Source organism: Uranotaenia lowii, chromosome 1, assembly GCF_029784155.1.
Source record: "Uranotaenia lowii strain MFRU-FL chromosome 1, ASM2978415v1, whole genome shotgun sequence".
NCBI classification, from domain to species: Eukaryota; Metazoa; Arthropoda; class Insecta; order Diptera; family Culicidae; genus Uranotaenia; species Uranotaenia lowii.
Genome location: NC_073691.1, coordinates 122,637,011 through 122,709,099, shown reverse-complemented (window position 1 = coordinate 122,709,099; position 72,089 = coordinate 122,637,011).

Below are 72,089 nucleotides of genomic sequence, written 5' to 3'. Positions count from 1 at the left end.
GATACACATTACCGTTCATAGTTCTATTAAATAAGCTAAGTGCTCACTGTCACTTCAACCTTTAAACGCGATGTTATTTGATTTCATGCCATTAATTCATATTTCGTATCAAAGCGTTTTTTTAATGTGATTCAGCGTTTTTCAAATATGTGATTCAGCAGTTGTTTGAAAATCTACTTTTTTGGACTTGTTTTATTTAAATTTTGATATTTGAGATACTTATCAAAGCCTTTTGCAAAAATTCTTCATAGTAGTTCTCGCGAAGTTAAACTTAAAAGTGGCAGATTTCAAAAGTTCGTTACGAAAGATACGCAAACAGTTTTAAAAACTTGAATAAAAAATTCCGATTTGTATGAAAATGTTCATTCATGTTAATCCTTTAGTCAATTTATTTTGATAAAAAGTACATAAGTTGCTGACTTTGAAACATAAATCAATAATTTATTCAGTTTCCATACTTCTTATTTTGAAGATTATGCAATTGACTGATTGATGGGCGAAAGCGTGATATGTTTAACCGTGAAACGTCCAGCTTTTTATAAGCAGTTTCGTAATATCTGAGATAAATAGCAACCGTTGAGTAAGATTTTTAAAATTTAAGTTTCTACGAAGACTGCAAGTAATTTTGGCTTTGAAGTAAAAGAAATTTTTTCTTCCTTCTGTTGAGACGAAATTCTGATGAAATTTTATACCAAAATGAATTATAGATATTTTTCAAAGTATAACTTAAACCGCTTTACAGTCTTCAGCAAAGAAGTAAAAAATAATATATAGACAGTAATTGATTTATCATAGCACTGATTTTTAAAAGCCTTATCAGTAATACTGGATGCGATAGACAAAATCTGACCAAAAATTCGAGTTCAGGACGCGAAATTAATTAAAAACAAGTTATAAAACTTTGACAGAAGATTCGAATCAAACAGTGTGTGAAGTTTTTGAGTTCAAGGTTGGAATGACGACGAGCAAGCACTGAATTTCTATTGAGTTTTGTACCGATCTGTAAAAACTTTCTGTAAAAACTGTAGATAACTTGGTAAAGATGACGTGATTCTTATACATGTCTAAGCAAATGAAACTGAATTCTAAAATTGAAATTCACACAATTTAATCTGTGATCCTACTAATCAAGTGATCCTGCCTTTGGAGAATCGATTGAATTTTTCGGAACGAAACTTTAAAGAATTTTAAGGCAGCTCTGTTATAAAACAATATAGATGATTTTCCAACAGAGTTTGGATCAGTTTTAATTAACAACTTTGTGTTTATAAATAACTTGTAAAATGACAAAGTTATAATCAAAACAAATTTGCTTGTATTTGCTTTGATGATTTATATCAATCACCCTGGTATGATAATTGAAAATTCAAATAAAATTTGGGCACCACTTCCTTTCGAATCCGTCTTAGAAGAAAACGAAACGAACACGAAGGCACCAACAACAACAACTTCAACATGTCCTTGCTCTTGTCGTACGGCATGCCGCTTCGCTGGCTGAACGGCAACTGAATGGATAGTCGACGGCACCTCGGCCTATCATTTTCTTACACCATGCCATGGATTCGGTTCGGTTTTAGGTTGGGTTGGGGTGGATCAAATCGAACCGCACAAGAACGGGTCTACGGTTCTGTCTGTAACTTGCAAGTTTGCAAACGTACATCGCATCATCGCGCTGCATGCAAGCAACTTGCAGACTGTAGCTATCTTCGGAAATGATTCTTTCTGTTCGGCTCAAGGGATTTTATCTTCGGGCTTGCAAGTTTGCAACTGTTCCTAACTTCGGAGAATCGTTTGTAATTTTCGGAACGTGCAGTCAAAGGATTTTACCGCGCGGTTGGCTTTTACTTGCAGACACGTTCGACGTTCTGCACATAAGGGAGAAAGAATCAGTCTGCAACTTTGCAAGACGATTCTTTCGTGGCTGACGTCGGTCTGTTAGAATCGGCTAAAAGTCGTGCGCTGCATGCTACATGTAGGGATCTCTTTGCACCTCTGCTCTGGTCAGTATTTTGGAACCTCAGGTTTCTATTTTTGACCACCCTTTGGACCTATTTTGAACCACCCTTAAAATAAATAAGTTTTTTTATGAATTATGCTATATTTCGACAGCGATTATTATTGTTATAGACTAGTCAAGTTTTGTTTGTTCGATAAGAATAGAGTAAAAACAGTAAAATTCCTCTGTTAGTATATATATATATATATATATATATATATATATATATATATATATATATATATATATATATATATATATATATATATATATATATATATATATATATATATATATATATATATATATATATATATATATATATATATAAGTTATCGACAGCGCAACACAAATTAGCAGAAACACTGGCTTCCCTAGAAACAGCGACAACATCATCAGCACCATCTTAGCTGATTCGACAATTAATCGTTCCCAGGACTACGTGACCAGACGGTGGGGCATCGGATTGCAGAACCAACGTGTGAACGGGAGTTGTGCAGTGAAAGATAATGTTGAATAAAGGCAGTCGTTAATAGTCAGTCGTGAAGTGTAGTTTAGTTTTAGTTTTTAAAAACCCGAAACTCGGCCATCAAAATATAACTGGCGCAGTCGCGGTAGGATAGTGCGTGTGTGAGTTAAATACTTAGTTTTGTGATCGGCAGCAGCCATTCCCGGAGGTTTACCGTGAATTTGCATCGGAACAAGATAATTAACTCCCCGCACAAGGACCACCAATCAGATGTACCGGGTAAGTCATTTTAATTACTATTAGGCTAGAGTTCAAGTGAAAAACGGTGGTTTACCGTTTAGTGATTATTCAACCTTAATAAGGAAAATTTAAAAAGCAAAAAGCACACTTTTCACAAGAAACAAAGTTGGAGTATCAAAAATTTCCAGTGATCATAATTAGAAAAAAAAATGGCTCCAACGACTAGATCGGATGAATTACAACAGAGAATCGAAGAGTTGGCTGCATTGATTGAAAACCAGCGCGCGCAGCTGGAAAGGCTTTCAATTAACTCAGCAAGTGTTGCGACAAATTCAAACGAACAATTTCAGGCACACTCTAATTTAACTAAAATACCCGATCCGCTCAAATTAATTCCGACCTATGACGGGGACGCAAAATACCTCCCCGCCTGGCTGAATTCGGTAGAGATAAAATTAAGTCTCTGTCTAAGGGACGTAAGGGCTAGTGATGTTTCAATAGTGATGCCACTGTGGGAGAACATAATAAGGGACAAAATAATTGGTAGGGCCAGTGAAGCCTTGCTCGCACACCATTGTGGTTCAACTTGGGAGAATATGAAGGCACTACTGAAAGAAATATTCGGGGATAAGCGTGATTTGCACACACTAGGGGCAAAAATACCGTCTCTTCGACAGGGTAACAGAGATGTTACATTATTCTACCAAGAGTGTAAAACACTCTTAGCCGATATACAGGCGAAAATAAATCTAAACGAAGAGATGCGCCCCTGTGCCAGAATCATTTCTGCTAATTATGAAGAAATGATCAAACAAGCTTTCATTGATGGATTACAGGGAGAAATCTCTAATCTAACCCGGATCTACCGACCGGAAAATTTAAAATCGGCGTACGAATGCGCCTTAGAACAAACCAATGCTGCTATCAGAAAAGCAGACAGAAACAAGAACCCACAGACTCAATTACATTCTAATCAACAAAATCATAATCAATCAAACTATTATCGACCAAATTATAACCGGCCGGCTTATAACCGACCAAATTATAATAGAAATAATAATTCTCAACAAAATAATAATTATCAACAAAATAATAATTATCAACAAAATAATAACAATCCTAATAAATTTCAATCACAAACACGGGGTTCGGGGATCGTTAAAAGAGAAAAACACCTAAACAATCACGAAGACTTAAATTTTCATCATTCTTTCGGCCCACAACAGCCAGAATGACACAAAACAATTTCCTTCCGTATCTTAAAGTCTGCACAAAATATGGCGTGTTAAGATTGTTAATAGATACCGGAGCCAATAAAAATTATTTATCTCCAAATGTTGTACCTACTGAAATTATGCTAAATGGACCCGCGTCAAAAGTGAAAAACATTTACGGAACGTTCAATATAAACAAACATGTGTTTATAAATATGTTTCCTCAAATTTTTGAAAAACCCCAGAAATTTAAAATTTTTAAATTCCACGAATATTTCCATGGCCTCATCGGTTATGAAACCATGGTAGACCTTGGTGTCGTTATTGATACGGCGGCCAATAATATCATCGTGAATGGATATACGTTTTCTTTACATAAAAAATATCCAGACGCGATTATTGTAAATTTCCATGAACACCAGTCAGCAGTTCATAAAATAACAGTACCCGTGTGCCAGGGGGACTTTGTTTTGAATAACGATGTAGAAGTAGCCGAGGATGTCTTTATTCCGTCTGGTTTATACTACGCGTCCAATTTCAAAACGTGTGTTCCACTGATTAACATTAAACGGGACACCAAACAGTGTAGATTATTTGCCAACTATGTTGATGCTATCTCCATGCATATGGAAATAGACAATTTTGAACTTATAAAACAAAGGAAAGAGTTTAGGGGTTCTCATAAAATTGAGTCAAATTTAAGACTCGAACACCTCAATTATGAGGAGAAATCCAAATTATTAAAAGTTCTATCGAAATACGATGTCTTTTACGAAGAAGGCACCGATTTGACTTTTACGAACGTAGTCAAACATCGGATCAGAACTACAGATGACATTCCAGTATATACGAAAAGCTATAGATACCCTTTCATACACAGAGAAGAGGTCCAAAAACAAATTAATGAAATGCTTGAACAAGGTATTATTCGTCCTAGTTCATCTCCATGGTGTTCACCGATTTGGATAGTTCCAAAAAAGGTGGATGCTTCAGGAAAGCAAAAGTGGCGCCTGGTAGTAGACTACCGTAAACTCAATGAGAAAACGGTTGACGACAGGTACCCTTTGCCTAACATTACTGACATCCTAGATAAACTTGGAAGATGCCAGTACTTCACTACATTAGATTTAAAATCTGGGTTCCACCAAGTGGAGGTTCACCCGGATGATATTCCGAAAACTGCATTTTCGGTTGAGCACGGTTTATACGAATATCTGCGTATGCCATTTGGGCTACGTAACGCACCTCGTACCTTGATGAGGTTGCTTGATCATGTTCTCCGTGATCTTGTAGGAAATTGTTGCTTAGTTTATATGGATGATATAATCATCTATTCAACATCTCTACAAGAACATTTAGAGAGCATCGAAAAAGTTTTTAAGGCATTGCAAAATGTCAATTTGAAAATTCAACTCGATAAGAGTGAATTTTTAAAGAAAGAAGTTGGATTTTTAGGCCACATAGTAACTGAAAACGGCGTCAAACCCAATCCGGATAAGATCAAAGCTATTCAGAATTGGCCGGTTCCTAGGAATCAAAAAGAACTGAAAGGATTTTTAGGTATTCTTGGTTACTACAGAAAGTTTGTAAAAGATTTTGCCAAAATTACGAAACCCTTAACTGGTCAACTGAGAAAAGGACAGGAAATCGATCACAATGAAAAGTTTATCAAAACTTTTGAATTTTGTAAACAACTATTGACCCAAAGCGATATCTTGGCTTATCCCGACTTTAACCAACCTTTCATTTTAACAACCGATGCTAGTAATTTTGCCTTAGGAGCAGTGCTTTCGCAAGGTGTGATTGGAAAGGATCGACCGATAGCATACGCTTCTCGTACTCTTACAAAAACAGAGGAAAATTACTCGGCAATTGAAAAAGAACTTCTTGCCATTGTCTGGGCAACAAGATACTTTCGTCCTTATTTATTTGGAAGAAAGTTTACTCTTTTTACGGATCATCAACCATTGACATATGCGTTGAGTCTGAAAAATCCAAATTCAAAAATTATTCGTTGGACTCTTCAATTAAAAGAATACCAATATGAGATAAAGTATCGTCCTGGCAAACAAAATGTGGTTGCAGACGCTTTATCCAGAATTCCACCCGATATTAATGCAAATGAAGAAATTTCTGATGAATCTGATTCCGCTCATTCTGCAGATTCCGATATAACTGATTTAGTACCATTTACAGAAAAACCCTTGAACTATTTTCATAACCAAATAGTTTTGAAAATTGGAAATGAAGAATCTGAAACTTATGAAGAAGTTTTTCCAAAGGTTCATAGAAGAACAATTACTAAAGTAATATTTGGGGTTCCTCTTATCATAAGGATCTTTAAGGAATATATGGACACTAGAAAAGTAAACTGCATTCTTTGTCCAGAAAACGTTATGGGCATTATTCAATTTGTGTACAAAAACTATTTTAGTAGATGTAAGACTTTTAAAGTCAAAATTACTCAAACAATTCTAATCGACTTACAAACAGCCGAAGAACAAAACGTAATCATTGAGCAAACACACAAGTCATCCCATAGAGGAATTTGGGAGAATAATAAACAAATTTGTACAAGATTCTTTTTCCCAAGAATGAAATTTAAAATTAGACAATTTATAAAACTGTGTGAAGTTTGCAATAAAAATAAATATGACCGCCATCCTTACAAAATTCATTTCGGCACTACACCAAATACTAAAAAGCCGTTCGAAATAATTCATATTGATATCTTTTTGAGTCAACCTTTGATATTTCTATCAGCAATAGATAAATTTTCAAGATTTGGCATAATAATTCCAATCAAATCCAGAACTATTACCGATGTAAGAAAAGGGTTACTTAAACTTTTCTCGACATATGGAACACCCGGATTAATCGTTTGTGACAATGAACCCGCTTTACGCTCAGTTGAAATAAGAGGACTAGCAAATAATATGAACGTCGAGATGCATTTCGTGCCTGCAAACCATAGCGAAAGCAATGGTATGGTCGAAAGATTTCATTCAACACTGGCTGAAATCTTTCGATGCATAAAACCCCAATATGCGGATCTAACTAACAAAGAAATTTTCCGGATAGCTTCTACGCTATACAACAATACGATTCATTCAGCAACTGGACTGAAACCCCGCGAAATCTTTTATGGAATCAAAGATGGGCACGAACGGCCTCTTAACATTAATGCAATACTAGAGGAACGACACAAATTCTATGACGAGGTAATTTTGGCAAATGAAAAAACACAAAAGAAAAATTTAGACTACCATAACAAGGGTAGAGAAGGGAAACCTCACATAGATAGCGATGACATAGTCTTTAAAAAGATTCAGGGAATCAAGCGAAAGACTAAAGAAAAGTATCAACCGACCAAAGCTATTGAAGATAAAGGAAGAGCAATCCTCGATAGGTCTGGACGGGAGATCCATAAAGAAAATATTAAAAGACTATAAATTAATAGATTTTTATTTTCAGGTTGGAACCACCGCTCATCTCTCTAAGCCTTTCTATTTCTATTTTATTTAGACTAATCGTTTCTCAGCCCATACACAATTCCAGCCTAGAGAACAACCCTGAACAGCTTGTCCTGGAAGATGACTACTATTTCGTAAAAACGGGTCAACACAGACTTTTCATATATATAAAAAAAAGGGAATTATACGAACCCATTTTTACGAAACTCCAACAGAAACTGAATGGAATCGAATATCTTGGAAATTACTCAAATATAATCGAACTTTTGTCAACCAAGTTTAACATAGCAAAAAAAAAAATTTGGAAAGAATTAAAACCAAAATTTACATCTAATAGAGACTTTTTAAATTTGGTCAGAACAGGAATTACTGGAAACCTTGACAATAATGATCTAACTTAGATATCACAAAAAAAAAATCCTTAATCTTCAGATTGATAACAAAATTTTCATAACAGAAAATAACGAGCAAGTAAAAATTAATTGCCAATTTCAAAATAAAAGAGTACAAAGAGTTATTAATGATCTAACAACACAACAAAATCCTGCAATTTTACTTTTTTGGAATAAAAATTCAGTCAAAACAAAAATTCCAAATTGCAAGATTTTTTTTCGAAGGGCGGAGAGGATGCATACTGAATTGAAAAAAAAAACACCTCTATCAAGATTCGTTTGAACAGAAATAAAGTTCTACTACAATTGTTACAATAAAAAGCAGAGTCATAAACCCGAGGAGGAAAACAGAAAAAAATAAAATGAAATGTCATTATAGTACTAATCCATTACTAATACTTATTTTTCTTTATTTTTAGAATAACAGAGTAGCACTACTCATGATAGCATTATGCTTCTGTCAAGCACAAAAATTATCTATCAAACATTTTGGAAACGACCCAATCTTACTAGTAAAGGAAAGAGAATGTAAAATCCAAATTGGAACAATAAAAATAGTACATCCAATAAATTTATCATCAATAGAAGAAGCGACAGAAACACTTATAAGTTTTTCCTATAGAAATAACGTTGAAACTAACAACCCACTAAAAAACATCCTTAAATATAAGGCAAAACAATTGTACAACAATCTATATCAATTGAAACCACGTACACATCACCGCTCGAAAAGATGGGACACTATTGGAACGATCTGGAAATGGATTGCTGGGACTCCGGACGCCGCAGACCTTCAAGTCATCAACAGTACCATGAACGACCTCATTGATCAAAACAATCAACAATTTAAAGTTAACGAGAACATCGACAAGCGTATTCAGCACCTGACTAACGCCATCAAGGAAGTTATGTTACAAGCGAATTTCAACAAAATTATGATAAATGACATTGAAATCATCACCGCAATTATGAATACAGACATTCTGAACAAAATGCTCGAAGACATCCAAGATGCCATCATGTTATCGAAATTATCGATAACACATAACAGAATATTGTCGATTCGAGAAATTTTGGCGATCAGAGAGTTAATCCAGGATCAAGGAGTAAACTTAAATCTGCCCGATGAAGCTTTACAGTTTGTCACACCAAAGTTTGTAACCAGCTCTAAAATGCTTCTGTACCTTATGCACGTTCCGTTACTGGAAAACTCGACAACATCGGATATTATGCGAATTTTTCCACTCGTAACAAATAACCGCATTTTGTACCAATACCCAACGCACATCTTGAAAACCGCCAGTAAATTGTACATTACTGAAAAACCAGACAATTTTGTTCAGAAAGCAGCCTATCTAAAAGAACTTAATGATGAATGCTTAGCATCCCTCATTGATGGAAAACAAACCACTTGCCGTTATGTGGTACAGAATGAGACATCCAAGGAACTTATTAGTGATAATACGATATTGATCAGAAATGCAAAAGATCAGACGCTAGAATCAACTTGTGGTCCAGATAACAGAACCATAAATGGAAATGTTCTCATTTCATTCACCAATTGTACCGTTATATTCGACAGAGAAAACTTTACGAACAACGAACTTGAAAATCCAATCGATATCATCGAAAGAGCTTTCCACAATTTAAAAATCAATTGGAAACAACACAAATTATATGAATTGGAGAAAATTAATGCTGAAACTATTTCTAACCGGAAAAGGCTTGATCACGTTTACCTGCAACAATACCACCTGGATTTGAAATTTTGGAAATTGATCGGAAGCTTCTCGTTCATTGGCACTGCAACGGTAATCATCATCGTGTTGCTGATTCTTAGAACGTACGGAACGGGACGTTCCTTTCGTAGGGAGGGGGTAGTTATCGACAGCGCAACACAAATTAGCAGAAACACTGGCTTCCCTAGAAACAGCGACAACATCATCAGCACCATCTTAGCTGATTCGACAATTAATCGTTCCCAGGACTACGTGACCAGACGGTGGGGCATCGGATTGCAGAACCAACGTGTGAACGGGAGTTGTGCAGTGAAAGATAATGTTGAATAAAGGCAGTCGTTAATAGTCAGTCGTGAAGTGTAGTTTAGTTTTAGTTTTTAAAAACCCGAAACTCGGCCATCAAAATATAACTTATATATAGATTTATATATATATATTTATATATATATATATTTATATATATATATTTATATATATAGCCTATATATGTTTCAAAGCTTGGGAAAAGGTGATTGAAATGTGTATATTTTACAAGCGATAGAGTACTAAAAATCTAGTTTTTCAGGTATATATATATATATATTTATATATATATATATATTTATATATATATATATTTATATATATATATATATTTATATATATATATATATTTATATATATATATATATTTATATATATATATATATATATATATATTTATATATATATATATATATATATATATATATATATATTTATATATATATATATATATATATATATATATATATATATATATATATATATATATATATATATATATATATATATATATATATATATATATATATATATATATATATATATATATATATATATATATATATATATATATATATATATATATATATATATATATATATATATATACAGTCCCCCCACAATCATTAGTCACTTAACGTATCCCTCCACCACAAAATTTTCGTTTATTCGGGTGTTAGTAGACCAAATATCAAGCATTGCATGAATTTCAGTCATTAAATGCTTCTTCTTTGAGTTCAAATATGTTTTTCATTGAAATCTTGTTTAAAAATAACATAATTTACCGAAACAGTCAACGGTTTTCAAAACCACAATTATGGGTCAATATTGAAGACCGCAACAATTATTAGTCAAATTGCTCACAATTATTAGTCACATACAAGTCCATGGCAACACCCGAAAATCAACATGGAAATCATCATGTTTCTGGCAAACATTCACGGGCATTCTTTGATAGTAAAAATTCCAGGGGCATTTGGGTAGAGCTATAGCAACCAAGAAATGTTTTACTTTGCTAGCAAAAAAGTGACCCATGATTGTGTGAAATTTGGTAGATGCTGTAACAATTATGGGTCAATTTTATTTTGCAAATATAATTTAAATTTCGCATTTTATTCGCTCTGTTTCATTTGTAAAATGTTAACTAGTCCTTTGTGCTTATATGAGACCTATTTATTTTGTTGGAAATTTTTAAATACCCGCATAAGGGGCTTAACGGTTCAAGATGTCAACCTTATAACATTGGAAATTCGTGCGATAGTTCAAGAGGTAATAGTTAACGTATGACAAAAACTATTCAAACAGCAATTTTCTGTTATCAAGCGCACACATAATATTTTTAATGCATTTTGATGAAACTATAGATAAATTAAAAAAATTTGGTATGAAATAATTTCATTCAGTTCAGCAGCAGTCAGCTGTTCAAATGCTCGGTGACTAATGATTGTGTGTGACCCATGATTGTGGGGGGACTGTATAATATAACTATAATTGAATAAATTATTTGATAAAATTGTGCTAATATTAACTGAGATATTTCATCTTTTACAAAAATTAAACTCGTTGCATATATGCCGATTTGTTGTCATTTTTTACAAACTCCTCCTTTAGAGGGGTTTAATATTTCGTTTCTTCTACCTACCCAAATTTTTTTTTCTCGAAAATCATTCCTGAATGGACTCATTTTACTGGCTTTCAATATTTTCTTATGAAGCATAAAAAACAATGACTTAATACAAAATTGGTGCAAGTACAAGTTTTCATGTTTTGAGGCTTCTTTAAGCTGTAGCTTTTAACAACTGCTTATCAAACAGTTGCCATTGATGTAGATTGTTAGATTAACATGATTCAAAGCATAATGCACAAAAAGTAAGTTAAAACTCTGATTGGCTTGGTTTTAGTGAACCTCGTGTAATGGCGAGTTTGGGCTTTGGCGAGTTGATTAAATAAAATCATGCTTAAATTACAAACTTTATGCATAATGAGTGATTGAAATAGTGTGTATCATTCTTTTATATCGTCGTACAACGTCTTATTACGTTCATGAACATTTAACAGCAAGTTAAATACCCAGGTTATGTTGAGTGGTCCAAAATAAGTCCCTAAGGAATACAGTAGGGCCAATTTTCGACATAGGTCAAATTGCTATTAAAGCCAGTTATTTTGCTTTTTCGAGCTTGCAAAACAGTTTTCACGTGTTTTATCATAGCTGTGAACATGTTTGTATTTGTAAAATTCATCACAGCTATGCAGCGAACCTCTTGAAAGTTGACTCTAATAATGGCACGTACTCCTGAAATGGCCCTGATTCGGTCCAACTGTGAAAAATCAAAACTTTATTTAAAATTTTCTCTCCGTTAACAGCTTACTTAAATAAAATTTTAGATGTGGTTAGAATCATAAGAAGTAGCTTTAACTATTTTTGTTCAAAATTTTTATGAATAACATGATTTATTAGAGAAATATAGGCAAAAAGCTACAAGGTAGTTAAAATATTGACCCGGTCCAAAATTAGTCCGTTGCCCTACATCAATTGGTAAAGAAGCTTTCCGAAGAATACTAACTTCTTTTAGAGACAAGAAAGAGGGTCGTTCAAACATACTCTTTAATATTTTATGAAATATCAATGTGAAAAGGCATCTTAATAACCATTCAAACACAAATTTTCATCACATATTAAAAGTTAAAGCGAAACGGTGTTCGTACGGGATCAGCTAGTCTATATAAAGGGTGTTCGGATCAAAACCTGGTCAAACTAAATTGCGTGTTGATTGATTATTTATCAATGAAAAAAATCAAAGTATCTTTCTTTTTTAAGTTCAAATGTATAAAAGACGGAAAAAATATTCAGTTTAGATTCCGGTCGACCTAGTCCAAATTGGTGAGAATTTCGTTTGACGCATGTCATCAGATTTTGTACAGTCACCTTATCCACTTTCTTCGGTGCAGAACACCAGTTTGCTTTAAACTAGTTCTCGCTGTGTACAGTTTTTCTGGTCTTCTTACGGTTTTGCTTAATTTTCGTCCAATATTGTTCCATTGGGCGAAGTTGGGAGAGTTTTTATCCTTATGCACAACATGAATGTTGTTAGCGGCATACCACTCCATGGCCTTTTTTCATAATGGCAGGATGCCAAATAAACAGCTTCCGAGATCTTGTTTTTGCCGTAAGGTTTTGCTTTTCCTTGCGATTAGCAGTCACTACCTTCGTATAACTTGATATTTCGGATCGTTTTAGGCTTCATGCACGGTTTTATTCTAACTTATTAACGACATCTCGAAAGAAGAGATTGGAGTTTCGCTTGAAAGTGCTAGCCATTCTTCTGTTCGCCACTGCGGCTTCCGAATATCGATTTCCCCCAGATCCCGGCTTCCTAGTTGTCGAAATACGTTTCCGAGAGAACTTTTATTACTTTGGTGACGGCTGATTTTGCCACATTCAACGATTTTGCGATTTATGCGTGCGTGTAGATTGGATTTTCACGACGCATGTACAAAATTCTGATTCGTATGTAGCTCCTCTTGCTTAGATGCCATCTTAAAAACTAAAGATCTAATGTCGAAAGTCAAATAGAATGTTGTTGTTGGGTTTTGTTGGTTTTGGCTAGAGCGTCAAATACTCATATTCAGTGACAAGAAAAAGCCAAATAAAAGCATCATTCTAGTTTCTTCACACACGCACACCTACAAAATGAGGGGAGTTCAGGTTTTTTTTATATGAATGATTAGAAAAAATACGGAAAATTTTAGTTGACCACTTTTTGATGTGAACACCCTTTATATAAAAAGTGGAGATGTACCGAATATTTGGTAGGCCGAATAAAGCCAAAAACCGTTAAGCCGAATGTTCGGCTCACCGAATAGTTGAACTAGGTATTCGGTCGAATAGGCCGAATATTATTTTTTTTATAAATTTTTACAAAAATAGACTTGTCAATTTTTCCAACTGATGTTGGATAATTTATAAAATATCCAAAAGTTATGTTGAAAAAGCTTCAAAATCATCAAAAATTTATGGTTTCAGGAAAACATTTTAGGTGTATCCGTGTTTTTTCACTGTTCATAGCTTTATACTTTGATTATCGTTTATTCCAAATTGTCTTGATATATCCAGACTTGCCCATAAACTAAATAAAAATTTCAAGAAAAGTTAAATCTGATCGGGATGGCCAGATATTTTTTAAACTTTCCGGATTTCACTAATAAAAAACTCAAATGTTTCTTTGATTTTTTTTAATTTTGAGTCACAAAACGATTTTTTAGAGTAAATTTAAACCTTAGATTCGATTGAACACGGCTGCTGTGATTCGATGAAAACTTTAAATTTTAAGTAATTTAATTTCTATTCGCTTTCGTCTGTTTTGTGAATAATGCCTAGATTCTGTTCAGATTTTCCCTTTTTTACAAGTTTCTCAAGAAATCGTTCCGATTCGGCCGTGTTGATACGTTTCGTAGAAAGTATTGTATGCTTAAGGTTCAAGATCATCGTTCTTTTTGGCAACTAGAGGACATGTGGCAAAAATTCGACATTCATCTAATTCGATATAAGAAAAAAAAAACAATTTCAAATAGCTTGGCACCTGTTTTGACATGTTTTGTCCTAGATTACACTGTAACCCAATATCTTCTGTGATAAACGTCCTAGAAGTGACAAGTCATCTGATGTCCTTTCAGCTAATGGTGACATTTTGAAAATCTAAGGGAACTCTCCTTAAAAAAGATCTGATGTATTTATTAATTTATTTATTTGTTTTAGTCTTCTAAATACTAAATTATGCACAGATTATTTACAAACTAAAAATTCTTCTTTTAAAAGTTAATTTTGTTACGTTATAATCGAAATGGTCGCTCGTCTCGTTGAATCTCCTACAGCATGTCCAGATGGGATTGTTGAGTTCGTAAAGCGTGCGGAAAGGCGGGAACCGGAAGAATTGTTGTTGGCGTGAAGTTCGCGGAGGTGTGTTTATTGGCAGATGAAATAAGAGTTCACTACAGTCGATATTATTGCACAACAGGTCGTAAACGAAAAGTCGTTGAAGTAGCTTTCTGTGTTGCGCCAGCAGCGTCGGGAGATGGATCAGATTGCACCTACTCTCGTACTGCGGAAGATGCGTTGCGTCTTTCCAGAGTAATTGACGAAGAGCGTATCAGAGAAATCTTTTCTGTACTCTTTCAATGCGCTCTGAGTGCAGGGCGTAATACGGCGCCCACACTTGGATTCCATATTCCAAAATAGGTACTTCTCACGTGTGAGCAGTAGATAGCTTTCAGGCAGTAGATATCACGAAAGTCTTCCGCTTAATGAAACCCAGCATTGCGTATGCTTTGTTAGTGGCGAAAGAAATATGCTCGTCAAATGAAAGCTTGGAGTCTAGAAGTAGCCCTAGGTCATTGATTGAAGAATTTCTGTCAAGGGGAGTCGAGTTCATTACATAATCAAATATTAGGGGCGACTTCTTACGAGTGAATGTTATCGCATTTATCCACATTGACTTCCATGCTATTGCGGTGACACCATGTCCCTCTGGAGCAACGAGCTATCGAAATCGTTATTCACAACTTTGAAAATTTTAAGATCGTCGGCATAAAATAGTTTTGAGGACGTTGGTACAGTGGCGAGGTCGATAACAATTAAAACGATAATCTGTAACAAGTTCTCGGTCAATAGTGTCGGTGGTTGTTGGACTTTTGTTCTCGGCAATAGTAAATGTGCCACGTCGATCACGATGGCGCGAAAGAACCTTGATGTCTTAGGTCATTCTACGCGGCTACGGGGTCAATAATTGGCCATTTCACTAAAATAAGCCGAACACAGTACAGCACAGAAACGTGTCCAAAACCATAGTGAAAATAGTGAAACTGTTTGAATCCGAAAGAGCCGAATTCTCTGGATATTCAGGTAACCCAAAAAACCATACACCGTAGCAGCCGTGACCACCGTTCTCAACGCCATTCTAAAACCCTATCCCGATTTCCTAAAAGGACCCCGAGGTTTTACCTTTGTCAAAGGAGTGAAATCCGCCATTGCTACCACCGCTTCCTAATCCAGCGGCCACCGGTCACCGAAACGCTATCGCCGCCTAAATCCACCTACGCTCAGCAACCGATCCTTCGGTCCGCCAACAACCCGAGCATCGATCAGTGAGTGCTGTAAAGGTCACCCGCTGGTGCTTCCCAAGATCGTCAGCCCGTCTACAACGCAGCTGAGGTTATCGACCTACAACTAACTTGGGGGTTTGCGAAGCAGTAAGGCCGGTTAGATGAAGGAGGTGTATTGTCGTTCAACCGACGCACCCGCAGTGCCATTTCAGATACGAGGTAGAAGGTAGACATAAGAAGGGGGACGTTGGCCTAATTGTGCGCATGACCAAAATCTAAAGTCAAATGGGTGACAATAAACGTGGGAGGTTTCGAAGATTATTAAAGTGTTTTCTTGGCTAGCCGAATCGTCTTGTAGCTTAAGCCGACCCTTAGGCATAGTGAAGGAGTTTCACCACCGCTGAACCCGCTAGCCAACACATTTGTTATACTTGGCGCCCATAACGTAAAAGTTGCTTCTGCGATTTGGATACGCTCGGCAGACACTTATATTTGAAGCCACTTCTGTTTGGATCTCTAGAAAAATGTCCAGAACCTCTTGGAAATTTTTCTGAACACACTACACCTAGTGAAAACAACCGATTTGAATTTAATTTGTTTCCGATTCGAGGGGTCTTGGGCATCCAAAGAAATTTTCGAATAGTTACCGACACATTACCGACTACCATTTATTGGGAAAATAAGCCAATAGAAAACATTTACTGAAAATTATAACTGAAAAGTTTGGAGAGCTTTCAAGCAACCTTTTAATCATAATTCATATTTAAATTTTTTTTCAATCAATTTATGTTCATCAATATTTGTCTTGCAAGAACTTTAATAATAATATTAAACGAGCAGCCGTCGCCCAGTCGGCCCAGTTAAGTTCTTCAGAAAAATGCTCCCAAGTCGAATAAGAAGAAATATCGGCCTCGGCATGCGCGAGTGTCGCCGAAATATAGCCGTTTTTTTCCTAAGTCGCTATACCCAGTACTCGATTTTGTGAATTCTCTGTCGATTTTTGAGAGGACGCGCTTACCGGGCTGTATCTAACGAGCCAAGTTGTCACTCCTTCTCATTCCTTCTTGCCGCTTAAAGAGTGGGAGCAGATTTAGCTCCGTGGTTGTTTGCTCTCAAATGAATCCGAAACGTGGGAACAATGACTCAATAAGATATGTATCTTTTAAAATTATATCTAAATAATGGTAAGGCAGTGAACTTTGAACTCAATTATCTCCGTTTGGTTTGCCTTCACCAATTTTTTATGTTTCAGATTTATTGGTATTTTCTGGAATATCTTATTTGATTTTAAAATTATGTATTTTAAATGCTTTTTAACATTTGTGAACCTCTTACCACGTAACTACCGGATATCTCTGGTTCAAATGAACTGGTTGAATACAGACCATAGGAGCTTAACGCTAAAATTAACAGGACGACAAGCGTTTCTAATATATTTGAAGATAATGCTCTACATGAAATCTAAGCTAGAGTTATTTATTAGAAATAATCTTTTTAATTGAATTATTCGATAAAGCCTTTTTTGTTAAGAAGATCAACAAAATGTAGAAGAGGTTTACTAAACCTGAACAAAATTTTGTTTGACTTGTGTTTTTGTATTGTTAAAATAAGGGCGTCACATAAAACGTTTACAGAAAATAGTTTCGCTCGACGGATTGTTTAACACGATTTTTATTGTAATACTTTCGACTACGTGTCCTTCGCATGTCAGTCATTATGATACAGCCGAAACAAATGGTTTCAACACCACCGGCGGCTGATTAATCTGCGGCCGTGATTGCAAACCATGCACGCACATTATTTCTACACACGCCAGCAAGCATAATGCATTCCAGGACATCATGCGCCAGGTCCTTTCCCATGCATGATCTCATCAGTTGAGGGAGCATATTGCTAATTACCCAGAACACGCGCTGCTGGGCAGTTAGTGGAGCAGAAATGAAAAATTACATTCTACATGTCTCATTTTTATGCCCCAATGGTTCCCGCCGAGTGAGTCGAAGGATGCACAAACAATCCGAAAACACATATAAAAATAAAACAAAAAAGAACACAATACACACGTGGATGACGACATGTCCAGAATGTATTTTATATCGGAGATTGTTTCAGTTTTCAGTTTTGAGTTCCATGCCACCGAACAACCGAGGACCGTTCATTGTTTGGCAAATATGGAACAGGACACACAACACCCACCCCCACAGCCCAGCACATTTACAACGACCGATTGAGAGCCGCCCGGAGGAACAGGATATTTGGCTCACGCTCGGCTGCAACAGATGCAATTGACGAGAGATGCAACCGCAGGAATATTATTAATTCATGATTTGTCATAAATTTTGCAATCAAACATAGCTTAAATCTTTCCATTTTCAATTCGGATGGTTCACACCAACATGTTTATTTGGCAGGAATCGTCTCGTTTTGCTTTTCCTTGCTAGCCATACAATTCTCAAAAGCTAAGCGTTTTTTAAGCTAAGAAATATTGCTATTTTCTATCTGATGAGAATTGGGATGCCAGGTGCCTAGATTTGTCTGTGAAACACAGACTTTTGACCCTTCGTCCAGATATTGGTCAGTCACAGATTTTGCCCTGATGTTTCCTCAGGGTGTCCAGATTTAACAGACTTTCAAAATAGAGTGATGAAATCGAATACGCTCACTGAAGAAGAATAGTAAGTTGCTATCGAAATAGCGGTATCTGAACTTTTCGTTTACCGTGGTTGAATTAAAAGGAATCCTTCGATTGCTTTGATCCAGTTGAATCTTTCAACCAAGTAGGTTCACAACACAAAAGAGTGATGAAATCAATATTCATGTATTGGATATGACCCGTAAGTACCACATATACTAAAAATTTAAAATTTAATTTTCGATTAAGATCGGCATGGTACGTGGTGAGAAACTGTGTTTGTATAATTCTGAAATCGAATATAACCCGAATACAAAACAACTTCCCTCCACCCCTCCCACAGCGTTAAAATTTTTGTTTGTACCAAATTAGAGCATCCTTGTGCACAGACATACACAAACTTTTTTTTCCAAATTGCCCTGATTTTTTATCCTCAACATCTGGTATTCCTGGATGAGAACAGCATCCGTACTATACAGACAAAAAAAACTTGGAATCTTTTGGATTCCTTTTCTCAAGTTTCTCGCTTATCCGAAATTCCGTGTTATCCGAGTTACCATGTTTATACAAGATCCAGGAACATATTTACCAAGCTAAGTATGTATGCGCCTGGGTGATATGCAAAATCAGAGCAAAAGGATAAGGTTTTCAATGTACAGTAGAACCCCGCTTATACGAGGTAGTTGAGGGAAGGACGAGCTTGGATTAGTGAAACCTCGGATTACACGAAATGCTTAAAAAACCGATCCTTTTGCCTACCAACCAGGCGAAAACCTCGGTAAATACATGGAGTTTGTTATGCTATTTAAACGAGCTTTCGAATCAAAACATGCAACAGAAGAATGCCGTCTTAGTGAACTATGAGCAATGATTTTTCGTTCTGTTTGCGTTGTCTAGCGTTCCTTGTTACCGATTTACAGTCATTCTTACTCCAGCAATCATTTGCTTCGCCACTGAATCCATTCGTTAGCGAGTTGATTCGGCGCGAGTTGATGACGATGCTGTTGATTCATGCCCAGACTCACACCCTCAAGGAAGAATGTTACTAGCCGAACAGTTCCCGGGATAAAGACTAAGAAGACCCATATTCAATAAACAATTTACACAACTTGAGAGGAAAATAAGCTAATATTGACATAGATTTGGTTTTTGGGCACCTCTTGAGTTCCTAGAATTAAATCGTTTTCCTTCGTGAAGCATTCGTGGCGAAACATGATCGTCAGCGAGTCTAGAAGACGTCGAATGATTCGACGTCGTCTATGCGCAATTTTTTCATCAAGGGCGAATGATGATTGTTTGATGGTTGTTGATAGTAACAAAGAAAAACAAACTAAAGCATGGATCATCATGTATCTGGACGCATTAAAACGGGTCTATCTCGGAGCTATGTGAACGAAATAAGAATGTTTTGTACTCAAAATGTAGGTTTTTTATTGCACTTTTAAAGTAAAAATAATGAAAAATTCTTCCGATGTGTTTTTGATAAAATTTCGAACTTTTCGTCGAATACCACTCATCAAAGTTTGGACACCCTGTTTGCTGTTATTTTGTTCCACCATCTCTTCATTTCTGTTGCATCCCGAGTCTTCCTACTATTTTTCTTCACCTTCTGCTTGACATTGGGCAATTTTCAATAGGGTGGAATTAAGGGCAGTTGGGTGGGTTGATGTCCTTTTCTACAAAATCCACCCCGTTGTCCCGATACCACTGTACTAACTCTTTACTGTAGTGGAAGCTTGACAAATTTGGCCAAAACTTTATAGGTCCTTTGTGAGATCTAATTTACAGAAAAAAACGTTTTTCAGGCACTCCTCCTTGTACATTTTGGAGTCCATTTCACAAAAACCGGGGTTTTTCGTCCGCAGCTGCAAAAACCTTGCCAGACCAAACACTTTCTTGCAAACTTATCGGCAAAAACGAATTTGAACTTGTGGGAGACATCACCCTGAACAGTGGCTTTATAAAATGTTTGGCCAGGAAGCTGCCCAAAATCCATCTGCACGTATGTTTCGTCATCCATGAGGATGCATCCGTCGTACTTCGCTAATACCTTTTTGTACAACTGCCGGGCACGTCCTTTGGCTACTACATATTCTGCTTCAATGTCCGGTTTGGTTGGTACTGGGCCGAAAAGATCGTATTCCTCCTGACGGTGCACCGGTCGGCATTGAATTTCTTGGCAATGTCGTAGTCCGACTGCCCTGGGTTTGCTTTGATCGTTCTCAACAACTTCATATGCAGTTTCCGATCCTTAGATCCATTAAAATCTTGCCGATCGATAGTATGCTTCTCACGGAAACGTTTGAGAACTCTGCACACGGTCAATTTAACCATTTTTAACGATTTTGCGGTTTTTTACGTGAGTGTCCAAAATTAATTTTCGCCCAGCGGCTTCCATCACGTGTAACTTTTTTGAAACAAAAGAATCGTAATGAAATTTTCAGCACTGATAGAGGAAACATTTCCGAACAAACAACTGGGGATTTTTTTTTATTATCTGACGGGTTTGCGCCGGGGGTCTTCAGATCTTCCCCAAAATTGAAAATTTGGTTCATTTTTGCGACTTAAAAACACATGTATTTTTTCAGATTTCTAACATTTTTATTTTTTGAGTTAGCTTCGGTTAGATTTTTTTGTAAATAAAAAATAACCATTTTTCAAAGCTACATAACTCTGTTGTTTCTCAACGGAAATTATAAAATAGCACATCAAAATGCATTGAAATTTTATCAGCTTTCCAAACAGAATAGTTGAAAAAAATTAAAAAATGACCTTCAACATGAAAAGTTGTAAATAAACTTTAAATGGCGTCTAAAAGTACCGTCTGCACCACCGAATATTTTGCAAAAAATACCATTGTATAGCTCGATTCATGATGCAACTTTCATCTGAAGACACCAAAGTGGGCCATTAACACCTTGAAGAGTTATGAAAGAAATAATGACAATAAATCTCTTTTTTTGCATCGAAAACAAACAATGGTCGAACAACTGCACTCACATATGGAGATAGCGCGCACTTCTAACAACATGGAAACAAAAGAACTTATCAAAGCTGGTAAAAAACACTATTTTTAGTCCTTTTCAGACTGCCCCTACTCGCATAACAGTCCCTTATGAATTTTCGTCATTTTAGGTCAACATAAGGCTTCAACATAAAAGACTAAAAAAAGAGGTTTTGTTCTAGAAAAAAATCAATTCGTGGCTGTCCTATATGAAATATACCTGAATAACAGTCCCATATGTGAAATACCACGGATTTGGTTACTTTTCAATGTTTCTTTCGGCGAAATAGTCTTTGGTTTATTGCTTCGAATCATTTAAACATTTTTTTAACTCACTTGATGTCGAATGATGCACACTAGTTTTCGAAGGCAGGTCTGACTTTCTAAGGAATGACTTCCTGAGCGAAAAACTATCGGATGCAATCTAAAATCGTAAAAAGATTCAACTTACAATGTGGAATTCATGATATTTTTTGCAAAAGTATGTTTCTTTTTCTGACAATTGCATTTAGAAGTTCAAAAATGATCAAATTTAAGTCTTAGAAAGTAGCTTGGTGAGGAAAATATATTTTGTATGGGACTGTTATGCTAGTAGATTCGAAAAAGCTTTTAAATATGGTCGATTATCAGTCCCATAATGAATAAAAATGGTGCTCTCGATCTTACCAATAACCCAATTTCGAAAATTTCATGTCTAACGATTTATTATGACAACCTAGAAACGATTTTCGTTTATGCTGAAAGTGGTGGTCACAATTTAAAAATATATTCCAAAACAGAAAAAGCTGATTGTCTCGCTTGCTTATTTTTGTATAAGGGACTGTTATGAAAGAAGGGGCGGTAGATTGTTGCAGCTGAACTGACTGCATGTTATATCCAAAAATCTAATAACGTATTCGTTTATACCCAGTTTTGCACCAGGTCACAACAAGTTTTGCAAATTTTACTGTCATTTTTAGAAGTTTATGCGCTAAGTTTTGCATCCGTAATTCCCCAGATTTGATTTAAAATGGACGGTGGAACACTGAAGATTCGTGTGTGAGCGATCGAGGTAGCAAAACACTGACGACGAATTATGTTCGTTCTAGTATGGTAAACCTGAAAACTGGGCGAATGTAGAAAACGAATACGGTAAAAGTACCATATTTTCATCATTTTACAGCCTGGGCTGGCCATACTGAGCTCTTTGATTTTTTCTACAACATTTGTGCCACTTTTTCATACTTTTTTGATCGATGGGAAGGATTTTGGTGTCCAGTGCTTAGCTCCCGATATAAAAACTATGCACGTCTATATTTCATTTTTTTGATCACATTTTTGTGTTCCCAAACACAGGGACTGATCCTTCTACTATTGGCATTGATTATGCTTCACAATGATCTTTGATCGAAAAATGAATAAGTTATATAGTATATGACCAGGTTGTAAAAGCAACATTCCCATTATTAGTTATATCACATTAACAATACGATACTAAGAATTTTGGTTAAAATTTGAAGTCAGTTTTGCTGCAAACACTCTACAAAGCACGAAAAAGTAGTGTTTTTTACCTGCTTTAGTAAGTTCTTTTGTTTCCATGTTGTTAGAAGTGCGCGCTTTCTCCATATGTGAGTGCAGTTGTTCGACCATTGTTTGTTTTCGATGCAAAAAAAGAGATTTATTGTCATTATTTCTTTCATAACTCTTCAAGGTGTTAATGGCCCACTTTGGTGTCTTCAGATGAAAGTTGCATCATGAATCGAGCTATACAATGGTATTTTTTGCAAAATATTCGGTGGTGCAGACGGTACTTTTAGACGCCATTTAAAGTTTATTTACAACTTTTCATGTTGAAGGTCATTTTTTAATTTTTTTCAACTATTCTGTTTGGAAAGCTGATAAAATTTCAATGCATTTTGATGTGCTATTTTATAATTTCCGTTGAGAAACAACAGAGTTATGTAGCTTTGAAAAATGGTTATTTTTTATTTACAAAAAAATATAACCGAAGCTAACTCAAAAAATAAAAAAGTTTGAAATCTGAAAAAATACATGTGTTTTTAAGTCGCAAAAATGAACCAAATTTTCAATTTTGGGGAAGATCTGAAGACCCCCGGCGCAAATTGTCAGATAATAAAAAAAAATCCCCAACTGTCAAAACTTTCCCGATCCGACAACTAGGAGCGCTATGGTATAATAAACAGTGCGTCCAGATTCATGATGATCCATGCTTTAGGTATGCGCCGTTCGATGCTGAAAATCGTCGTTTCTAAAGAAAATAGACTTCCTGTGTTAAGGAGCTAAATCGTTGGTGACTAGGATCGGGGGAAAAATCATTCTGATCGAAGATCAGAAACCTTGGTTTCATTTGAATAATCAATAAATTTTACAAAACAATTTCAATTTAGGAAGTATGGTGACTTTCTTTTATTTAGAAGTGCAATTTGGGTCTTGCGACGTTTTATGGTTTTACATAGCACTGCAGGGTCAAAGAAATTTAACTGCATGAAGCTGCGAACAGTATATTCAAAAATCTTTTTATTTAACATTTTTAACGTTATTGTTGAATGAAAATGCATTTTTGAGCTTGAGCTTGCTATCAACTACGGTCCACCTGCGGCCCCATGGCCAATGGCATAATGGTTGCACTCCGTGATTGGTTCGAAATAATCAACATTGCACGATGAACTAATGAAAGATTGCTGGGAACAAGCAATTCAATCTCACTGTACAGTTTTGAGAATTTCAGACTTTGATAAGAACCAATAACGACGCCGGCCAAGTCCGTGTAGTCGATAGAGGAAAGGGAAATGCAGCACATGTGAAGATTTGTTTTCCGGAGACCGGCTGTACGCCATTCCTCCACAGATCTCACGCTGAGTGTTAAGGGGTAAGGGTAATGTGGCATGGAAATCACCTTGGTAGGAGATGAACCACTTATTTTAAAACTTTGCTTCTAATCTCCTACATCTGATAAATTTTCTTTAATTTTAAACTTTTCTTAAAGTTCATATTCGATCTAAATCAAGCAAAATTAAGTAAAAGAAAACAGGCCTCTTTAATTAATAAATTAAATGAATTTAATGCGGTTGTGTTGTAGATGTTTAAGTTCAGAATTGGTACGCATAATTAATTTCTATTTTACACTCCACTCTCAAAGGCTGACCTCGTCTTTCAAATATTTTCCGAGAACTTTAATTCATTTTACTATAAGGTAAATTTAAGGTGATATACAAAATAATTAAATACAGTCCTACTATATTTTTTATTTTAGGAGTAAAAGTAATCAATGATATTGATTTCTTTTCTAGTTTTCTTATCATTTCTATCATTTCACGATATTATAATGTTTAAAAATAATGGATATGTTCAATTATTTTAGAAGTGGTAACGTTTGCAGTTATTAAAAATTTGTGTTGGCACGATTTTATATTTGTTTAATCAGTATGATTTTTTTCAAATTACTATACGCTCCAAGAAGCTAGATTTTTTTAAAATAAATTTCCTTTTAAATAAATTTAATTACACTTTTTAAGAACAAGATGAAAGGTGCGTTGATTCAATCAGAAATATTATGACCTTACAAATTCCATTTCATCACTTCAAAATAAAAAAAAATGAACCATTTCTCGTGATTTTTTCTGTGTGTTTTAAAAGATCGAAAATTACAATATCAATAAAAAATAATAATACCTTATAAAATTGAGAAAAATGAATTTAAAAAATAAAATTAAAAAAAATGAAAAAAATCTGTATGTTTGTTGAATGAAAGTGCATTTTTTTTGTATAAAAAGTTTTTTTTTAGCTACAGTATTTTAAAAAAGGAATATTTGAGAATGGTAAGAAATAAAGCATAAATACTCTCACTCGACCGGATTTAAGTATTTCATGAAATAAGATATACCTGATGACGTTCTCCACAACGCTGTTGATTGTTATCTAAATGGTTTCCCAACAGTCCTCGAGAGGGGTTTCGTCAAGTTCGCCCTTTGCCTGCAGCGCTGCTTCGAGCGATTGCGCATAGACCGCTGCGAGTTCAGGTTGCTTCAGCCGTACATTTTTAACCAAAGCGGGCGTCGCACTGTGGTTCAAATCCCCAAAATGCTGGAAAAGTCTAGTTTCCAAATCAACGACAACGAATCTTCAAAATTCAAGGCACGTTTTGATGTAAATAGATATTTTCTAGGACTTTTTATACACTTTTCATGGAACAAACTTGAACAACAACTTAAACACAAAAACAAAACAAAAAAAAAAGGATTTTGCATTCTTTACACCAAACAATTAAAAAAGGCATACATATATTTCAATATTTTTAAATGTCTTTGCCGAAGTGATAATAATTGTGGATTCCACATGCTCTGGAACACTCTCACAATGAATAAAGGCTAAGTATTTGAATGTTGATAATACAAATCGTTTTAAAAATATGTAAATTAGATGAACAGGAGTATTTTTCCTAAGCAATTAAAACTCAAAAGAGGAGCAAATTTCAGCGACAAATTTTTTAAATTTTTTTTTCAAAAATTTTAAAAAAAATTATAGATTTTCACGACTATTATTATCAAATTTTATTAAGTTGATGTTGATGAATAAGCGCAATTGTTTGTTTAAAAGTCGAATGTTAAAGATGTTATGAAAAAAGTGCTGTTATTCAAGGAACATCCGTTGATTTCAACACTGGATTATTGAACCAAACAGAAAAGTGCGATAGGACACTTGGAATGTGAAAAAAACGTTAGCGTGCATAACAATCATTGGTTAAATTCAAGGAAGGCGAACACAAGATGTTTGGTGATAAGTTTCTCAATAAGGTCGGCATCTGATCTGATTCAAATCTTGAGATGAGCACCTCATGAAAGTGTTTAAACAGGATGAAATATTTGTCATAGTTTAGGCTTTAAGAAAAATCTTTTTTCAAAACAAATCGGCCGAAGGGGATCAAAGTTATTCCTGGAATTCCTGGAAATCCCATTCAAACTTAAGGCTAGTTGAACAACCCCTTCCCGTGATCCGACCTGCTCCAAATTTGGCATGAGACATTGTCGGGTCATTTGGGGCGCTCTATTCATGATCTTATAAGTATAAGTATAAGTACAAGTACAAGTACAAGTACAAGTACAAGTACAAGTACAAGTACAAGTACAAGTACAAGTACAAGTACAAGTACAAGTACAAGTACAAGTACAAGTACAAGTACAAGTACAAGTACAAGTACAAGTACAAGTACAAGTACAAGTACAAGTACACACTTAATCTTTTCTCCTGTGATCGGGACAATTTCGTCCTGTATTTTCAACAGCTGAATTACAGGACGATCTCAGGATAGAAAACCACTACAGGAAAACAGCTGTCAAAATCACCTGTAGGGTCGAAACGATATTCTCCTGTGGCTTGCAGGAAGGTTTCGAAATAATCCTGTAGGCTCGAGACTGTTTCCTTTCGAAATTTAAATGAAAAGAGATATATTTATAGGGATATATTTCGCACAAAATACCAATTTAAAATTAAAAGCACTTTTATTGATGATTTTTTATATCACATCGCTGTTGTATTCCGTTTGTATTCTTCCGGTATTTTGCCTGAAAAAAAAACAATGAAATGTTATTCTTTAAGTAACTTCATTTTGATAAAAAAAAAAATACCTGAAACTTGATATGGAACAAAGTATGTTGTGACAGCCAATTTCTCGACCAGTTGGATTTGAAGTCAAGCTCCGCCGGTAAATCCCTCCCGCCTGGCTACCAGCATCGCCAATGTTTCAGCTGAATCCTAGCCGCATCTATGAAACAGAACAAATAAGAATGTTGAATAGTCGATTTTTAAACACAACACAATTTTACGGCTCACTTTTTTTATTGTTTTTGCTTGGCTGATGGATGGCTCGTCTGAAGGAAGTGTCCTAAATGGCCGTAAGAGCAACATTTCGCAGCTGGTTTCCTTGCAGATTCCTTTGGCCTTTGTCGTCACTAACGGAAACTTTACGTAACTTTCCGCCAAAGGTGAAAAAGAGAAACTATTTATAAAAAGCGAGACAAAAAACGGTTGACAGCTGAAGTTCTCCCGTGATACAGGGCGATTGTTCGATCACCTGTGCGTTCGTAGGAATTTCATCGCGAATTTCAGAAGAAATGAAGCGCCCCGAGATTCGAGAGGGGTTTCGTTCGAACTTCGTTTAAATCAAGCCATTTCCCTGTGATTCAGATAGTCATTATCCCGAGGGAGAAATTTGTAATCTTAGTGTGTACAAGTACAAGTACAAGTATAAGTATAAGAACACATATTATATGTATATACGACCACCTCTCGGTGGCCAAATAGTTAGTGGGGTAACACGATAATCACAGGGACCACCTGAGGCATGGGTTCGATTCCCATCTCGATACTGTGAGTTAAATGTTAATTTTAAATATTGCACGTTTATTCAGTCTGAATAGCCTTAATTGGCTTTTTTTCATCTATGGCTTTGCAAAATTGATCAGAAGACATTTAGGCGGTATGTTAATTTTATTCTTCTTTCTTGTTCCATTAAAAAGCAATCCAACTGCAGTTGATGAGTTATTGAAGTGAACGGCTGCCAGATGCACCTGTTTTAATGTCCTAGTTCGGTAAACTGGATCGTTGACGGGTGTGAATGGGGGGAATCCATGCCCTCCTGATAGAATGGAACTGAGTCGTAACCTGGACTGTGCAACGGTAAGCATTATGCGACTGTTGATGTGTATATGAATGAACGTACAAACATATGCACGTGGGATGATACGCAGTATAATAACGCAAGGATTTTTGCTGGATGTACAGCGGGCCCTGGACTCTGGACCCGTATATTCGAATCAGTGTGAGACCTGCTAGAATCATCAGGGAGAAGTTGTCAGGTCGAAAGGAAAACATTTCGTTTGCATTTTTCAGCTGAACAAATGGCGCTAATTAATTTTACGTGGCAGTTCATGCATGCACGTAATGGTTTTTATTTGCGGGTTGAGCTTTGATGAATCCAATTTGATCATGTAGTCCAATACGTCATTTGGAATCCAAGCTCGACTCAATGAAACAGGTTTTTTGAAAGCAGAACATATGATGATTCAATCATGGTTCGTTCTGATTCACTATAATCGACTATGACTTAAATCAAATTTAATTAGTTTAACGGTTAAATTGAAATAAAAACTACATTCAGATGGTTCGGTTTTATCATACACAAATATTGTACTAACATATTAAAAATCTGTCACTCGTGTCTTGTTATTTATATTTTCGTCATTTTTCATGATCTACTTTTTATTGATATTGAATATCTAAAATCTTTATTTATCGTTGGTTGTTGCCATGCTTAGCGTCTCCGAGTAAATTCAGTATAAGTTTGTTCCTGTGAGGGGACAAAGTGTGCATATTTCGATCTACAATTTTTTCTTATTTAATTTTTGGCATTTCGGCGAGTTATGAAAATTCGAGATAGTATGTTTAGACAGAACATGAAAGTATTATAGGTGGAAAGATCAAAGCTAGAGCGCTTTGGGTAGAAGAAAATTAATGTGGTGAAAATGTGAGCAGGGCTTTTGTTTTGCGAACAGCTTTTGAACTACTTGCGTGATTCTTTGCCCCTCACCGTTTCAATGTTGATAGGAAGCGATGCAGGAACCCATCGCATTCCTACCCACATTGAAACACGGACGGGTCGAACACATGAGATTGTGCCCGACCGGGCGCTGCTTGAGTGATTTTTTGCCCGGTCGGGCACAATTTCATGTGTTCGACCCGTCCGTTCAAAGTAGTTCAAACTCTCCAACTATTCAATTTCTTCTACCCAAAGCGCTCTAGCTTTGATATTTGCACCTATAATACTTTCATGTTCTGTCTAAACATTCTACCTTGAATTTTCATAACTCGCCGAAATGCCAAAAATTTAATAAGAATATATCCCAGCGGCGATTAAAATAAGATAACATCTACAATTTTTCCAAAGAGCAGCGATTTTGTTTCTGGATGTATGATGATTGTGCTGCCCTTTAAAAGAATTCTCAATTTCGCAATCTTGCCTATGCGCCCCCACCTAAACCACTGACAGAAGCTATTTCTGATCTTCGATCGGAAATTCAACAGCTCTGTTATAATCCACCAGCTACACCCTTTCCAATTTTAACACAATGACAAAAATAATGCTTAATGTAAATGGTGTTTTAGGTAGGGTAAGTGAGCCTTAACTTGGCATGCTCCTTATCTTGGCATGCCAAAATGCATTTTGGTAATTTATATGTCAAACATATGCCTAAAAATATAAAATAAATCAAACATAAAAGAAAATCGCATTTGTCTACATTCTGCATAGCATTTGTCCGCAATTGAATCCAAATTACTGCGTAATAATTTTTTTTTCACATGACGAACTGGAAGTAAAATTACGATTTTCGGAAAAAATCTGAAATGAACCTACCTTGCTAGTGCATCTGCCACCTTCGGATCGATTTTAAAAACAAACTTCCCTATGAAAAAATCACTAAAAAATACCGTTGGTTACAGCAAAACGTGGAAAAAAATATAAAATTATAACCTACTCCAAACAACGTAAATATTTGATCTAAAATTGAAGAAAATATAAACATTTTTTTCGCCTAATCTTGGCATGAAATTCCACTTATTGAGGTTTGTATGTATGTGTGAGATCGAAATCAGCAGGCAGACGGTAGCCGGCAGCCGGCAGCCGAGTCGTCGGCCGTTAGTGCACAGTGGTCTGGAAATTTAAAACCTGTCGAAAGTAAAAAGAATGATTGAAATAACTTAAAAATACCATAAATGTATTTTGGACTAAAATCAATTTATTTATCTCTCAAGCGTATTTGGCATCTTACTTGGAATTATAATACTAAAAGTTTAGCTGCCTTTTTTTTTGGAAAATTTCTAGAACTTTTCCTCTCAACTTCTGAGCACGAAATCAACAGGATTCGGATCCGAATCGATATTTTGAATCTCAACGTTGAAGTAACTTTATCCATACCAAAAAAAAAATCTACAATTGGAAATAAGGTTCAACGTATTTTGATTTCATTTTATTTGTGCTGGAGATGAACATTTGCTGTATATGTGTCGCTTTGAAAGGAATGGTTACAAAGTTCAAATTATGACATTCTAAATATTATGTTGATTAAAAAAAGTAATTGCATTACGATGTTGAAAAATTATGTTAATAAGAGCTAAATTTTATTGTTTTCAATTTCATGTGAATCAAAAATAATATTTTGACCAAGTTTGTTTTATATTATGGATCACTGTGCATCAGCAGAGGTGACGACGTTTGTTTTCCTTAGGAAAGGAATATGCGAAGGAAGCGCTGCCAAGTTTGGATGATGATTTTGCATGAGTGCGAGTGGGATGCAGCTTGAATTTCACCCAGCTTGTAAATTTGTTGTTCGCTTCCATTGGCTATAGTCCCCAAACGAACGAGTGAGATGCAATCTATTTCTATCAAGCTGGCTGGAGTGAGCGATAGTTTGTCTTGTTTTGCTATCCGGGTGTACTCAAACGATTGCTGGAAAATTCCTAAGGGCGACATTTTAAATATGTAGGTATGATTCAAAGAATCGTTCGCTTACTTGAGTTTTAGCTTTAGCTTGCTCCTTGCCTCGGTCATAATGGTTTTTAAAATGTCTCTCCTCCTTTTATGGGAATGGAATAAAAAAAACATGAACATTCACTATCGTATGTTAACTTCAATGGAAACAGATCTATCATGATCTCATTTTAAAAAATTGAACAAACGATTTGTTTGCTCGGTTAATACACATATTTATGTTAACCAATGCAATATTTTGGAACCTATTTGTTCTAGATTGTCATTCTGATAATAAAAATTTTAAACACACCAAAAACTGAAACAAACAAGTGAAACTTTTTGACGTAAGATTATAATTCTGCACGCAAATATCAATTCTAAAAATTGGTTGGCTTTTCGTACTTTCGACTTTTTGAAAACAACACAGAACATTGTTGTGCTTCCTTCCAGGATATTATCAACGAATTCGTGGGGGCTGTTGTTGTATTAGTGAGGCAAATTTCTTCTAGAGGCGGCCAATTTAAGGAACTCATAAAGGGCCACAATTCGGAACGGGGGCCACAATAAGGAGCATTTCAATCAATAGTTTGATCAGGTTTATCTCAAATTATCCACCGCTTTAAAGCTAGGATATATTTTTACTACATTTCAGGCTAGTAAGCAATCATATTTGTCGAAGGACTTTTGAAGGTATATATTACAGGAGGACTACAATCATGGGAAATATAGTCAACCATGCCTTAGGGGCCAAGTTCGGGTACATTTACCCTATATGGTACACTGCAAAAAATCAACACTTATTGTTTATGTTCCTTCACACATAAGCTCATAAATATCTTCAAAGTGTGATTCAAATAAGTTTTATGTTTAAAGTTTTAGCTCATATGTAATCGAAATATGATGTTCATTAGTTGACACATAGCTTTTATGATCATCATCTTTGAAAAATTTCACACTTGCAAGATGGCTGCGATTGAGAAAAAAAAACACGTGGTGCTTATGATGCACAGTGGTGCAGAACATCAATCTAGCTGTACGAAATTAATAGCGCCGAGGGATGAAGAGATAGACATTCGGTGTCTTTGGCAACATTGTTCAGTTTTACATGGAGCATATCCTAGTATCAAAATTTTTGCCGAGGGGTCCACCAATAGCGAGATAAAAATGCTAACTTTTTTGTTTTTCAAATTAGGGCTTTGGTGTCTTCGACAAAGTTGTTTATCTGATCAAAATACATAAGTATGTTGAATATGTCAAAGTCCTATCACATCACCCTCAGAAGTTACAGTCAAAGTAAAAAAATTCTCATGAAAAAACAGTTTTTTGAACCTGACGCGTTGTAGGTTGGATGAAATGGTTCGCTGTCTCTGAAACAAAGTTGTAACAAGCCACGATCTACAATTGTCTCATACATTATGATGGGTTTAAAAGTTGCTGAAGCTCTATAGAAAGCATTTAGTGTATTTTATTGGCAATTTTGGAAGGCTCCTCCATCGAAAAGTGCACATTTTCGCAATACCCCCTTTTTTGTGATTATTTTTGATGATAAGCGGAACCATTTCCATTTGAAATTAGCGGGGAAATCGGTGGAACTAGTAGAGATTTGAATGATTGAAAATACACTTTTTGTATAAAAATTACCTATTTTACTTATAGAAAAACCGTTGAAAACATTCAATTTATTAATAAATTGTTGCAGTTTTCCATTATATAGTTTCTTTTAATAAAAGACGATTAAATTTGATTTTTCAAATCATTTGAACTCAAAAAAAAATCATGGAACTAATCCTGTTAAATTTGATAGAAGCAGTTATATTGTACTGGCAAAACCGGATCTATTATTCATTTATATGATATCAAATACTTATTTAGTGCTCTACCAAATTTAACAAATTAGTTCCATTAATGTTTTTGGAGTTTAAATTATCAAAAAAAAAAGAATTTTAATGTCTTTCAATAAAACAAACTATATAATGGAAATATGCAACAGTTTATTAATACATTAAATGTTTTCAACGGTTTTTCTATAGGTAAAATAGGTAATTTTTATATAAAAAGTGTATTTTCAATCATTCAAATCTCTACTAGTTCCACCGATTTCCCCGCTAATTTCAAATGGAAACGGTTCCGCTTATCATCAAAAATAATCACAAAAAAGGGGGTATTGCGAAAATGTGCACTTTTCGATGGAGGAGCCTTCCAAAATTGCCAATAAAATACACTAAATGCTTTCTATAGAGCTTCAGCAACTTTTAAACCCATCATAATGTATGAGACAATTGTTGATCGTGGCTTGTTACAACTTTGTTTCAAAGACAGCGAACCATTTCATCCAACCTACAACGCGTCAGGTTCAAAAAACTGTTTTTTCATGAGATTTTTTTTACTTTGACTGTAACTTCTGAGGGTGATGTGATAGGACTTTGACATATTCAACAAACTTATGTATTTTGATTAGATAAACAACTTTGTCGAAGACACCAAAGCCCTAATTTGAAAAACAAAAAAGTTAGCATTTTTATCTCGCTATTGGTGGACCCCTCGGCAAAAATTTTGATACTAGGATATGCTCCATGTAAAACTGAACAATGTTGCTGAAGACACCGAATGTCTATCTCTTCATCCCTGGGCGCTATTAATTTCGTACAGCTAGATTGATGTTTTGCACCACTGTGTGATGGAAACTTTATTGAGCTTATTCTGGTGCATAAGGTAAGTAATTTACATAAAAAAAACCCGAAAAGATTGTTTATGATGCAAAAACTACAAAGTGCATGAATGTATTTCTATCTCTCTCCCACAGCGAATATTGGCGGCTGGGGCAGATCGTGGATGGCCCAACGGATACGATTCGGTAAACAAATCTCGGATCGTGAGCCACCGGAAGGAACCGTTTGGCGTAAAAATTAGTTTTAAATAAATGCTCAAAAGTCTAATCAATCCAAAATTCATATCATTGGGAATTAAAAAAATCACAATTGTCCATTTCATTTTTAAACACTCAAATTATAGCCTATTTTTAGGCGTTTTTATCCTATATGTGCGATTTTATAATTTTTATGTGTCGCACATAAGGCTGAAATATTTCTTGAATCCATGTGAGACACATATATTTTATGTGGGAGGCAAATTGCAAAAATCTATATAGGCAGACACATACCCCTAATGTGTGCAATTTTTGCAGTGTAGTTTTGTAATGGCTGTGTAGCTTCCTTGGGATAGTCAACTGTAAGTACGCTACAGAGCTAGAAGTTATTTTCCGATGCCCTTGAAAACCATGCTTTTTTGTTATAAAACCGTTCAGAATTAAAAATGTTGCTTGAGTATACCCATATTGTAGGCGTTTCATGCGATTTTCAGTCATTTAAAGCATTTTGAAGGTAAGCGAAACTGCCATCTTGGATTTCAAAATAACGTCGAAAATATATTTTCCGACGTCATCACAAGGTCCTGGCACGGTATTCCCCCACGGTATTTCCTTAGATTCCTCTTTATACCCCATGAAGTCTTGTTTCCAAGGTCATGGAATTTGTAAGGTCTTTTTACGCGGTTTTCCGGAATTAACGCGGATAATAATCCCACTTTAACCTACCTATTCAAAACTTGATGTTTCTATTTGGAACGGTTTCCTGAAATGCACTATATTTCTGCAGCAGTCAGAAATCGCTTGGACGAAATAATTCGTTATCATCCATTATCCTACTAATCTTATGAATGATTTATTGCTTTCCACAAAATTATGCATACAACATTCTGGGAGAACATCATTAGTGAGATGGGCACTACCGAGCTGCAATTGATTTGGTTATGTTGACTTGGACGTAGCACATCGTCTTCCTACCACTTCATCTTTATTTACACAGAAGCGAGCTCTCCGACATAAGCTTGATTATCTGCTCATGATGCCAATCAAAGATATTTTCACGGAAGGGGGCAAAAGCTCTCCCGGCCATTAGGGCCATCCGATGTGAGTTAAAACGCGTCATAAATAATTGCATGCTTACTTACACACGGATTTGGATTATGCCAAATGATAGGACGGAGAGTCGACCGCATGCGGCGTCACATTTGTTATGATGAATTTCTGGAACGGTTCCCGCCCGGCCGATGCAGAACGACGATACAACATCCATGGAAGAATGCAAGCTTTCTTGGGCTGCATTTATGCAAAGACTAAAGTGCACTGATAAAAGAGAGCCTGGATAGGGTGGGCAAGTATCTATCAAACAAAAGCATTACATTAAGTGTACAATTTCAACTATAGGTTTTTATTAATTTGATTTAATGACCTTCTATTTCCACCTGAAAATGCCTGTAGTTTAAATTTTCTTTTCATGTCAAAATGAACGGAAGAGTGTTTGCCGATTTTTAAAACGAGATTCCTTAGGCAGCCAGGTTTTGAAATAAAGTTTTGTTTGACAAAACGCGAAAAGTTCGCAGGGTGTCATTTTTTTTTGTTTTTCTTGAATATTTTCTTGTTATGCGATGCAAAAAAAAAGTCCAAAAAAGTTAACAACTTCAATCTAGTAAGGCTACAAGACATGTCTGGATCTAACATATTATTCGATTAAAAACTTAGTCTAAAATGTGTTTTTTGCAATAAGTTGTAAGTTTTCAACATAATTTAGAAGGAACCTCTTTAAAAAGAAAGCTGCTTCTGGATTTTCGAATTGCTTTAAAAAGATGATTTAATTTTATCATCTGGAAATTAATACCGAAATTTATTTTTTTAAGATCTGAAACTTCAACTCTGTTTTATAAGCTACATATATTTTATAATGATGTTTTTTTTATTGATTGGTCCACCCTCTCCCTCTTCCATTGTGAAAGGGGTTTACAAACTACTATATAAACAATTTTAGTATCTAGATAACGTAACATTTTTCTCTAATATGTATATGACTGATTCAAGCGTGACGTCACAACGTTTGCAATGCAATTTTCTTGGTATATTGTATGTAAATTTTACGGTTTATTGCTCACATTGAGAAAATGTACCTACCGCTAAGTTCAGAATTTAAAGCACTACAATTTGAAATGAAAAATCGTTATCAAAATATGAACAATTGAAGTCGTGTCATTACCACGCGCCACATTTTTTTCACTTTTCTGAATTTTTTACTAACCCGTGCTTTTCTGCTCCTCTATACAGTGAGCGAAACAAGAATAGCACCACTATGTGTTTTGCTTGTTTTAATATGAATGATTGAAAATTTCGAAAATTTTCTTCCATAGTTTGTTCTGAATTACTTAACGGATAAACCAAGCATGAGTTTACTTTTTTCGGACGTTGCAATTGGCGTTGAGGATAAAAAATGTGAAAAAAGGGTGCGAAATAAGAATAGCACCACTTGAGTTTTTCAACAAAAACAAGATTGATTTTAAAAATTTACTGTGTAAAAATGAATAATAATGCTTCTACGAGTTATTTGAGTAGATAACTGAATTTTAAGGCGTTTTCTAGAATTCGAAAGGTTTTCAAAGGTATTAGAAGGGGGTTTTAAGAGATGCTCCTCTAGCGTTAAGGAATTTGATATTTGAGATGTAATTATTTACCAAACTACTTTTTTTCTTCATTAAAATGACGTAAAATGATGAAACAAACATTCGGGATTAATTTTGAATCAGAAAAAAATAGGTTGGAAATCAAAAACTTTGATTTTCTTCAGTAAATCACACTTTTTCCAGTTTCAAGTCGTAGATGGCAACACTATCTTGCAGTTAAAATCAAATTTTGTCTCTATATTGATTTTCCAGGTTTTTTTAGGCCCATATTCATTATTTTCCGGTATTTTCCCATCACAGTTTTTTGGAAGTTCACGCTGCAGAAAGCTTTTCCGGATTTGCAAAAGAACCACCAGCACAAAAATGTACAACCGCCAAAATTCCTGCTCATCTCAACTTTCGATTCAATTGCAAATCATACCAATAATACTGCTAGCCATCTGGTCCATCAAGCTCCATCAAGCTCCACCGCAAAGTATAACTTTATTCTGATAATCGGTCCAAAAAATTCACTTTTAGTGATCTTGATGCAATTTTATTTTATTTTTTTTGGATTTAGTGATCTTAGAATTTCCAAAGCGTTCACACGGTACATGTATTTATTTCTTTACCAAAATCATCCAGCACACCCTAATTAATCCCGGAATATTCGAAAATGGGCATGAATTTGGTTAAATGGCAAGATAGTGCTGCCATCTATGACTTAAAACTAGAGAAATAGTGTTTGACTATTACAAAACATTAGTATTTTTGAATTCCAACCTGCTTTTTGGATTCAAACTCAGCCTCAAATTTATGTTTCATCATTTTGCATAATACTTATGAATGTTAATGAAGAAATCAAGCAGTTTGATAAAGTTTTATAGTTAGTATTTCAAATTCCTTAACGCTAGAGGAGCATCTCTCAAAACCTCCTTTTGATACCTTTGAAAACCTTTGGAATTCTGGAAAACTCCTAAAATGCAGTAGTTATCTATTCAAATAACTCGTTGAAGCATTATTATTTACTTTTACACAGTAAATTTTTAAAATCAATCTTGTTTTTGTTGAAAAACTCAAGTGGTGCTATTCTTATTTCGCACCCTTTTTTCACATTTTTGATCCTCAACGCCAATTGCTACGTCCAAAAAAAGTAAACTCATGCTTGGTTTATCCGTTAAGCAATTCAGAACAAACTATGGAAGGAAATTTTCGAAATTTTCAATCATTCATATTTTAACAAGTAAAACACATAGTGGTGCTATTCTTATTTCGCTCACTGTACTACCAAACTTTGTCAGTTTGTTACAACCAACAAATCGATGTTGTTGATTTTTTAAATTCGGATTTCAATTTATTTTACAGCGATTTAGTTTCGTAACGTCACAACGCTCCACAAAGCACAACACGGGTTTGAAACCTTTTTGAGGTCAAAATAATTCCAACATTCCAAAAATTTCAGGTTTTTTGCACGATTTCCTTAACCTGAACTAATAGTTCAATACCTTCCCGTATTCTTATCTCGCTCAAAATTGTTCATGGAACTTTGCGCTAATACATGTTTTAACTAGTTTAATTTAAAAATTCATTTTAAAGTCTCTTTTGTGGGATTTTATGGGGATACGGGTTGTGATTTGAATTTTATTTGAGTTGGAATAATAATTTTTAGTAATTTTATTTAAAAAAAAAAGTGGAAAGGACTTACTTTTGAATTTGTTTGATAGAAAATGCTAATCTGTAAAATAAACCATGCTGTTTTTTTTTTTAAATAAAACCAATCAAAGTTGAGAACGAGGATCGGCCAAAGGGGTCGTCCTTAACAACTGTTTAATAATTTTAAAATATTGGTGGTATTATACATCGGATTATGATGAAAATTTGCACACGAATGCATTGAGTGCCGAGCAATTTACTCCAAGTTTCAAATTTTGGATCAGGGATCGGCCGAAGGGGTTCCCTATGAACTGTTTAATGTTTTTGCGGTATTGTCGTTATTCTATATTGGATTTAGATGTATTTTTCCTTCCACATACAAGTTTTGAGTGACGAGCAAGCTATTAGAGGTCATGGTACGGCTCAAAGGGTCGTCTTTTTCAACTGTTTAAAAATTTTTTTGCGATATTGGCGTTATTATACATAGGAATGTGATGAAAATTTACACATGAGTGTTTTGAGGGACGAGCAATCAATTCCAGGTTTCAAATTATGGGGCAGGGGTCGGCCAAAGGAGTCGTCCATATCAACAGTTCATTGATTTCGCGATATTGACGTTACTCTAAAACGGATTGAGATGGAAATTTTCACATGAAAGATCGAGCGTCCCTCAATCTATTGCTTTCAGGTTTAATGGTAGGGGGTTGGAAAAAGGGGTCGTCCATATTATTTGTTCACAGTTTTCAAGATATTGTCGTGATTGTGCATCGGATTGAAATGAAAATCTGCAGATGTGGGTTATGAGATATGAGCAATTGATTCCAGGTAGTTATAGGTCACGGATCAGCAAAAGGGGTCGTCTATATTAACTGTTCGCTGTTGTCAAGTTACTAACGTTATTAAACAAATGATTTGAATAGAAAACATCGGACAAGGGAGTTTTGAGGGAAGTAAAATTGGTTTCAATTATTGAATTCCGGGCCATGGGGCGGTAAAAGAGATAATCCACGTTGAAAATTCAGTGTTTTGTGCAATAATATTGTGGGAGGCAGTCAATTGATACTTGGTATCAGGGGTGTTATACTCCTCAAAACAGCGCAATGTGTTCAAAAGCACAATGTGAGCTCAAGTTTTCTAAAACTGCGCGCACGGCGATAGAACATCTACTGCTAGCTCTCTTACTGCGCGCCGATAGTCGAAGTTTCTGAGAGGTTTCTCCCAATGATGAAAAACACAATGAGCTGATCCACTCTGCTCAATGTGCTGCTCAATGTGAGCTCTGGCTTTAGAAATTTGCCAAGCACTCTTCTTCGTTTTATTTTTCCTTCTCATCAAAAGAAAATAAAACCGATCATCGTTCGTCCAGTCCGGCACGAAGGCACACCGGCTGCTTGCAAGAAAGAAAATAACTCATAAACAAGCAACAGCAACAACACAAACGAAATTCGGTCGGGCTCGGCCTACCGGCTGCCGAGCAGCGATGCCACGAAAATCTGTACAATCAGTGTATTTAATTCTGTTAAATTGGGACACGTATGGACGAAGATCAGACTTATTTATGATACAGATTTTTTTGTGGCAACGATGTTCGGCAGCCGGCAGGCCGAGCCCGCCCAAATTCCAGCTGTGTTGTTGCTGTTGCTTGTTTTTTGGGAAAGAATTCGCTTTCGTTTGTTGAATTCATCGTTGTGGTGGTATAGTGGTACACATTGTGCAGCGCAATGTGCTGAGGGCTACCGCTGTGCAGCTCAGTGATTTGCTTCGATGTGGCACATTGATGAACAGCTAGCTCAGGCAGTGCTCGGTTTTGCTCTCTCAATGTGCTATGGAAAAAATGCACATTGAGCTCATTGTGTGAGCAAATGACACCCCTGTGGTATCCAATTTTAGTGTGAAGGTCAAGCAGAGGAATCGTACATGTAAACAAATAGTAAATGTGTCTGTAATAATGTCGTGATTTTGCAACCGATCGAGAAGAAAACGCTCTCTAATAAATGTCATTGAAAAGCCAATCGACCTCTTGATCTGAATTTCATGTTGAAGGTAAAGAAAAAGTGGCGACCTTAAACACTGTTGAATGTGTTACCCAATATTGTAGAAAAAAGCAACGCGACGGATTCAATATTCTTAAGAATAACGTATGGTTGTTCGTTTGTTTGTTATTTTGTTTATCCACAATTTACTCAGCCGTCTTAGAACCTAGAGAGCTGAAATTTGGCATGGATGCTCATTAGGACCAGGAATGATGAAACTATTTGGGTCAGGGCTCAAAGGGTAGTCCTTTTCAACTGTTTTTTTTTGCGATATCGGCGTTATTATACATCAGATTGTGATGAAAATTTGGACACGAGAGTTTTGAGGAACGGGCAATCGAGTTTTTGTGTAGGGGGTGGAAAAAAGGGGTCGTCCATAATAACTGTTCAATCTTCCAATATTACACACTGAATTGAGATGATAATTTGCATACGGAAGTTTTTAGAGGCGAAAAATCGTTTTTAAGTATCAAATTCTATGTAAGAGGTCGGAAAAATTGGTCGTCCATACAACAAAAATACTGTTTAAGTGATATTGACGATATCGTACATTGGATTGAGATGAAAAATTGCACACTTCAGTTTTCAGGAACACACAATCGATTTAAAGTATCAATTGTTGTGTAAGGGGTCAGCAAAAGGAGTCATCCATTCAAAACAAATAACGTTTAAGTGATATTAACGTTAGTATACATAGGATGGAAATGAAAACTTGCACACCGAAGTACCGTAATCCGGGGTAAGATTGATCACTGTTTTTAAATGTATTTCGATTTTTTTTTCTGTTAAGGGGAATGTGGCATGTTTCATATTTTTAAAACCAGTACTGGACTCCTATGAACGTAAAACATGGTTGCAGAAATTTATTGAAAAATTTGATTTTATAATCGATTTCGTCTCTGTTCAGAATTTGATGTTTTGGGGTAACATTGAACAGTCTCTATTTTGAAGGTTTTATCGAGTTTTCTTGATCATAATGGATACAAAACATCTTCATAATATTTATAAATGCTAGTTTATCAATATTACCTTGCTTTTGAAAGTTTTCTTTTAAAAACATTTATAATTGAAAAAAGAACTTTGGTGCTGCATATATTTTGGGGCAAAAATTATAACAATTGCTAAATAGTTTGAGCTTCAAAATACAAATTAAATTCTACCTTCACAAATTCCCCTAGGCCCTCCCACTATTTCCATTTTCATTTTTTCTTCAAAGTTAACGATTTGATAGGGTTCCTATCCATTTGTCTAATACGGGCGTACTCTTTGAAAATGTCATTTTTTTTAAATATAAAAAACTTATCATTAAATGACTGTAAAAATAGCACTATAACTGTTCATATACAAAGAAAAAAGTTGTTCTTTCACATTCAACAACCCGTTTGCTTCTAAATGCTTTTTGGAATCATCAGGAGAGCTGTTTGTTTGCGAGAAAATCAAATACAAACAAAATTTTTCCAATTGCGAGAAAATCAAATACAAACAAAATTTTGCCAATTTGACACTAAATTAATTGGCTTTCAAACGTAGAAAACAGTTTTCAAAAATTAAACTATTAATTGAGTTATTGATGATAATGTGCAAAAGTTTATTGTTGAAGAAAGAATATGACAATAGACTTTCGTTTGCTGACCGACTCAGATGGTGCACTGGGTAAAATATCGTACTGGCAAGCCGAGATGAGATGTTTAAGTAAGTTCGATTCTCACTATTTTTTTTATGAATTATCCAATAAGATGAAAATCCCATGACCTTTTTTTCTTGTTTCGCTTGAATGTAGTGGTCATGCCAGCGGTGCTTTTCCAATCATATTATTTTTGGTACAGTACTCTTTTCAGCGCATTTTCTGCATAGTGATTTGCCTACAGAATATTTTCAAAATATTTTCGTGAGAATCGGTTGGGGCATTTCGGAGGAGAAGTCAGACAACAGTCAGACAACAATTTTATATAAAAGAAGAAGATTGTTTTGTGGCAGTCTTAATATGTTTCCAAACAAAAAAAAAAACCAATTAAGTATAAAAAAAATTATAGCTAAAAAAGTAGTGGAGGAAAGTTCTTTAGTCCCTGTGCTTTTGCATTTTTTCCCTCGACGATACATTTTTTTGTGGGACAAAAGTTGTATGTCAGGCATGTCAAACTGGGGGTTCGCGGGCCGCATGCGGCCCGCTTCCTTGGTCAATGCGACCCGCGCAGCCCCGTCTTAAATTATCACAAAGTTCCCTACTACACAGAAGTACACTGGCTTTCCAGCCACAAAATATTAAAAAGATTTTTTTTTGCTACCAGAGGAAATAATATTATTTTAGGGAATGAAAGATTTTTAATGCGGCCCGCACACTTAAACGAGTTTGACATGCCTGTTGTATGTAAAAACAAAACTAAACACCGTGATTTTTTTCAGTAACAAAATAGGTTGTACAAGGTTAAACTTATTTGGCAAATGCCAGTGTCGCTAGATTTAATTTGGACCAAAAAGAAAACTTTTCAGAACTACAAGTATTTTGAAATTCGGAAAGATGTAGGGGAAAAGTTCATATAACGCCCCATGCTGCTAATACGCGCCACTCTTGTTTTGAAGAATCTGGAACATTTTAAGCCTGCAAAATATTACCAATTTGTTTTAAATGCTGTGATTGGTCATGGAAAGTATGAATTTTTCCTTAAAATGCCCCTGTGTAGTGATAATTTTACAATTTAGGTTTTTCTTCATTTCGAGCTTAATTTAAAAACACTTTTAATAAGGTGTCACCAAGCAGAGAAAAACGAATAAGACAATATTTTCTGACACATCGATAGAGGAGAATCTAAATAATGATTTTATGCTAAAAAATCATACCGAACTCGCTATATGGTAGGGGAAAAGTTCATATAACGCCCCATGTGGCTAATACGCGCCACCCTTGTTTTGAAGAATCTGAAGCATTTTAAGCCTGCAAAATATTACCAATTTGTTCTAAATGCTGTGATTGGTCATGGCAAGTATGATTTTTTCCTTAAAATGCTCCTGTGTCGTGATAATTTCACAATTTAGGTTTTTCTTCATTTCGATCTAAATTTTAAAACACTTTCAATAAGGTGTCACCAAGCAGAGAAAAACGAATAAGACAATATTTTCTGACACATCGATATAGGAGAATCTAAACTACGATTTAATGCTAAAAAATTATACCGAACTCGCTATGGTATGCTTTTTATGGGTATGTTTTATCACGGCCCATGCGCTCGTTATAACGCGCCAATCGTAGTAGGCTGAAAATAGCATTAATTTTTCAAAAAGGCCAATTTTCATTAAAAATGAACAAAAAGTCTAAAACCTTATTTTTAGCGTTAATTCAGCTCAAAAAATCTACTTTTATTTTTTTTAAATTTTGATTAGTCCATTTTGATTTTATTTTCATTCAAAGTGTCTGTAAGTATTGGTGTGTTTTCGGTCTTCGGCTGCTTTCGGGTGTGTTCGGCTGCTAGGCGCGTATTGAATACACGGCGGCGCGTATTTGCAACACAGTTTTGTTCTGTGGCTTTGAATAAGGTTTTAAAAAATCAAGTTTTTGAAGCAACTATAGCAATTTGAGTAATAAAAAATCATAGGCATTTGTAGAAAACGATTTTCTTCAACGATTGCACCCATTTTTAACACAATTTGTACGTGGAATACATAGAAAATCAGTGATTCGCTTAGGTGGCGCATAATAGGGCATGTTCCCCTATGCTTTTCATGGGTATGTTCTATCACGGTTCATGCGCTCTTTATAACGCGCCAATCGTAGTAGGCTGAAAATAGCATTAATTTTTCAAAAAGGCCAATTTTCATTGAAAATTAACAAATAGTCTAAAACCATATTTTGAGCGTAAATTCAGCCCAAAAATTCTATTTTTGATTTTATGTTAAATTTCTATTAGTCCATTTTGAATTTCTTTTCAGTCAAAGTGTCTGTAAGTATTGGTGTGTTTTTGGTCTTCGGCTGCTCTCGGGTGTGTTCGGCTGCTAGGCGCGTATTCGCAACACAGTTTTGTTCTGTGGCTTTGAATATGGTTTTAAAAAAATCATGTGTTTGAAGAAACTATAGCAATTTGAGTAATGAAAAATCATTGGAATTTGTAGAAAACACTTTTCTTCAACGATTACACCCAATTTTAACACAATTTGTACGTGGAATACATAGAAAATCAGCAATTCGCTTAGGTGGCGCATAATAGGGCATGTTCCCCTAATTAGACCCACTCTTTTATTAAATATGTTTTAGTACCTAGTCAAAAGTTAACGATGCACCCAGGTAATCAGAAATCTATCAATAAAACATGTTATTCACATGGAAAATTTGATTTCCGGCAACTCTATTATTTTTCCGTACAATCCAGATTCTGTGTCGTATATCGGCCATCGAGTGCAGCTCATAAATGTTGCAACATGCTGTGTGAATGTGTGCGAACTAAGTTAAGTTCTCATTCACCACAAAAAGCCGTCGAGAGCGCTGGAGGGACATCAACAGCAACTGAGGCCGGCCTGGTAAGTTGGTTCGTTCGTTGGTTCCTTTTACCTTGTAAGTTCCTACTCGATGCTTGGAAAGTCGTCGTCCGACCAACGACGAAGGTATGGGAGGATTGATCGTTGCAATCCTTTGGCAAATAAACATTCCAGTTGGCACAACAGCTTGATTAGGAACACGCATTTACACGCTCGATCCGTCGAAGGCGTCGTCATCAGGCAAAATTTCCGGTCCTGATTTAAGTTTACCCATAGCGTTGTGTTTGTGTGACTAGATTCAATACGATACTCTGAGCTTCCTTCTAGGCCTAGACGCATTCATCATCATACTAAAGGGAAAGATAAGGCTATGATAAATGTCTGCCTTGCAAGAAGATCTAACGTACGACCCGAGCTACTAACGAGCTGCTATTGATTCCAACTGACGAGAACACCAGGCAGCTCAGCTCTATTCTGGCTCCGTTGCATAATCATGCTGCCTATCCAGGCCAGAGCATATCATTGACGCGCGGACATGCATCGCAGTGAATTCCAAATAAGGATGTTATCATCTCAGTTTTCTCTTCCTCTTCTAGGAATGGTTTTGGCTGTTTGCTTTACGGTGTCATCAAAAGACGACTTGAGTTTAAACACCTGCAAATTTGGGGCAAATTTGTTTGCCAGCCAATGTTCGACACACACAATCATGACCACTCTCTTTAGGCAAGTTTGAAACTAGTGTGGATAAGTGAACATAAGATAAGTAAAAAGACATACACCGTCTTAGCCGATTTAGGCTTTACAGACTGAATAAATGACGTGGACAACTTAAGATTAACTTAAGTAAAGAGAATTATGCTTCATAGATTAATTATTGTGTTGTGTCAGACCAGGAAAACAACTTTTTTGAAGAACGGTTAACATCAAGGAGAGTTTTTATTTGATTTGAATTCATAATTACAACCTTTTCTGCGATTTTGAACAATACAGGAATATATTAACGGAGTGGCAAGATTATAGCGTTTAAAAATATGATGAAACATAGCTTGTCTATTTTTAGGAGTTATGCATTCCAGGGTGACCGAACATACCGACCAGCTAAAACAAACGTTTTAAAGTTGGTTGCCCTAGTTTTATTTTGAAATTTCTTTTATAATGCTCAAACGGTACGATGCACTATTTAGTTCACACAAATCTTCTGGTTAAGCAGGTAAAATGGAAAAATATTAGACGATCGTTTAGCGCAGAGGTTTTCAAACTTTTTACTTTAACTGCCACCTTTTGCTAAGTTTTCAAGCTCAACGCTCCCCTGAGCGAATTATTGAAAAATCTTTAGAGAGAATGCTGATTGGCATCGATGCGAAACCATAAGCTTTTGAAATTTTATTGTAGTATAATTTGAAACGTTCAATGAAGCACAATCAAAAATTGTTATAATTGACTTGAGAAGATCGAAAAACTTACGCATCATAACCATTGCTTCAAACCCCAAGACTGAAATTTTTACAAAATATACATTTTCCAGGACAAATACTTAAAATTGAAAGAAAAAAATTATCTAATAACAAACAGCCTATCCAAGTTTTGGTAAACAGAATTATTTACTTATTGAATTTGCCTTGCTATAAAATAATTACATATGTACTGTATTTCGAAATAGCATGAAAAGGAAAATACAAAGTATAATTACTTGATAAAATAAAATTTTAGCTTTTATTTATGCCAATTGTTGACTAAATTTGAATACTGTTTCTTTCTCGTGTCTACAAATTTAGAATAGGTTCTGTAGTGTTTTTCGGTGGTGCCTTCCTCCTTCATTTTACGACTCGACTTCACAACGTCACTCTGAAGCTGAACTGAAGCACCTGTTCCGCCGTCGTTTTTTCGTTCGACCGAGTCTCTTCTTTTCGTTTCGTCAATACCGTATTTGTTTATGCTGAGTGTTGCACTAGTGTTGCACTGGTGCACCACTAGGTGCTGTCAAACTGTTTGTTTATTCGGACGGTGTTGCACTAGCTTTGACCTGGTGTTGCACTGCCATCGTGCGGTGTTGCCCCGAAAATTTTGTCAGTGTTGCGAGAGATCGTGTGAGTTAGCGAGGTAGCAATACACTGGCGACGATTTGTGTTTGTTTTATCGGGTACGGTGGAACACTCCACGAGGAGAGAAAACAAGTACAGTATAAGTTCGCTCATTTCTCCATCTAACCATAGATGCCACACATACCGATTTTTCGGTATTCGTACCGATTTTTGGGCAAATTTTTATCCAAGAATCGGTATATACTAGGCTTGCCAGATACTTTGAGAAAAAAGCGGGACATTTCACCAAAAAAAGCGGGACATAGCCGAAAAAAGCGGGACATTGAGAAACTCTTAAAAAAGCCTAATGTGTAGTCTTATAACTTATTCGTATACTATTAGAAAAAGTTGTTCATAGAAAGTACACTAGGGTCTATTTTTAACACGGATTGATTTTGCTCAGTTTTTCTCACAAGATTTCTATTTACACGGTTTTTTGCCAGATGCATCGTTATTTTCCACGGTAAACACGTTATGTGAGAGAAAATATTTCAAGTCGTACATGTAAATGGCGGATTTGATACCGCATATAAAACCTTGACTTTGTGTAACCTTTGTGTAATTTGTATAAACATTAGTTTGTTTGGTAATTTGTTTAAAAATTTGAAAACTCAAGAAAACTTCCAACTTCAAATACTGGACAATTGAGTTGAAAAGGTGACTGGTGTATAATATAAGGCAATTCAATTAAGATTCCGGAGAAATAATTAATCTCTATAATTCTATAACCTATTATTATTTGGAAGCAACTTAAACAATATTTTATTCAAACATTGATTGAACGTGCTCCAAGAACACTTAACTGAATCAGAATCTTACTATAATTCTAAGAGCTTTGGAGTTATTCAGTACTGTCGTATATAAGTTATGAAAAATGTTGCTTATATTGAGAAAAGAAGAATTTTAAAGAATTTCTCAACGACCTCACCGAAAGCTCCAAGGCAGCATGGAAATCAACACAGTAGATCCTGGGTCGATGGAAATTACCACAGTAAATCATTTCGTGGTTGCTGTTTTTTCCAGTGTTAATCAGTTAACTTTAAAAAAAAATCCAAGTAAAAAAGCGGGACATTTTGAGAAAAAAGCGGGACAGCGGGACATTTAACAAAAAAGCGGGACATGTCCCGCTTTTGCGGGACGGATGGCAACCCTAGTATATACCGAATACCGATTTTTGGCAAAACTTAACGATTTTTGGCAAAACCTACCGATTTCATACCGATTTTCCAAAATTTCGTTCTGACAGATTTTTTTTTTCAAAATATAACTATAACATTCGTTTTGCTTTTCTTTTTTTAAATTTTGAATCAATATAATTCTAGTGCCTATTTAGCTAGCAAGTCTCAGAGTATTCAAAAGCATCTTTATTTTCTATGCCAACTCTCTTGAGATCGAATTTTGATTATCAAATTACATGGTAGATTAGGGAGTATAGCAGTTTAAGACGTAAACCACCTGTAAAGTGAAACAAAAGCGAACTTTTTCTAAGTGATTAGAGCAAACAAGATGTATATTATTTATGGTATGCTACCGTAACGCAGTAGAAATGCACTTGAATAAATTTTATGTTAATATTTCGATGAATTCGGTACTACATTAATTTTAATTCCAAATTAAGTTTATCCTCTACAGGTTCCAACAACTTATATCCGACAATTTAGGGAAAATCGAATAACTTTTGATTTTTGATCATGAAAAATTGCCGAATTTTAATTTTTATCGACTGAATAAAAGATTAACAAATACACCAACACTGTGAGTTAACAGATATTTGGCCTAAGCTTGGTTGATTTTAGAGTTCTTCAAAGTCGTTTTATTGTTGGGCATTGAACGTACTTGTTGTCATTTCAATTCTAAGTTTTTCCATAATTTGTGAAAATTTGAACTTATAAACGACCCCACCGCCCCACTGAGCCCCTCCAACGCCCCCCAAATTTCAAAGTTGAGTTCACCGCCCCCCTAAAAACCACTTCGAAAACCAGCGGGTACTGCTAATTGCTTATGTTTCACTGGTTGGATCGGACAAACTTACTCGGGTCACAGGGTTGGCCTTGGGTCACAGGGTGAGCAATTACAGGGTCATAACAGTGGCCAATGGTCGGATTCGTTTCAAATATCAATCGGTTCAGCTTAGCCTTAGGGTTACACCAGGCGCTATCGGTTCGCACGGAATTTTGGCGACAAAACACTAGCGCCAAATGAGGGTTGACGGGTTGAGATCCAAGTTCGAGTTTGAACTTCTTTTACGCACACACATACACCAGTGCAAATTGCATTGTTGTAAACAATATAATCATAAACTTTGTGTAGGAGTGGCAAGATTATAGCATTTAAAAATATGATGAAACATAGCTTGTCTACTTTCAGGCGTTATGCATTCCAGGGTGACCAAAACGTTAGAGATCCAACAATTGTTATTATTGTTGTTCGACGGGCTTGTTAGATACTTAGTTCGTTTGGCAGAACACTTGCATGCTGAGTCCACGAGTAACCGTCGAACACAGTTGTATCGGATAAGTTTTCTAATTCCGTCATCCGGGGTAAGATTGATAACTTTTTAAATTTTTTTTCGATTACTTTTTTCTGTTAAGGGGAATGTGGCATGTTTCATATTTTTAAAACCAGTGCTGGACTCCTATGAACGTAATTTATTAGACTATTTTAAATTTGATTTTAAAATCGATTTCGTCTCTGTTCAGAATTTGATGTTTTGGTGTAAGTAGGCATTGGACAGTCTCTATTTTGACGGTTTTAACGAGTTTTCTTGATCATAAAGGATACAAAACACCTTCAAAATATTTACAAATGATAGTTTATCAATATTACCTTGCTTTTTTAACGTTTTCTTTTAAAAACATTTATAATCGATAAAATAACACATGACACGAATGCCACGAAGATGGTAAAGTGTCACTACACTAATAAAACTTAATAATAAGAAATAATAACAATGATGCTGCATACATGTAGGGGCAAAAAGTATAACAATTGCTAAATAGTTTTAGCTTCAAAATGCAATTGAAATTTTCACACATTCCCCTAGGCTTTCCCATTATTTCCATTTTCAATTTTTCTTCAAAGTTAAACATTTGATAGGGTTCCTATCCATTTGTCCATTTCGGGCTTACTCTTGGAGAATGTCCTTATTTTTTAAATATCAAAAATTTATCATAAATGACTATTAAAATAGAACTCTAACTATATTTACATATACAAAGAAAACAAGTTGTTCTTTCACATTCAACAACCCGTTTGCTTCTAAATGCTTTTTGGTATCATCAAGAGAGTTTGTTTGCGAGGCTTGGAAAAAATAGATATTTTAGAATTTTGAAATTACATTTTTACTTACTGAAAACAAATTCTAATACAAACCAAATTTTGCCTATTTGATACTCAATTAAAAGGCTTTCAAACGTAAAAAACAGTTTTAAAAAATTCAATCTAAAGACAGATTTGTTGATTATAATGAGGAAAAATTTATTGTTGGTCAAAGTTACCCCGGTGATCAAAGTTACCCCGTTTTACGGTACGCCAGAATGCAGTGTAACATGACTTAAACAGGTTTTAAATTTTATGCGGAGACTAGCTGATACCGTAAGAACTTCGTTTCGCTTTCAACCATTAAAACGTGTAGACTACACTACACTGTAGAGTTTGAGTTTCAATACTGAATCCAGTGGGTAAGTGTTTCAAGACATTTATTTTTGTCCCTCAGCTATAAATTCTGTATAAGAGATGGTTTGGCTGTCCAATTTTTCACCTGTAAGAGGGTTTTCTTCTCAATCAGTTGGAAAATTACTAAATTTTTGAATGAAACCCCACGAAATCTATTATATAAAATTCTCTTGTAACGGTGTTTGTAGTACTACTCCTCCAAAATGACCCAAACGATTCGAATGAAATTATTTTTAGAATATTCTGTAGCCATGCGAATCGGTTTATATCGAATAAAAACAACAGAAAGTCGCATCAATTGTCCATAATAATTATATTTGTAGTTTTTTGAATGAAATAAAAGTCATGGCTTCCATTTTTTCGAGATTTTTTTTTCCTTTGGGCGGTTTGTTTTTCGTCTCCAAGGTCGAGGCGTCGTGAGCAGACGTCGTTAGAAGATAGTAACCAAGGCATAGCACACTGATCAGTGAGAATATTTTGGCGCGTATTTCTCAATCAAGCATATTTTCAATGCAAGTGGTGGCGATATGAAGCCTTGATGTGATTTTTTTCGTTCTTGATTCCTAGCTCATTTCTACAGCACATGGTTATGAATGACGCCTAGATGTGACTCAGGTTGACATTTTGCTGATCGAATAAAACATATAATATTTGTTTGGCCTAAATCTGAAATTGAATAGTCAAGCTCCATTTTTAGAGATTTTCTTTTCCTCGAGGGGTTTGTTTTTCGTCTCCATGGGCGAGGCGTCGCTAGCAAACGTCGTTACAAGATAATAGTAACCAAAGCATACTGTTCATTGATCGCTGGAAAAATTTAAAAATTAGGCGCCTGTTTCTCAACCAAGTACCTATATTTCTTATGCACGTGGGGGCGATATGCAACCTAGATGTGTTTTTTTTCTTGCTTATTTGTACACAGCACATGGTAATAAATGACGCCTAGATGTGACACGGATTGATATTTTATCGATCGAATCAAAACCATATTAACGATTTCAAATATTAAAACCATTTTTAATTCGTGTAAATTTAAGTAGTAAATTGTTGTTCAAAAATATGAATTTGGTAAAGATAAATATGAAATAATGCTTGACACTTTGCGGACGTTTGAAAATAAGAAATTGGGAAGCTTTACATTCAATTTCGTTTAATCCAATACGCCTAGAACGCTAGACACATTAACTGAACAAGAGTCTATTCTATTCTATTTTGTTTATTTAAACAGGATTTTAACCAACTTGGTCATTCGATCTCTCAACAAGAGTCTGTTCTTTGAAATAGATTAGATAGGATTGAAGTTTTAAAAGGCCGAATGAACTATTTGATTTTTTCGCAAACGTAAATTGAAGTTATCAATAAAATAATCTACTTTCCAATGACAAAAAGTGAGGATATGAATTTTCCGGAAGAATTTTCAATTAAGAAAGTAGACTAGAGCAAGTGCAAACTATCCAATTTTACAAAAAATGTATACATTATTTTTTAATCTAAAAATTGTTTGGCCCAAAAAAAATTGATTAAATAAACTTAACTCTTTTTTTTGAAATCATTCACCAAAAAACTGTTTACACGTTTACTGTTTGTTTACACACAATTCAAGTACAAACTTAACATGAAAGGTGTATTTTTGTTTTACATATTTTGGCTTTATAGAAGAGACTTTTGATTCACTTTTTGTTGAAAAGTTTTTTCGTGATTGATATTCCAGGGGCAGCAGATTTTTGTGATGAACTTTGAATATGACCTGAAAGTGTTAAAATAATATTCATTCCTGTAATTTCTTAGGTGGAATAAGTGAAAACGCGCCATTTAGCTATGAAACATCTACAATTTAAGAATTTCATCATCCATCATCCCTGCTCAAAAAAAAAAAAAAAAATGGCCAGAAAGAATATCCCGAGTGTTGAATCTGAAGCGGATATTAAAAATTATTATAAAGGTCTTTGTAAAGCAACGTCTTTTGCTTGAACAACATTCAGTGAAATTGTAGTACCAAGCATTAATTTATTCCGGAGAAAAACTTAGGAATTTTTTCAGAGAATATGAAAGTTGAACTGTGGTGATATTCGTTAGGATTTGACCGGTGTTTCATTTTAGAAAATTAAGATTTACAGTAAAAAGACACATAATTTTTATTAGGGTTTTGTTTATATGATCATTTCCAGGATACAAAATGAACTCATGAAACCATCGAAGCCTGAACAGATTATTTCTTTTCAATCTATTAAATTTAAAAAAAAAATCTGCTTTTCAATTAAATGTTATTAAATCTTGAAAATATAACATAATCATAAATGAAATCGCAGATCACCACCAACAATGTTCAGGAAATTTTGAAATCAGAACTTCTTCAATTAAAATCTTTAAAATAATGGGTGAATATATCTAAACATATGCTTTCCTCTTTTCAAAACCAATCGTTTCTTTGATTCATTGAGTTAAAGTTCAAAGGAATTAATTTGCATTTTTTGCTTGATTAAAAAAAAGGAATTTGCAATACGCAAAATCGTCAGATTTAATGCCATGACAAGTGCTGTTTTTGAACATTTAAAGTTGAAATGTGTTAAGTCTATAATCAGGCGAATCTTTTTGGAAATGATTTTGGTGAAAATATTGATTTTAATTCAAACTGCTTCAAAGGATGAGGATGGTGAATAAAAAGCTGTTTGAAAATGGTTAGTAAAAAATCTTTTCTTATGTTTTTTATTTCTTCGGCTCTAAAAATACACCATCCAAAGCTAATTGAAAAGCGCTGCGTTAGGCAAAAATTTCGGCAAATACTCCAAAAATTGTCCCGATATTGAAAACAATATAACAAAACGGAATAAATCTACTGAATGGAATACAGCAAATGAAACATACATATTATCAACATGCAGTTATTTATTGAACAAGTTACAAAAATTGGATTTTAAAAGACCCGTTGAGTTTCAATTCATTGGTTTAAATTTGATAGAATTGAGCGGGTCGATTCGAGTAAAAGGAAAGAAGGGAAATGTTAAGAAAACTAGGAAAAATTGAAAATGGCCGCCAAGTTGAACATGGTAAGACGGAGTTTACCGGGTCTGCTAGTATTTGTATAAAATATAAAAAAGGATGTTGACGACTTCTTCTACCGTTTTCAGGCTTAAAATTGAAAAATTGAAACAATTAACCCAATATCTTTTACCTAACTCCCAAGGGTGATGTTTTTTGTTTTAAATCCGTTTTTTCTAAGGGATTTCAACTCCACCGGAGGCCTTCATCCATAAACCGAACGTTTCACTTTATCTAGGTTTTACAATTCATATAGTAGTTCTTTCGATGTTGTTGCTCCTGTCGGTCCATTCCATTGTAGTATTTTTCACCTCTCTTAGCTTAGACTCGAGGTTTAAGTCCCATTTGATGCTCCATGCCAGCTGAAGCAAATTTTTCAAGAATTCCGAGGCGTCTTGTCGGAGTCGGAGAATTATATAGGTATATTGAATCATATGTATATTCCACACTTTGCTTTTCCGGTATCCGTATTGGAACCATCAGTATAAACGTGGGCCCTGTTTTGTATTTTTGGGCTATCAGTTGCTTAAAGTGGAGCAGAATGATGTTGGGATGGTCTCCAGCAATTTTTTTTTTGTAGGAGGCTCAAGTCAACTTTCAGGATCCTATCGTTCCAGGGTCTTGTAGGTACAAAAGTCTTGTCGTCCATATCAATTTTTTAATGTTTTTGCGATATTGACGTTATTCTACATTGGATTGAGATGAAAATTTGCACATAGGAGTTTTGAAGGCGGCTCTATTGCTTTCAGGTTTCAACTTTTGGATCAATGCTATGAAATTTGGCACATGGGAGTTTTACAGTAAAAGTTATTCATTCAGGTTTCAAGTTTTGGACCGTGGTATAAAAAAGGGATCGTCCATATTAGTAGTTCACTGTTTTCACGATATTGTCGTGATTGTGCATCGAAGGTAGCAAGTTTCGAGTCACGAGTTGGCAAAAGGGGTCGTCTATATTAACTGCTCACTTTTGTTCTGTATTACAGTTATTGAACATATGATTTGAATAGAAAACATCGCACAAAGGAGTTTCGAGGGACGTAAAATTGCACTTATCGAATTTCGGGCCATGGGACAGTAAAAGACGTCTTAAGCTATTGTATATTTTGTGCTTAAGCTATTGCATATTTTGTGTGTTGGTTAACCGTATCCAGTAAAAGTATGAATAATTTTGTAACCATTCCGTACTGTGCTGGTTTGGAAGAAAAATTGTCCTGATACTTAAAACTAAAACAATTTGGTATCAATGTCGCATTTCAGACATTAGATAAGGTTAAATATATGATTTTCACGAAAACCAAGGACAAGATTTCGAAAAACAAAAACATAAAAGTTGTTTATGAAATAAAATGTGGAGGATGTACCAAGTAAATCATATGTAGGAGAAACGAACCAGTTTTTAGAAAAACGTTTGAAGCAACACAAGACTAAATGTATCGACAAAGCAAATGAGAACAGGTTTAGCACAGCACTGTCTAGAAACAGGGCACATTTTTTATTTTGAAAATACCAAAATATTGGAAAGAGTAACTGGATACAATGCTAGAATAACTGCCGAAACATCAAATTAAGATGTGACGATAATGTCGTTAATAGGCGGAGACTCGATAAATTTTAAGACAGCTTACGACCCTATAACCGCAAAATTGACACAGACACTGACAATGTAAATGCAAAACAAACTGTCCAAAATCAAAATAGTTTGAACGATGGTCAGTCAATTGTAAGTTAAAATTAAAATTTGATTTATAGCTCAATGTTAAAACATAAATATAATTTTAGTGTCCACTTAGGAGGAGCGAATGCCAAAGAAGCTCGAAAAGGATGGACTACTGGTAAACCCGTTTTATTATTATTAAAACTTACCGAAAAACATCGATAATTTCGAAGAACAAACAATCGCGGTGAGAAATCCAACACTTAATATTTACTATTCACTGTTTTTGCTATATTGACGCTAAAACACATTGGAATGAGTTGAAATTTTGCAGTATTGAGTGACGAGCATTCGATAACAGTATCAAATGTTGTGTAAGGGGCAGACAAAAGGGGTCGTCCATATGAGCTGTTTGGTATTTTTGAAATATAGACGTTATTATGCATAGGATTGGAAGGAAAATTGGCACACAGGAAGTTTTTAGCAACAAAAACTCCTCATCCCATTTGTCGAAAACCTGGCTATTATCGAAACTATGGTGTTTAACTCTAGTTATGTACTAAAACATTGAGGCTAAGCTTCTAACGAATTTATAAAAAACGTTTTAAAAAATTGCTGAAAGCTATTTTTCCACATGAAAAAGAAACGTACTTTGTAAGTATTTGAAATGTTTTCTAAATATTTATCACAGTTTGGTTCATTTATTTGTGAAATATCTCTAAGCGGTCTGCTGAGTCGGGCCATCAACCAATCCAATTCCACCCACTGAGTTAACCTATCGACAGAAATAGATCAACTTCCACTCTCCTGCCTCCAGTTGGTGTCCATTGAGATGTAAAGATTCCTTTTATGTTCCCACATAACTCAGTTAAATTGAATCAGAAAGACACACATTCGCATATTTTATGTTTCTGAAGAAATCCATACCGGGTCCGACCCAAGCGAACGAACGTTAACGGTAAAACTGGATTAACCAAACAAGAAAGGGGTAGCCGTGCCGTTGATAGGCAGCTCGTTATCAAAATGATGTAAAGTCAACATCCCCCGGGGGCGGAGGATCGAAAAAAAGGACCAAAATAGTCCGAGAGTTGAGCCTGAATGTATAAAAAAAAATCAAAACATAAAAACCAATGCCATCAGTGAACGCAAGATCATATCCACACATTTACACGCATATACATAAAACATAAATCGGATTCAATTGAAGCAGTTGGCTTCAATTTTCGAGATTGTTCAGCTTGAGTTATGGCTCTCGGAAAAAGGACAATTTTCGTGATAAAGTGTCCATTTTCGGTTCGCTTTTATCGACCCGAAAGCCCCCATCGGATCGGGCGAGGGACGACGGTCGTTATGGCAGTTGTAGGTATTGAAGGTCGATTTTCTACACAGAGACAGGCGGATCATCCTAGGCAGGCACCCATTCGCAATTATTTATTCAACAGAAATTGCTTTCCCTCCCCATTGCAATGATAGGAGAAAATAAAAACGGTCTGTTGGATGCTGGAGAGTGTTTCTTTGGTTCTCATCTTATCGGAGAATACAAAAAAATTAAAACTTTTCACCACCTTCTTTGTATCCTTCGCACTGAAGGATTGTAAGAATAATGTTAGCGATAACTAGTATCAATTTCTGTAAAACCTAGACTTCCCATTAGGGTTGCCCCCAAAATCAGGACATGCCCACATTTTTTCAAAATATCTCGCCTCGTCCCGTTTCACTTGAAATGTCCCGTCTCAATAAAGTAGCCTCATTTTAGATCTATTGCTATAACCGGGCTTTAACTTACACAAATAGATACCGTCAACTGGGGCATCATGCAACACTTATCAACATCAATGGCATCTAAAAACTTTATGTCCACAGATAATCATACCGCTTGTACATCAAAAGTTTTAAGGTTGATGGGACATCAAATTGACGTAGTCTGGAAAATTATTGGTTTCATCATTTATTTTTAAATTTACTTAAACCTGTTAAGAAAAAGGGCTAAGTTGTAACATACTTTGTTTTAAATGAAAAATCAAATGAAAACGTTTGAAAATTAATAGTTTTCTATATATTTATGATGTCGTAACGCATGAAGCACCAATTGAAGTAATTTTTGGCTTTATTCGAATTAAATTTTACATTTTTTCTGTCAAAAATGTTTAAAGAAAAGGCATTAGGGTGCTGCATATATTTAGGGGTAAAAAATATCACAAAAATTCTACTAGCTGTAATGATAAAAATTAATGTTTGGGTGGATGAAATTTTGAAATTACAAAATGCGTGATGCAAAACAATCATATTCTAGCAATCTACCCCGCTCAAATTCTGATTCCGCCCATGGAAGCTTTAAAAATTGACACATGTTTGCTTTATTTTTATAAATTCTTAGTGAATTTCCAGAAAAATGTGTTTAGTCGTGTTTGACAAATTAAAATTTTAATGAAAAAATTCTGGAAATTCGAATTTTGTTCGAATAACTGTATCTCAACTACCAAATATTTGAACTCGAACATTTGCATTTGGCTGATTTTCTTGCAACTTTAGACAACAGCGAAATGTTAGAATAACAAAGCGTAAAATTATTTTTTTTTGCTAAAACTCGTGAAACACTCGAAAAGATGAGCTGAACCAGTTTAATGCGCATTCTAAAATCTCTTATAATCCAGTCTCATGATGGAGGAAAGCTTAGTACAATTTAAAATGTATTTTTTTAATTTAAAATTTTGATGTTGAGACATATTCCAAGTCTGGATGAACGTTAAACAATCTCATTTTATAGACAAATCCTGGCTCATGGCACCCAGGGGCATGCAACGTAATACGATTACTCTATAAAACGTGTGACTAACATCTTTTTACTAAGTGTTAGTAAATCTCGTTTTTATCGGTTTTTTTTTATTAGATTTAAACATTTCTTGCCTTGATAGCATTGGAGATGAAAGCTTTAAAATATCTGAAAAGCTTAAATCTGATCATAAAAACTTATATCTGACAAAAAAGTCTAAATCTGAAAGATGTTCGTCACATGATGACATCCCTATTCATTGGATAGTGTGTTGGTAAAACATATATGTAGTTGCACGGTGAATATGATTTATATGGTCTAATATTGTGCTGCCTGCAATTGCATCAGCCAAGCAATGGTACCTAGCTACACGGAAAATAATAAGAGGTGTAATTTATCGAGATAACAAGGTAAACGCTCGTGGAAGCCAAAAAGGTAACTTCTACCTCTTCGAGGTGAAACTCACCTCACAGCGGGGTAAAGTGTTTACCTGAATCGAGTTGGAAAAAAGGTACACACTGAGATTGCGAATTCCCCCCTCGGGATAATGACTCTCCGAACTACAGGGAAACTGCTGTAATTATACGAAGTTCGTATGGGAACCTTCTCAAATCCCAGGACCAGTGTTCCGAAAATCACTCATTTTCAGTGAATGTTCCTGATTGCACTTCGCAACTGAACGTACAGCGATCGGGTTTTGTTATTGATTGCTACTGGACTTATCCGATCATCGATCGTTCTATTCATCGCTAAAATACAGATCACCTCGCACGATGCTTGCTGTCAATACAGTGCAGCACTATCATCAAAATTGGAATCTCACCATTGAGCGATGCATACGGCGAATCATGTTGGGCTAGGATCAGGAGTGAATGGTTCAGGCAGTGAGCGAGTGATACATGTAACCGATCATTAGCAAATGTTGTTTGATTTTAAACATAGCCAATTAATAAATTTATTTGATTTTACAGCTTTTTTTACTACAGTAAGAATAAAATCAAACTGTAGTTGTGTTTGTGATGGAAAGATGGTCACTTCCGCCGTCTTTTCAATTTCTAATCAGCCAGGCGGATACTGAGTGAATGACATTCAGAATGGATCAGTTGGTATCTCACTCATCTCCGATATGCGATGTATGCAAACCCGATGATTCTGAATGATGGGACTCGGTTGGCATTGCTGAGTAGAGCGCTGATCGAGATTGCATACCAGTCGGGCGAAGCAGTTGCGAGAGACGCTATCCCATTATACAATCAGAATGTATCCAATAGGAAACGCATCCTGAGTGTTTATTTTGATTGATTTTCGGAACATTGCCCAGGACGCTTCATTTCTCCTGAATTTCTTTACAAAATTCCCACGAATGCACTGGTACTCGAACAAATGTCCTGTATCACGGAGAAAATTCAAGTGTCAACCATTTTCTATCGCGCTTTTATCCTTTTCTATCCTATGTGTGTTGCTCCGTATAGTTTCCCGCTCGTGCGGCTAATTAAAAGTCGGTTAGTTGTAATCGCGGGAGCTGCTATAAGTCTGGCGGAAGGAGCAATTTGTTCCCAAGAATCCAAGGATTTCCAACCAGTTTGAGGAGTTGGCCGGTCACAGCATTCAATGCCTAACCGGGTTGCTGGAGCAGACCACCAAAGCCAAGACTCCCAAGAACCTGGTGGCTGAACATCGGAAGAACCACTGGAAACAGCAGCATTATCGCGTGGCTGAAGCAGGTAATTTTTTGAAATGATATAAACTGTCTGAAAAATAACATTCAATCTTTTTTCAGGCAAAACACCAGTTAAGTAAAAACAACCATCAGAACCGCCAGCGAAGTGATAATTTTAAACAAGTTAATCTTATCAATAAATGTTTTTGAAAAAGATGTTATTTGTTTTTGCGAAATTATTCCTTCATTTCCATTTTTATATTGAAAGGAAACCGTCACGAGCCTACAGGAAAATTTCACAGCTTCCTGCAAACTACAGTAGAAAATCGTTTCGAACCAACAGGTGAGTTTAACAGTTGTTTTCCTGATCTGTTTTGCTGTTCTGAGATTGTCCTGTAATTTTCAGCTGTTGAAAATACAGGACAGTCGTCCCGACCACAGGAGAAAACATTAAGTGTGTACAATTCTCCGAGAAAAAATGGTAAATTCAAAAAAGGTAAATCTTACCTCGTAGCGAGGTACAGTTGACCGGGATTCATCTTGAAAAAAGGTAACTATTTACCAAACCCGTTTATTGAGGTTAGATATTTTGACATTCAGGAACCAGTTTTGCTTCGTACCCAATATGTGGAAATCGGAACAGAACGGTAAATATTTTGTTAGATTTAATTTTGTTGTGCTGGTTACCATCATAAAATTTTGTTACAGATTGGCCCACAGAGCTTCGAAGTGTTTTCCACGTCATTCCGGAACATCCTCCAGATATCATTCAGATTAGTCGAATGAAGAAGGGCATGCATGTGTTAACCAATGCAGAAGAATTCAGCGGCTATGGGGGCTCGGAAGTACGCGGGGAAGGTGTGAGGAAGCAAAACGAGGTTCAACGAGTCGGATTGCTATGAACCTGCGGGAAGAATGTAAACCTGGTCTTGCCTCAACAGTGTTTTTTAGACAGGGTGATACATTCCAACATTTACCTTCAAAATCAGTGAATGGGAAATCGGTTTTATTTACTATTTTGCAAGGTGAATACGAAAAAGGTAAAATTTACCTTTTTGCTAGGTGATTAAAAAAAGGTAAAATTTACCGAGAAACATGGGTGGAAAAAATTAGCTCTGCTTCTCAATAAATTTTACCTTTTTTTATTTTCCTTGTACAAAAAAGCTACACAGCAAGAAAAATTCGTGTAATTTTAGATTAAAAACGATGCACGAAAACGGAACATAGTTTATAATCTTAAATTACATCATCGTTACATCGAGGCGTGTAAATTTAGACCAAAAACGATGCACGAGAAGAGAACAGATTATTGTCGTGTAAAAATACACAGCGATGTAAATTTTTAGATTTTTAATTCAGGATATTTGCAATAATTATTAAATATTCAGATATTATGAGTGTTGTGAAAAAGAAAAAAAACTGTTTACAATTATTTAACATTTATTTTCAAAATAAAAAAAAACAACAACAATAAAAAAGGACTCCCTGATATTTCAACAATCAGTGTCACTGGGAGACCAAAGGGAATTCCGTTACGGACAGTTATGGTCCGGATCCACAGGACTGCCGGTCAGGATGGGGTTTTTACTCACTCGGATTGCTCAGGCAAAATTTTCCTCCAGGCAATTATATTCCGGATCCTTGCGGGTACTGGCCATTGCAAAATCTGCGGTCGCTGTAATCGAGAAAGAACTGATTAATTTCAATAACATAATTCGTTTGTTTTTTACTGAAACCTACCACTTTCAGGAAACTATAGAGATGCAAGAGCTGCGTCTTGGAACGAAGATACTCGGTTTTCACACAATGATTTAACTGGAAAATAGCACAGACAAACAATGTTATTCAGTTTTAAATCAAACAGATATAATTTTACACTGTTTGTGATATAAACTTCATTGACCGCTTTATTTTTATGTCACGGAATGTAAAATTATAGAAAAACAATTTATTTCTATTCGCTTTTTGAAAAAAGACTAAAATTACATCAAAAGGAGTGGAAAATTACATCTTTTGGTAATTACACTTGTGAAAACTTAGATCACTCGTGTTTTGGATTCCGTATACTTTTAGAATTTTGTTGCTGTGTACCATATTTTCCTGCGCGGTTGATTTGGGGGAAGTAAATTAATACCATTTGCCTGAACCGCAACCGCAAAATTTCTAATCTATCTCGAAGAGGGTGGAATAGTTGGAGACAATTTCGGTAGGTATAATATTGTGGTGGGTGTGAGGGGTGCGGTTTTGTATTCGGGTTATTTTTGAGTTAAAAATTTAACAAAACACAGTTTTTTTCCACGCACAATGCCGATCTCACTTATAAAATTAAGTTTTAAGGAATGATTGGTGATACACAGATGCATTTAGAATGTCTGTAAAATCTGTGCACTATGAGCAAAAATCATGGCAAAATCTGTGTCTGAGCAATATCTGGACGGTGGCTCAAAAGTCTTTGTTTAACAGAAAAATCAGGGCACCTGAAACCCAGCTGGTAAGACTATGAAAGAACTTGAATGTGAAAAATAAATCATTCAAAAGTACTCGATGGATTTATCTATTTCTTGCAGAGTTTCATTAAACAATATTAGAAATTAGAAAGATAGTTTGATGAATAAATGCAATAAATGTCAGTTTTTTTTACCAGCATGGAAGGAATTTTAATTTCATAATGAAAACAGCTTCCTTGAGCCGTTGTCTCAGGCGCCACTAACCTACTACCTGGATCGCAAATTAAGATCCCTTCGATAGATTCAACACAGGAGTTTCTAGATTAGTGTATAAATACATATATTTGCAAAAACTCGAATTTTAATCCCCGTTTTTCTCAGCCTGGTTTATAGTAAACATTGTGGTGAGCATTTCTCTGGTCATGGTTGAACTGAATTGAGTTGTAGCCGAGCCGTTCTTTCAACCACCACCGGGCGGTCGGTGCCGATCTCCGGAAAGCTTCCGGGGATGTTTAAACTTTGGCTCACAACTTTGGCCAAAACTGTGTGTCTCCAACCTAGATGGAACAGAAATGAGATAAATCGAGCAATCAATCAATCCAAAGTAGAGTGATTAAGTGCGCTCCTTAATCACTCTTATTTAAATTCTCATCCATAAAGTGTCGTCTTTAGCTCGACTTCGGCAACTCTCCCGACCGAAGAAAGGCTTTAAAACGGGAACAGAATGTAAGCTTTGATAAACTGAATATTTTCCTTTGGATGTACTTTTTTTTTGTTAGAGCTACGTTGCTTGTGTAAGTCAGTTTACTGAATAAGCTTGGAAAATTTATGCGACAAGACCTCATCGACACATGTTCTGAGATATGTAAATGAAGTGAAACAGAAATTAGGATTTCATAAGAAATTTCCATCTGGCACTGGTACTAAAGCATGGATCACGATGAATCTGGACGCACTATTTATTATACCTTTGCGCTCCTAGTTGTTGAATCTGGAGTGTTTTGACAGTACTTTGTTCGGAAATGTTTCCTCAATTAGTGCTGAAAATTTCATTGCGATTCGTTTTGTTCCAAAAATGTTACACGTGATGGAAAACGCGAGACGAAAATAAATTTTGAACACCCACGTCAAAAACCCGACGTGGTCGGGTTCCAAAATCGCGAAATCGTTAAAAATTGTCAAATCAATCGTGTGCAGCGTTCTCAAAAGTTTCCGTGAGATGCATACTATCGATCGGCAGGTTCATACCAAGCGTCATAGTGGAATTAAGGATCGGAAAGTGCATTTGAAGGTGTTGAGAACGATCAAGGCAAACACAGGGTAGTCGGACTACGACAGCGCCGAGAAATTCAACGCCGACCGGTGCACCGTCAGAAGGATTCGTCTGCGCGAAGGAATACGATCTTATCGGGCAACTGAGCAACCAAACCGGACATTGAAAAAGAATGCAGAAGCCAAAGGACGTGCCCGGAAGTTTTACAACAAGTTTTCAACGAAGTACGACGGATGCATCCTCATGGATGACGAAACGTACGTGAAGATGGATGTTGGGCAGCTTCCTGGCCAAAAATTTTATAAAGCCACTGCAAAGGTGCACTGAACTGATCGGGGTGATGTCCCCGGCAAGTTCGAATTCGTTTTTGCCGATAAGTTAGCAAGAAAGTGTCTAATCTGGCAAGGTATTTGAAGCTGCGGACCAAAAACCCCGGTTTTTGTGAAAAACAAGACCATGGACTCCGAAATGTACAAGGAGGAGTGCCTGAAAAACGTTTTTTACCGTACATTGGATCTCATAAAGGACCAGTTAAGTTTTCGCCAGATTTGTCAAGCTGCCACCACAGCAAATAGGTACTACAGTGGTATCGGGCCAACGGGTGGATTTTGTCGAAAATGACATCAACCCACCAAACTGCCCTTAATTTCGCCCTATCGGAAAATTTTGGGCAATTGTCAAGCAAAAGATGAAGAAGAATGGTAGGACGACACGGGATGCAACAAAGATGAAGAGATTGTGGAACAAAATTGCCGCTGAGGTCAGCGAATAGGGTGTCCAAAATATGACGAAAAGTTCGAAAATTCATCAAAACACTATCGGAATATTTTTTTTTAATTATTTTTCCTTTAAAGTGCAATAAAAACCCTACATTTTAAGTACAAAACATTTTTATTTCGTTTACAAGCTCCGAGATAGACCCGTTTTAAGGCGTCCAGTTTCCTCGTGATCCATGCTTTAATGTGTCCATACTAGGATCTATATACCCAAAGAAGAGGCTATTTAGTAAATCTCTGTGCCGAAAATGCGCTGAAATGTCCACTGTGCCGAAGATGATATGTTTGAAGAAGCACTACTGCCACAAGGACTCGAGCTATTGGATAATTCATCCCAGAAACAAGAAAAAAACACAGCGCCGTACGGAGAGCCGAGCTCATACGACTAATTATATCGTCTTGCCAATCCGACATCTTAGATTGGCATAAAGGCTGAATTTTGGGTGTAGCGTTCCCAATATTGATAACAAGAAAAATTGATACTCTATCAATGCACAACAACCAATGTGACTTTAGAAAAATATTTGAAAATTGGAGATTCTTCCATAATTTTGTCTTGCTCTTTCACATAGATGAAGATTTTTTCATGAATTATCAAAAATTCACTCAAACGCAACCAATTTGTATATTATTATGGGTGTACTCCATTTTTGTTGAACTTAACTTTGTGTTTAATTTTTTGGGTTTATAAGCTTAGTTTTTGATTCTGGAATCTTTTCAATTGTGAATAATACAGCTTTTCTCAAAATTTGTTGAGTACTTCCGCAGACTAATATAATTTTCAAAATTTGGTTAAAATTCCTCATCCAAACCCATAATTTCCGATTACTGAATTGATTGACACACTGGCTCATTCGGGACGGGGATGTTTCCGGCATGCTCTCTAAACCAAATTTTGAAACGCTCTTGCTCCGCTGTACCTATACGGACTGCCGCATTCGCAACTTTGGATACCGCAAACACACTTGACAAATAGCCCTCAAACTGCGTTTTGACGGGGACTAGCCAAATGGAAGAACGCTTCAATGAGAGAGATTTATGTGTCGTCCAGTTTTTACTTTTCCCCGAAGTTCTGCACCGAGCGGAGCCGAATGATGGGGGAAACGTTTCACCCTCGTCATTCACAGACGCCAATCAATAGCGATTTTTTGTTGTTGTTTTCCCTCTAACGCAAACAAAACAAAAATGAGGCTTCAAATGATTATTATGGACTGCCTTCATGATGTTTGTTTCCTGATTTTGCATTGGATGTTTATAATCTCCTAAGAGGAGATATTTAGCTGTGGTTTAAAATACAAAAAAAAATCGAAATTTAAATTTCACTCTGTTATGAGAGGATGAATTTAAAAATTTATTCAGCCTAACGTGGCTTGGTACAAAGAAATTGTGCTGATCATTTGGACTTTTTTCTGATAAAATTGAATTTTTTTTTATAAATTGTTTGAACAAAAAAGATTTATCAAAATCACCTACAAACAAGCACATATCTGCCAAGGTTTCTAAAAATAATCTTTACTTTAAAGATACCAAAAGGATGTGCAGCACAGTACAATGTTTGTGTTTCTGCTTTGTCGCTCAAGTTTTCTGAAATCCACCAAACGACGACACCCACTCTCTAAATAATGCTTCCGTTCTCAAATTTCTTAGCAGTATGTTTCCTGGGGTATATTTATTTGATGTTTGTCCGGATAACGAACATTGGCGATCATCATCCACAATCCGTTGTTGTATGTTTTTTCAGTCATCTCATATGTCATTGGAGTCCTGAACCCGTTCGCCCGGAAATGGATAACTGTAGTCAGTGTGTCCTCTCTCGTTTTCCTGTTTGTTTGGTTTGGAGGTTCGGGCGTCCATCAGTAAAAGTGTTCGGCATGCACATGAAGCATTTGATAAAATTTATTGTGTGAGTATGATGAATGTTCACTTGATGGAACTTTCCACACGAAGCGTGATTGTGATTTATTCTACTGAGCAGCTGCTTGGCCGGAGAATGTCAACTTGTCATTGCGCCATGGACTCGTCGTTTTAGTGGAACGTTTAACATGGGAAGTTTTCCCCTTTCTTTATTCCGCTGGCCCACGATTACTTATCACTCGTCTGCAAAAAAAAATGCACTCTGAGAAATGATTCGAACAGACGTTTAAAAAGAAATGATTTATGGCTCAACATCACAGCACTTCTTCATTCTACTTTTCAGGGTCAATTATATAGAAGCATAGTAAAATCATTGAACCAAAATCCAATGAAACGATGCAATGATTGGTACCAAAAAAACAAAGGACTACAGGCACTTTCTTTGGTTTTATTGAGTAATTTAATTAACCTTTCTATGCGGTTAAGGTCTATATGACCCGATCTGTACCTCTTGATGCGATATCTCTGGAACGGCTGAAGCTATTCATCAAATTTTCTGACTTTTCCTTAAAATGAGAAGCTCTACAATCCCTCATCACCGAAAAAAAGAACAATTAGCCGGTTCAGGTAATATAGACATATATGATAACTGTTTTGGTTATACATTCAAAACTAGGAGAAAACTGTTCAAGACGCACCAGGTTAAGAAGCATAATCGCTATTTACAGCGGTACCAATCATCTAAGAACCAAATTGAAAATTTAAGACGATTCAGGGATCAGTTTTACGTTTATTTAAAAGGAAAGAACATGATAAAACACGATTTTCATTTTATTTTTGTAAAAAACTAAAACAGCCAGAAAAAAACCACGGGGTACAACGCCAAAGCTAGTGGACAGAACGCACTATACCGAAAAGGTGAAAAGAAGTGGAACAATGATTATACGAAATGTAATAATTCAAATATCAAATGTTTAGTTACACGTTTGTCGTATTTTTTGTCAACATACTTTGGCAAAAAATCATTTATAAGTGCAAAAATTATCGAAAATTTCGCTTTTCAAAATACACTTTTCTACATCCTTCTAGGTAAAACGCCTTCAGGTAGGCAACGGTTTTAATTTCTTGTCTGATATCGCGGCAAACATGGTGGCGGATTTTTTTTTTTCGATTCGAATATTGGTGCACCTTTTAACTCGAACATGTACGAAATTTGTTAGAATTATGCATTTTAATCGTAATTTAGGAGTCAGCAAATAACAAGGAAGGCATTTTATTTTAATATTCGGGTTTTCTCAAAAGTTCACAACATTCAAAATTTGAACGAAAAACACGTGGTTTTCCCCATTTTCGATATGCTTGATTTTTGTTAAAATTTGTGAGAAGTTAGTAAAATACAACAAATTATTTATAGTCTTCCAAAAGTGCCTACAAGTGAAAAAACGATAAGTAGTTTCACCAGATTGCGCAGGCTGTTTTACCACAAACCTTAGGGGAGAGTGGGGATACTTGATCCCCTTTTCTTATTTTCACCATATCTTTCTGGAAAAATTTAGCAACTCGCCGTCTTTGACATTCTCTTTCAAGTTTCTATGCTCCAAAAAATAGATCGATACTTGAACCCGTTGATGAACCAGAAGCATTTTCGTGGGAGTAAAAAAATTGCGATTTTTCTGAAGTTAGGGGAGACTTGATCCCCTATTGAAGGAGACTTGATATTTTATTCAGGAAGCCCTAATCCTTGTATAAAAATCAAACAAAACCCCAATATAGAATGTTAATTGACTATTTTGGTCATGTTTGTTCTCATTTCACAATTTATAGCAGACATAAGAAGAAAATTCTATAACTTTGTCTCAACGCAAATAACATTGCATACTTAAAGGCGCTATTTTTATAATTAAGAGAAAATTAATTATTTTTGCTCTTTTCTTCAGACAATTGTTTGATAAATATTAGTTTTTGGATAAATATTAGTAATTTCGTAATCAGCAATCATTACGATCAATTGAGAAGAAGAATATGCCGTTTGAAAGGGGGATCAATTTTAACCAACTCTAGGGGATCAATTATACCCAGAATCAACATTTTAGAAAACTTTTTCTGAAAAAAGTTGAGAGTTTTCCATTGCTTTGAAAATATGGCATTATGAAGTTTATTTTACGCTCGAACGATTGATAGATAGAAACAAATATTTTTCTCATAATTTTCCCATGTAACGAACATTTTAAAGTGATGAAAAAAGATCTTCAAGTTACATTTTGTGAAATTTTTCAATCAAAGTTCAATTACTCAAACAATTATTTTGTTAAAATTTTTTAAACTACAAGCATTGTTATTTTGCTCATTTTGGCACATTTTTCTAGAACATTTGATCTTTGTAAGACATTCCAGTTTCGAGATATAGCTAAGGAATCAAGTATCCCCAGGGATCAAGTATCCTCATTCTCCCCTACATGTTACCCATGAAAAATAACAAGTTTCATGTTGATTCCATCAATCCTTATGTTACAGGGTCCGGCAATTGAAGTGCTACATTGAAATAAACATATAAATTGATCAAAACAACATTTTTTTTTATTTCAAATTCATTCAATTTCTCTTAAAAACAAATAACCGTTAACTGAGGGAACTTTGATAAACATGAAATTTTTGCAGATAACCATCTTTAACTAAGCAAAAGTTAAAATATCTGAAAACTGTTTGAAAGCCTTCAAATTGAGTTTCAAATCAGCTAAATTAGGTTTTTATTAGAAGATTTTTGATATTGATTAAAATGTAATTTTAAAATCTTAAAATATCTGATTTTTCGAAGGCTCACAAACAAACATCTCTCCTGATCAAATTTAAGCATTAAGGAGCAAATGGGTTGTTTAATGTGAAAGTTCAACTTTTTTCATTGTTTAGGTTTAGTTAAAGTGTTATTTTTATGGTCATTCGGTGATAATTTTTGGATATTGAAAAAAATGTTGACTTTCCATGAGAAAGCCCGTATAGTAAAAATGGCTGAAAAAAATATTTAGAAATGTTTATAATTTTTACCCCTAGATGTATGCAGCATTGATTATGAAAATTACTGTTATAAGTGTCAATGCCTTCTGTGCTAAATAGCACCATAAAAGTAATTTTGAAGATGTTGAGGTACGTAAAAATCATTGTGATCAAAGTTACCCCGAAACTCGAAATCTGGTTTTTTAACAAACATTTAATTATAACCACCAAAATGTCGTTTGAATTTACTGAAATCAATGATCATGTTTTATACTCCTCATCTCAGTAAGTGTTTCAAAAATTTTAGGGATTACGAAAAGACAACCCCTTCCAAAATATTCAAAAATGAAAGAAAAAAGTGAACAAAGTTCCCCCAGTTTACGGTACTTTTACAAAATTCACTGGTAAAGTTCGACTTGTTCGTCCTTGAGTTTAATCACTCGCCGCAGACGGTCGAGGAACGCATCGTATGAGGCCCGCAGATGTTCTTGTGGTATTTTATCCCAGGCTGCCAAGAGATGTCGCTTCAGGACCTCCACACCTTCATGTTTTTTAGAGCACACTTCGGCCTCCAACATACTCAAAACAGCGAAGTTCTTAGGGTTCAGGTCTGGCGAACTCGCCGGCCATTCGGAGCTCGAAATGAACCCTGGAAAATGTTGCGAAATCCAAAGTCCTGTTGGAAAACCCAATCCCTGGAACCAAAATGTCGACGTTCGACCACATCCTGTAGAACTAGTTCCCGATATGTATTTTGGTTGATCTTCACTCCTTCAGGGACAAAAACCAGCGGAGTCCGGCCATCACGAGTGATTCCGGCCCAAACCATCACCGATGCTGGTTTCTGTCGCCGGGTGGCCGTCAGTAAGTCGGCATGGCTTCGTGATCTGTCTGGCAACCAAACTCTGTCGTTCTGCTTATTCACGAACTGCTGTACGGTGAAGAGGTCCTTCCGCGGCCCTCTTCAGCAGCGCCTTTGCTCTTTTTACCCGCTCTTGTTTCTGCTTCACCGTAAAGTCTTGAACCTTTTGGATCTTGTAGGGCTTGGTCTGATGTTTATCTTTCAGGATCAGATGGAGATATCGATCCGATATGTTGAGATCCTCTGCCAATTTAGTGGCACTACGACGTAGATTTCTCTTAAGGCGTTTCTTGACGATCTTCGCCATGACAGGTGTCACCACAGTAGGTCGGCGTCACCCACCATACCGTTTTTGGCACTTCCGGTCTCCAGGTATCATTTAACTGTACGGTATACAAAACTTCTGCACACACTTAATCCATTTTTCCGGTTACATCTGATAACAAAAGTAACACTTACAACCAATGATAGCTAAGACTTAATGTAAGCAAAGCTACGAGGGGTCGTTCAATACTGTTTCGTGTGCAACAAAATAATTACTGTTGAAGTAATGTAGCAGTTCAATTGCCGGGCCCTGTAAAAACTAAAGTCTTTTTAATGAACTTTCCATGTAATAAATGATGAAAAGCCTTGTTTGATACAATCAAAATGAAGAAAAACATCATACCTAAGAAGCCATAGGTAAGTGAGAGAAAAGGTGGAAGACATTTTCAAGCATATGAAAACAATCGAAGTTTGCCAAGAAATATCTCTTTTGGGAAACTTTCTGTACCTGAGGCTTGTAAAGCGTCATTTTCGTTGCAGCAGTCGGGACCATCAACCAGGAAATTTTCGTAAAACAGTGTCTTCAAAAGCGTTTGCTGCCTATCTTGAAGAAACATGACTTGTCTGAGCTGTTTTGGCCGGAATTGGCATCCTGCCATTATGAAAAATGATTATGTAGTGGTATGCCGCTAACAACATTCAGGTTGCGCCAAAGGATAAGAACCCAACACACCAGAACTTCTCGCCATCGAAAAATATTGGAGGCAGCGAGAAGCAGTCCAAAGCAAACTAGCGTTCTGCGCCGAAGAAAGAGGATAAGGTGACTGTACACAATCTGATGGCATGCTTCAAACGTCAAACGTTCAAAAGTCTCGCCAGTTTGGACTAGGTTGACTGGAATCTTAACTGAGTATTTTTCCGTCTTTTGTACATATTGAACACCCATTAAAGGGTGATACGGTCAAAATTTGGTCAATATCAACTTGACGTATATCTTTCAATTTTGCATTTAAAAAACCTGAACACCCCTCATTGTGAAGGTGTGTGTGTGTGTGTGTGTGTGTGTGTGTGTTTTTTTTTTGTTTACCCAGGTGGTAAATTCGAAGAAGGAATTTTACGAATTGTTCCCAATGCACGTCGAGTGCCGTGTCTACATGGGAACAATGGGTCAACTCGTTATATACTCATCCGTATATACATATGCCCTAAACTCCACCTGGGGCGTCAGACTAATTCCCAAACCGGTACCTGCCCTAAGGCAATACTTCGGTAAGGGGGTGTCTAATTCACGCATAGCGCTACTTTCGCAACACTCGCCAAGAAGTTCATATTTTAATTAAATATCATCCTGACCGCCCAACATCATCTTCACGTCCCACCGGATACGCTGATTGTTTTGCGTAGTTTATTTCATAGCTTCGGACTCTTTAAGCTTAGTAAAGTTAACCTACGTTATCCTGCGTCAATTGCAATTTGCGTCAGTCTCCAACTCCTTTGCAAAGCAGCCATTATCACTGACTGCCTGCCATGTGTTAATGTCATCACACATCTTCTGCAACATGTTGTCCGCTGTCGTTTCTGGTCCGCAGGCGGCGAATATGTTGGCACGTTCCTCTTCAAATCTTGGACAATAGAATACCACGTGTTCGGGTGTCTCGTCCACGTCACCGCATGTTAGGCAGACCGGCGAGGCCGCATGTCCGAACCTGTGGTGATACTTAATGAAGCATCCATGACCAGTCAGGAATTGCGTCATGTAGAAATCCACTTCGCCATGCTTTCTCTCCATCCACTCTTTGATGTTTGGGATCAAACGATGGGTCCACCTCCCTTTTTCCGAGCTGTCCCACAGCTGCTGCCAGTTAGCCATGGAGCTATCTCTGGCTCGTGTTCTCACGTTTTGCATGCCTCTATTTTCGTAGCAATATGAGTCCTCCACCAACAAAACCGAGATGGGCATGACTCCCGCTACAACGCATGCAGCCTCCGACGAAACGGTGCGGTATGCACTTATGACCC